Raw genomic sequence first — 72,089 nt, forward strand, 5'->3', positions numbered from 1 at the left:
TATTTGTTTGTGTTTTTGATTTGTATTCACATTTAATTTTAATGAAACTTGATTTATTGACTTAAACTCAGATTTTTACTTTTCATACGGAGAGATTTTACTACATCAAAAGTATTAATTTATTTTTTATAATTATTTTTGTCATTTTTTATTATCATTACTTAAATTTTTATAAATTTGTTGAAATTATTTCTACTGCATACTTTAATATTTCTTATTATTGTGAACAATGTTTATCGAAGCTGTAAAGTTACTGAAAGTAATGTTAATATGGATTACTTTTTGACTTTAAACCTTGGCAATCCTGAATCTCGAGCTACTTAATTAACAACTTTAATATATACAACCAAAATAAATATGATATAATATAATATAAAATACTTTGAGTGATACATTTGAGGGACGCAAGGGGTAGCCAACTTTTTCTATATAATAATTACAATATTGCTTTGTCTACATCCTTTCCTATTCTAAAACCTGCATTGTAATTGTTATAACTCAGATTTATCGTTTGAAAGTCAAAACAATGAAATAATAACTTGAAATTTCAAGCTGGTACAATATAAAAATTACAGAATTGATTCCATAAAAACAACAAAGGCAATGCACAAGCATTTTATTAGGTTAGTTAATCTTGATGAAAGTGGTCGATGGCGAGAATGGTGCTGAGATTCATCGGCTTCATATACTTTGTAGAACCTGACATAATTTGCTGTACAACAAGTTGGTTTGCCTTTTGAGTTGGATGAAATGCATCCCAAAATACATGCAATTCTCTGTTTGGACATAGGTTCGAAATTGGCAAGCATAGCCCCATACCGTTGTAGGGTCCTTGTCCACAACAAGCAACTTTTGATGTATTAAATCCTACCCAATTTCACAACATAAAATGTTAGTTTTTGTTTTTACTTCGTAAGAAGAAATTTCTTTCTAACATTGGCTTTAACCTAATTTTAATATCAGGTTTGAGTTTTAAGGTTAACTCAACTCCACAAAATTAGTTTATAAAATGAGGTTTGCACTTCAAATATATATTATGAAATTGTCTTATCTCTAGTAGGAGACTTCCAACATTATTAATTACTAAACTGTTGTAATAGAAGATAAGAAACTAAAGATAAGAATGAAATTACCATAAGCTTTGGGATTAGTGATGAAGTCATTGTGCATCAGTGCTGTGTTTGCAGCAATGAAAACGACAGAGCCAATTTTGTTGTTGAGTTCAATTATCATTTGCTCCAACTGAGGATTATACAAAGCTGCAGCACGTTGTAGATCAGCAGAACATTCTCCATTTTTCCCGCGCATAGCCAATTCCGCAGGAGCACAACCAATTGGTCCTGTCCCTGTCACAATAACTCTTCTTCCTCCCAGATCATACAGCTTCTGCATTAATCATCATCATTTTGAATTTCTTAATGTTTAATACAAGTTTTATGCAAATATAGAACCTTTATGATTGTATATATATACCTGCAAGTGCTTTCTGTAGCGAGAGATGAGAAGGTTGACATAATCTGGGAGTGGATATTGACGAGACCTTGCAGTAGAATCCACCAGGAAGTAATTGTTGACGAAGTCATTGCCACCAACAGTGATGAGAATTAACGCTTGATTCACCAGTCTTTTGGTTCTCGACACACCGATTAGAGCACTCATTCTTTGTTGGTACTCTTTAAAATTCTCTAATTGTTTGTGCATTTTGATTATGTTCATCTGCAAAGCTTGCATTAATAAGCATCGCCAACTACAACTGTTTGCATGTCAGAATATTCAATTTTGTATTGTACTTCTTTACAACCTTTTCAGGAGGAAAAAGAGAGAAAAATATGAATTTGTACGAGACTCTTCTATTATTTTAGTACTCGGTTTCACTCCACCCTCTATAATATGTTGGTGTTGGACCGTTAATGAATGCTGCTGAGGGCCATTAACTATAATCTTGAATCCACACTACCCTGTCTTAGATCCAGATAGATTCCATGGTTTATGGTTCCATGTTTTCTGGGGCTACTACTTTAGTACAATTTATCATCATCCATTTCACTTCTCAAATGGTATAATAACTTTATGATTGAAAAGAAATGGGTTAATCTCATGATAGTGAAGTTAGTAAAAAAAGAAATATATTAAGAACAGAAAAATGAATGTGAAACTATAGATTTTTCAGTAATAATTAATAACGTTTAATGCTATCCAACATGAAAAGTAACAAAGGATTCATTCACTACATGACAGTGGCATGAAAGTGGTTACAACACGACCAAAGTTGAATTTGAAGGAGGAGGAATATCAGTTATAATTAATTGTCAATACAAAATTTTATTAGAAAAAATGAAACTAAATTATGACCTTTTTTTAATAAATGTCTCTTATGAGTCAGGTCATAGATTTGGTGCATACAACAGAGTAGACATATATCAGTCCTCTTTCAAAAGGGGCACATGCTTTGTTTTCTAAAAATGTACTTGTCTACAATTTAATTAATACCCACTTGTTCATCACAAATTCTAATTCCCACTCCTTCCTTCACAAAATTAGACCTAATTTTACTCTACTAATTCGAATTGTAAGATTCTTTTTGCAAAATTTACCCCTTGGCTTGGCACAAGCAACAAACATATCCAGCATTTTGAAGGCTAAACCCTATTGCCTTTCAACAGATACCTACCTCTTTGTTGAATAAAAATATTGTACAAACATAACTTCTCTTCCTGAAATCCAAACCTGTGTTGTTATTTGCTGTATTTATATGTTAATAAGACCCAACACATTATGGTAATGATATTTTTAATTGTTAGTAGTTATTTTCCAACGTAAAAAAGGTCAAAAAGTGGACCTACGTCTATTTATGATAGAGCACGCTCAGACTTTTGTGCATGCATATATGTAATTGTAGAAAACAAACTCCAATATTCCTTTTTTAGTATATTACTTTCTATCTTATAAAATTGACTCTACCAATATATAAATTCAATAAAAATAAGATATATAACATATTAAGAAAATGTGTTGCATGTTAACACTTATTGCACTCATCATGCAATAAAGAAACCAAGTGAAGTTTTCTGGTATTAGTTATCAAGCACTTACAAAGTGATCTCCTGTATCGTTAAGGATTCCAACTCCAGCTGAAGCAAAATTTGCACCAACTAATAGATTCTCTCTTGTTAAGTCAGGGCTCGAGTATGGCATTGTAGACTCAGCACCAAGTTCTTGACCTGAAACAACAACACCACCACTCATTATATACATCAATTCTAACGTTCGAGATGCTAAAGCTAGTGATAATATCTTTTTCTTTCACAGAGTACAAATATAAGAAGAGTTGTGTGAAAAATGTTCTAAAACTGGTTCAGACATGTTTCTTCTGACAAAAACCAGTGATGAACAAAAGCACACACTGATAATACAAAAAACTGGTTTTTGGAAACTTAACTGATAAAATCAGGAATGTTGAATCCATTAGAGAAGCGTCCGGTTGGTTTGTGAGTAGGGTAGTCAATTCCATAAGGAGGGGCATTGGCACGAGCAACTGTTTGCAAATAGTTGTTGTTTCCATTGTCAACTAGAGAATCTCCGAATACAAAGAATGCTCTTGGCCTGGCTTCACTTCTTGGGACAATTGCTCCTAGTACTAAAACTAAACCTAGGAGTACAATAGGAACAAAACTTGACGAGGGTGCCATCGAAATGAACCTTTGAATTGGCTTGGTTTCTGAAGAGTCTGTTTTGGAATAATGGGATGGAGAGTTTGTTACCTGAGATATGAGTGCTGTGCACGTAAATATCATAAATAGGATCATTGCATGAGAATAGGGCTTCTGATTTTGGATGCTCTTTTATTGAAGATTTTAAGTTGTAGAACTAAAATTGTGGCAACTTTACGAGCTTCATTGAGAAGGGTTGGTGGCATTACGCAAGAACAATGTGTTTCCACTTTCCAAGTCTATGGCTTTTGACTTTGGTTCCAACTTTGGATGAGATGGATAAATATACCCATTTTTCAGATAATTATATTATACCAATACAATAGTTATTTATGTTTTTCTTATCTACAAATGTTTAAAGGTTTTGTTAAACGATTTAAACACGCTTATTAATTTTAAACAAAATTATATATTTATAAATGAAGTATTTGGAGGGTACTCTAATGCTTATGCATGACATTTATAACAGATTGTTATAATATGCTAATTAATTACATTTTCGTCTCAACATTATATATCTATTGGACTGCATAACATTTGGGAGTCACATAAAATTTTCTTTCGCAGCAAGTTCAACTATCCTTCGGAGCATCATTTCATACCCACGTTGTACCCCTTCACATTGGGTGTCGAACACTTTTTTGGTTAGTGGTAATTAATATGATTTTAGATTGGTCATATAAGCATATTTTAATTTTGAGTTGTGTAATTTGTTTTTTGTTTTTAATTCTTTTGAAATAAAATTATTATTTCCTTAATATTATATGGACAATTTCAATTTGTTCACTCTTATATTTATAGAAAGTAACGTTCTTAAAATTTGATTGTTTTACAAGAATTAAAGTGTATTTAAACTAATTTATATACACTATATTTTTTTTTTTTATGATAATGTTTGGTGATGGTCTTGCACAATAAAGATTTCCTTCATAGTAATTGTAATAAGGAATTAATATTGAGCTAAGTCTACGGTGCAACGTCATTTTGTTACCCCACTTAATAAATTGTTCGTCACTTCTTCTTTTCCAACTTATGAGGCTATTAAAATTCTACCAACGTTGGAAAAAATGCTAATAAACGATATTAACGTACTCTCTTTCTCCACTTTACTGAGTAAACGTGATGAAACAAAAACAAAAAAAGTGGTCAATACTTGGAATTTGTATATATATCTACTTTTTTGGTTTTAAATTTTTGTTTTTAAAATGCAAATCATATTTATAAAAATGGTAAAACTAATTGATGGTCAAGATGTTTCAGAATTATAACCACGCAAGGCTCATGTCATTAAATAGAAGTATTTAAAACTAGTAAGACTAGCTGGTGTTAATGTAAACCTTTTCCGCCAAACAAAACCCAGGGTCAGTGTGTTTGGTAACCTTTGAAACTTGACTCTCTGTCTTAAAAGCTGACATAAAAGTAAATGTAAACATATGAGTTGCAAGGCAACTCCCATATCCAAACACGGTGACGCTAGACAAAATATTTATTTTGACCACATCTATCGTTACTAAGTGCAAATTTGTAATAGGATTGCAACTATTTTCTTTCTATATTGGATTTGTGATGTACATAGATTTTTCTTCAATTGCATATGCACAATGACCTTTCTAAAAATTGCCTTCATATTCAAGTTTTTCTACCTTATATTTTGTTGTCCTGCTTTTAAAACTGACTTATATGCACTTTTCGACATGAATAAATACTATTTATTCAAGCAATGATGGTAAAATGTGAATCAATACATCAAAATAAGGTGAGTCATGGACACTAGTGCAGTTTTATGTTTAGAGAGCATCTTATATGCCTCGGTTCTCCTGCAAACGAGGTAAACAGAGACGCGGTGGCATTTTGTGATTTTAAACAACTTTTATGCCTCGGTTTACAAAAGAACCGAGGCCTATGAGTGTATATGCCTCGGTTATAATTTCAACCGAGGCAGTAATGCTGTCAAAAAATTCCAACCTTCCCGCTTTTTTGAAATTCAAAAATAATGATGCAATTTTATGCCTCGGGTCCCACTCAATCGAGGCCTATTTAGGTTTATGCCTCGGTTTTGAATTAACCGAGGCAGTAAACCCAATTAGGTTTAAAAACCCCAAATCACAACATTGTTCCTGCGTCTTATTCATTCGAAAAAAAAAGGCAGCCGCTGGTTCAGAGAATCCAGGTCGCGCCACCACTGATTTTGCTCCTCCATCACGATGACTCCATGATTGTCCTCTTCATCTTTGAGAAGAGACTCTGTGAGCGCTGCGAAACCCTAGTGCTGCGAAACCCAGCGAGGGTTTCACCGGGAGAGTGAGAGGGTGAGGGAGATTGGGGATCTGGTACGGCGCAGAATCGAAGAGAAAGGCTTCGGGAGGGGGGGGTTTAATGGCCTGGATCATGCACACGTCGAAGATGGATATAGGGTTGAAGACGAGCCTCTGGATTTGAAGAGTTTTGGACAAGTCCTTGCTCCAGGTGAAGAGGATGTCAGGGATGAAGACATTGGGATGAGACTCTTTCAGGACAACTTCGATCTGAGGCTGGATGAAGTGCGCTGCCATGTGGATTTTTGCGACGGTGGTGCTCATGGTGGCTGAAACCATATTTTCCACAGCTTCCGGTAGACCCACACGGGTGTTGGGGAATTTGATGAGGTGGACGCAAATGTGGTGGTCGAAGGCTATGTCATCGTCGATGGTTTTCTGAAAGAGTTCGGCGTTGCCGGGAGTGGTGACGATTGTTACGTGCTGTCCACGTGAGGCGACCAAACGTGAGAGCTGAACCAGTGAGATTTGATGGGGGCGTGCGGTGGCAGATTGAAGTTGTGGTGGTTTGAAGGGGAAAGAAGAAGAGGCTGCTGGAAGAAGAAGCTTTATTTTTTTAATTAGGTTTACCCATTAGGCCTCGGTTATGAGAAAACCGAGGCAGTAAATATTAAATATGTCTCGGGTTAGTAACCGAGGCATAAAGTACTACCTTTTTACCTCGGTCGTATATGTCTCGGTTGTGGACCTGAAGCCAAAAGCTGAAAATAACCGCTGTCATTTCCCTTCCTTGCACTAGTGGGATGAACACAGTTAAATATTAAGTATTTCCTTATCGGAACTTGTCTACACATGAACATTCACACTACCACATTTGTTATATGAGAATGCTTCATTAACAATAAATTTTAGTGACCAAAATTTATTAGTCATTACAGTAATCAATTTAAATACTAATTTATAACATAAAAAATTATTAGTTGTTAAAATAGTCACTATTATCAATAAAAAATTATAATTGATATATAATTTGGTTTCTAAAATTTAACTACCAAAAGAAATTAATTACTAAACATTAGCTACTAAGATTTTTGTTACAAAAGGAATTGGTTTCAAAATTAGTATCTAATTAATTAGTGATAAATTTAACTACCAGTTATATTTTTTTATAATTGTAACTATTTTAGTAAGTAATAATTTTTTATTTTATAAATTAGTATTTAAATTGGTAACTATAGTGACCAATAACTTTTAATCACTACAATTAATTGTTAATGAAATATTTTTTTAAAGACTCTTTATCCAATAATGTGTATAACTTTTTTCTAATGTAAAATATCATATTAGTTGCAAGCTCATGATATATTCATATGGTCAAGAATTTCACTGCTCTGATACATAATAGAGGAACAACACTAATTCAACTAAAATTGAAATTAAAACAAAACATACAATAAACAGTAATATTTTTTTCTATTAATTTTTTCTCAAACATTAAGTAATGGAACAATAAAAAAATAAAAAAATATTTTCATATATCTTATTAAAACAACCTTATGTTCCTCTTTTAAGTCATGGAAAAATTCATGAAAAACAAATAAAAAATAACTATAACTAATGATATCGTATTAAATAACACAAAAAGAATTATTTCGTGCATACGAAATACAAAAGAGTACTTATATAAATAAAATAAAATTTCCAAAAAAATAAAACAAATATGTATAAATGTATCTGTAATACTCATAACTAAATGAATAAAGCAATGGATATCTTTAATAATAGTTTATATTGGACAACCATTTCTAAACATTCCTATTCGTGGAACGTGTTTGTCTGAGCCGAGGCAATAACGCAGAAATGGTTGCATTCAAATATTCAAAGTGTACTCTTATTGAAACATCAATCATAATAATTACTATTCCACTAATGATTTTGAGTGATAGAAACTGGTCAGGATTAAAAGTCAATCAATGGTGTGATGCATAGCGTCAATGGGGCCAAAAGCCTTGTGGAATTCTTATCACACTATAAGAATCACCAGATAGCTAGCATGCTATTCAGTGAACACAATATAGTGAAACTTGAGTTTCTCAAAAATATACCTCTATTCACTTAGGATGCAGTTTTTGGTTTCCAATTTCAATCTTGTTATCTATGTTTTGGTTTTTGTAGGCTCTGGTTTGGAGTTGGGATGCGCGTCGTCTACACCATCGCAGCTTCAATTGGAAGCAAACGCTATAATCAATAGTGGATGGTGGAATCTGTCGCACTCACATTCACATCATATATGTTCATTGATTGATGATATACATTGCAATGATGGTGGAAGTGTAACTCGTCTCGCATATCTGTGTTCTAAGCGACCCATTCAATTAGCAAATCTAAAACTTTCTGTTTTTAAGAATTTGGAACGTCTTCAGGTCTCCTTCTGTGGACTAGAAGGGCTTATCTTGATTTATCTAACAATTATCTTGGAGTTGAAATACCTACAACATTAAGAAATCTTTCCAAGCTCACTTATTTTGATTTTTCCAACAATAGTCTTCGATACGAAATACTTTCATCAATAAAAAATCTTTCAAGACTCACTTATCTTGATTTCTCCTACAATTTTATTCATTGTGAAATACCTCTCATACTAGAAAAATACTCCAAACTTACTTATCTTGATTTATTCTCCGTAGTTGTTGTTGCCATTGTGGCTTTCGCATGCTTAAATCCCAATCCTTGTTCTCGCCCCACAATGAAAAGCATCTCTCATCGTTTTCTTAGTCAGATCACACCATTCAATATTCCTTTATGTCATATTTCATGAAGCAGCTCATGAGTCAAGAACTCAAACACAACTTAAATTTATGAACTTTCAACAAAAATATTGTGTTGTTTACCATGTGAATAGTTTAAACACTTTTCGAAATTATTATTTGGCAAGTTAAACTAGTTTTCATTTTGCGTTTCGTATGAATTATAGTCCACATAATTTTCTTCAATTACATCTGTACAATTGGCTTTTCTCAAAATTACCTTCATCTTCAATTTTCACAATAAAAAATTATTCTTATTAAGTTTCTCTATCTTATATTTTGTTGCCATGATTTTTGAAACTGACTTATGCACTTTATGAATAAATACTATTTATTGAAACAATACATCAAGTAAGGTGAATTAGTAATGAACACACTTAAATACTAAGTATTTCCTTAAGAAACTTTTCTAGACATAAACTTTCACATTACCACACTCTATATCCAATAATATCACATTAGTTGCAAGCACATGACATATTCATATTTTTCTACAATCAATAACCTAACTTTGATACTATTGTTCACAGGAGCAGCATAACTCAACTAAAATTGAAAGTAAGACAAAACATACAATATACAACAATATTTTCTCTATTAAATTTTTTTCTAAAACATTAAGTTATGATAAAAAAAAAAGTAAAAAAAGATATTTTCATATATCTTATTGAAACAACCTTGTGTTCCTCTTATAAGTACTAAAATAATTGTTTTTTCCAATGCTGAGATTTCTTTACTGACAATAAAAAAACTTAAAAAATATAATCAATAACAACTAGCTTAATGTTCATAAAATATATAAAAAAAAATTATAAATCTCTCTACAACAAGAACTAAATAACTAAAATATCTCCAATAACAGTTTATTGGTGAGAACGATTTCTAAACATTCCTATCCATGGAACGTTTGTGAGAGCAGACGCAGTAACATAGAAATGGTTGCATTCAAATATTAAAAGTTGACTTTGAAGTCAAGCAATAATATCGTAACAAAAACGTTGGCACCGTCTATCGGGCCAAGACACTGGATCTTTGCACTTGATTACTATTACATGCATACAAATCATTATCTCATAAATATTCCACTTGACTTTGTATATTATACAAACTCTTTATAATCTCAAACTTTACTCTATTAGCCATTTTTTCCAACCTTGCCTATATTAATAGATTTTAGCTTTTGTGTACCTGTAATTTTATCTTTTACATTTGCACCAACAGTACAGTAATCTATAAAGATAAAATTAAAGTTACCGCTATTCCTTATATTAGTATAGATTCAAACATTATTTTTAATTTCGATAAATATAAATTTATTTTGTATTTAATGCTTTTGAAATGATTGTCGTGTGGTTAATTTGTTTATACAGCCGTGTCATCTATCTAGCAATGACAAAAATTTCAACACAATACCATCATGGAAAGTAGAAATGGGTTCAGAGTGACCTAAGTCAAGCAATGCATACAGAGCATGAATGGGTCAAAAAAGGCCTTGTGAAGTCCATGTTTATGACTCTTCCACCCAACACGGCTTATCACATCATAAGAATAAGGAGATAGCTAGCATGGTATTCGGTGAACATAATTGAGTGAAACTTAAGTTTCTCGTAAATATACCTTGTATTAATTACTCTAGATGATGCAGTTTTTGGTTTCCAATTGCCATCTTGTGATGTATGTTTTGTTTTGTATAGTCTCTGTTTTGGAGTTGGGATGCGCGTCTACACCATCGCAGCTTCAATTGGAAGCAAACGCTCTAATTAATAGTGGATGGTGGTGGGATTTGCCGCAAGATATATGTTCATTCACCGATATAAGTTGCAATGATGGTGGAAGTGTAACTCATATCACATATCCGTATTCCGAGAAACCCATTCAATTAGCAAATCTAAACCTTTTTGCTTTTAAGAATTTGGAACGTCTTGAGGTTTCCTTCTGTGGTCTAGAAGGGATTATTCCATCTGAAATTGGTAGTCTTTCCAAACTTACCTATCTTGATTTATCTCACACTTTTATTCATGGAGAGATACCTTTTACGATAGGAAATCTTCTCAATCTCAATTATCTCGATTTGTCCTACGATTCTATTCATGGTCAGATACCTCCTTCAATGGGAAATCTAATCAAACTATCCACCCTAATACTCTCCAACAACTTCATTGAAGGTCCTATTTCTTTTGAATTCTCATTCTTTAAGAATCTTACTATCATTGATCTATCTTACAACAAAATCACTGGAACCTTGCCAATTTCACTTTCAAAACTCAGGAACCTTCAAAATCTTCACATTTCGCACAATCTACTCACCGGTTCTCTAAAACCTTTCTCAGATGGATTTTTTCCATTTTTGGAAAGTCTGGATCTAAGCTACAATAGTCTTACCGGAGCGATTCCTCTGTCCCTACATAATGTCCACTACCTGGACCTTTCCTTCAACCGTTTGAAGGGTCCCATTCCAAACGGTGTACATCCATATGCGCTAATGGGGAACAAGGGTGTGTGCAGCAACTTTACAAATGTACAAAAGGAATACCATTTCCGGTCTTGTTCAGTCAGCCAGAAGAAACGAAGGCAGCTGGTCATAATTCTTTCTATCACCATATTTCTAATCATGGTTTTCTTACTACTTCTATATCTGAAGCGCAATCGCATTGCAATCAAGAACAAACAAGCAAGAATAACCGAAATATCCAAGAATGGGGACTTGTTTTGCATATGGAACTATGACGGAAGCATAGCCTATGAAGACATCATTACTGCAACCGAAGACTTTGACCTCAAATATTGTATCGGAAAAGGTGCTTACGGGAGTGTTTATAGGGCTCAACTACCAAGCGGCAAGATTGTTGCGGTGAAAAAACTCCTTGACTTTGAAGCAGAGGTCCACACATTTGATGAGAGTTTCAGAAACGAAGCCAAAGTATTATCAAAAATAAAGCACCGACATATAGTGAAGCTCCATGGATTCTGCTTGCACAAAAGAATCATGTTTTTGATTTATGAGTACATGGAGAACGGAAGCTTGTTTTCTGTGTTACTTAATGACATGGAAGCAATGGAATTGGATTGGAAAAAGAGGATTAACGTAGTGAAAGGTACTGCACATGCTCTTTCATATCTTCATCATGATTGTGTCCCTCCTATAGTCCATAGAGACGTATCAACCAGTAACGTGTTGCTTAACTCCAAATGGGAGCCCACTGTTTCCGACTTTGGCACTGCTCGATTTCTCAACCTCGATTCATCCAATCGAACTATTGTTGCAGGAACCATTGGATACATAGCACCTGGTAAATTGTTCATGTTTTTCTCTGCTCCTATTTATTTATGATTTGGTGTAGATGAGGACTAATAAAAAATACATGCAACAAGTAAATGGAGTAGCCTTTTACAGTTTCGTATTTTCAATTATTTTTCTTTTATTTTAATTTGATATTGTCAAAATGCAGAGCTTGCGTATACAATGGTTGTGAATGAAAAGTGTGATGTGTATAGCTTCGGAGTGGTGGCACTTGAAACTTTGATGGGAAAACATCCGAAGGAAATACTCTCATCACTTCATTCAACTTCTGCCGGTGGTGACATCAAATTATGTGAAATATTAGACCAACGGCTCTTGCACCCAACATTTTCAGTTTTACAAGACATAGTTGTTGTTGCCATTATGGCTTTTGCGTGCTTAAATCCCAATCCTTTCTCTCGTCCAACAATGAAACGCATCTCTCAATGTTTTCTTAGTCAGCTCACACCATTCAACATTCCTTTACATCATATTTCACTACACCAGCTCATGAGTCAAAAACTCAGGCACTCCTTGAAATTGTGAACTTTCTGAAATCTTTTAGCAGAAATTTAGATTGCAACAACTTCTAATGAAGATTTTTCGCTTGTTTATCACATGAATAGTTAGAATACTTTTTGAAATTATCTTCTTTTAAGTTAAACGAGTTTTCGTTTTATGTTTCTTATGAATTATAGTACTTCTTATTTGTGACACATATTTAATGATATAAAAAAAATACTAAAAAATTTTATTTTATTATCTATGTTTATTTTGTTAACAGGTATATCAAAGTTTGTGTTTTTAGTCATTTGATATTATTAATTTGTTTTTTATTCATATTTATTTTTATGTCATGTACATATAGAGTTGTTTTATTCTTGTATTTGTTTGTTTTATTTTTAAACTCGTCCTAAAAATGGAAATATATTTCAACTTAATTTACTTTTTTACTATTTCAACTTTTAGATTATATTTTACTCATATCGATTTGATTTATCTTTAAACTGATTTATTTTAAAAATGAAAATATATTTCAACTTTATATCTAATTAACTATTATTTTAGTTCTTAAATAGTACTATAAGTTTTCCAAATTTAAAAATCTTCGTATCAATTTTTAAAAGGTCAATTATGTCTAAAGTTTAATTTCTTTTGTTAATCAATTTTATTCATGATTTGCATTCCTGAACAATAATTTAAAAAATAATTGATTTTTAAAATAAATAAATAAATAATTACTTTTTTTAATGTGTGCCTTATACACATTTTAATTATCATTAAAATTTTTTTTCTAACGAACTTTCAATATAATTATTATTAAATAGTAACTAAGAAAAAAAGATACTACATAATTTATTTTATTATCCATATTTATACAGTTAATAATCTGGTTCTAATTATTTGCTGGGAGGTTTTGGGGGGAAGAATTTTATTAATTTAATTATTGCAATTGATTGGAAAAAGTTTGGATTAACAAAGTTTAAAATGTGGTTAACAATGTTGGACAATCGGTTAAATGAGTATTTTATGTAAAATACCCATTTAACTAATTGTTAAATATAATTAATTACATAATATTTAAGAACAATGATAACTTATATTTGTTATGTGTTATATTATGTTGATGATGAGTTGATCATGTAAATCAAATAAATTCTTTAGTAGAATTTATCATTACATTTGGGTTTGATTTACATTACCACCTAGTGTAGTGCCTTCATCAATTTTCTTGAAGGTCAGTTGAGGCAATGCAATGCCTCAAATTAGTTGTTGTGAAAATTTTGGTCAACATATCAGCTGGATTCTCTGTACCTGAAATCTTCAACAAAAACAAGTCTTCATCATTTATCAAGTTTCTAATAAAATGATACTTCAATTCAATGTGCTTGGATCTGAAATGAAGAATTGGATTTTTAGCAAGACAAATGGCGCTTTGACTATCACTGAACAATGGAGAGTCGTCTTGTTGTTTTCCTAATTCTTTTAGAAGGTTTTTTTAACCATATCATATCTTCTGATGTAGTTACATACTCAGTTTTAGTGTTGAGAGGGAGACTCTTCCTTGAAGTTTAGACTTCCAACTGATAATTACATCACTCAACGTAAAATATCATATTAGTTGCAAGTTCATGATATATTCATATATTTTACAGTCAAGAACCTCGCTCTAATACCATTGCTGGATAACAGAGGAACAACACTAATTCAACTAAAATTGAAATTAAAACAAAACATACAATAAACAATAATATTTTTTTCTATTAAATTTTTCTCAAACATTAAGTAATGGAACAATAAAAATAAATAAAAAAATATATTTTGATATATCTTATTAAAACAACCTTATGTTCCTCTTATAAGTAATAAAATAATTGTGTTTCCGATGCTGAGATTTCTTTTCTATAATCAATAACAACTAACTTAATGTTCATGAAATATAAAACAAAATTATAAATGTCTCTACAACGAACTAAATAAATAAAATATCTCCAATAACACTTTATTGGTGAGGACAACAATTTGTAAACATTCCTATCCATGGAACGTTGTGAGAGCAGAAGCAGTTACATAGAAATGGTTGCATTCAGATCTTTAAAGTTGACTTTGAAGTCAAACAATACTAACGTGACAAAAACGTTGGCACCGTCTATGGGGCCAAGACACTTTTGCACTTGATTACTATTATTAGTATTTGTACCCGCACGGGGCACGAGATTTTAAAAATTTAAAAATGTAAAAATATAATTAAATTTAATATAATTTTTTTATTTTATTAAACTAAATAAAAATTTTAGTTAATTTTATGATGAAAATTAATTTAAGTTATTTATATTTATTTTTAACAAAATATATTATATATAATTATTTTAAATAATATATTAAGATTGAGTTAATTAAAAATAAGAAATTAAATTAAATTTTAAATAAAATATTTAATAGATAATGTAGAAAAATGTAATAGTTGATTTTTTAATAATAAAGATGATGAACGATATATAAATTGTTGAGTAGATCCTATAAAAATACAAAAGATAGACGATAAAAAAAATATGAAGAGTAGACAATATAAAATTATAACTGATAGACCGTGTATATAAATGTAAATAATAGATTCTTTAAAAATACAAATGTTAGAAAGACGATGCACACAAAATATAAAGATAAAAACGATCGAAAACTACAATGTAGACCCGTGTAGAAAGATATAAAGAATAGACTATTCTTTTGGAGACATTTTTCTATTTTTTTGGATATTGAATTTCAAATTTAAATTTTGTTACTATATTTTTATAGTTTTTACAATTTAGAATTTTAAATTCAAACTTTATTACTTTATATTTTGAATTTTAAATTTGTCAATATGTATCTTAATTTAGAAATAAAAATATTGAAATTGAAATCATTAGTGAATTTTATATCTTTAAAAATTTCAAGAATTTATAATTTTCACTTTGCAATGATATATGAATGCCTATGTTATAAAATTTATGTTTTAAATTATTGTTTAAGCTTTTGTGAAATTCAAAAATATGTGAAAGTTGTTCAAAAACATTTAAAAATTCATTAAAAAGGCTTTAACATTCTACAACTTTTTGTAGGGGTGTCAAAACGTTCCAGTCCGACCCATTTTGCCTTGCCTCGCCCCGCCTTTTCACTTTACATTTTGAAATATTTTTTATAGCTTTTTGAAATTTCAAAATTCAAATTCAAACATTATATATATATATATATATATATATATATATATATATATTTCAAATTTTACAATATGAAATATTGAAATAAGATTAAAATTTAAATTGTAAGTATTTTCATATTTTAAAGTTAAAAAAAATTGTAATTTGTACATTATATTTTAATTATTATTATTATTAGGTTGATATTATTGTGTTATTTTATAATTATATTTTTGTTAAATATTATTATATTTTATAATAATTATTATATCGTTATGAATTTTTATATATTTTTATGAGAAACATTAAGAATATTTATTAAAAATATTTTAAATTTTTGTATATGTTTTATATTTTAAATGTTAAATTTAATTTGATTTACGGTCTTTTACAATTTCAAATTTTAAATCCAAACATTATTATTTTATATATTAAAAGATATTTAGTGTCAAGAAATTAATTTAAAAAACAGAGAACATATCGGTTTCCAATAAACTAATTTTAATATTTAGTTTCAAAAAACATTTTACAATTAATTATAACATATATTTGAATATGTATGTGTGAATGTTTAATATATTTGAAAGTTTGTAAAATAAATGAATTAAGCTTGTAAAATAAATAAATAAAAGGCTTAAATTATGAAAATCTTAAATTATGAAACACTTGAATAATCGCTTACAATATTAAAAATAATTAAAATTTTAATTATGAAATTGTCATTTTCAATCACTCCATACATAGAGAAATAAGACTATTCTTTTGCAAACATACTTTTAAAATATGTAAGTGTCATAATAAATTTATATTGACTTTATGTTTTACCAAATCAATTAATTTAGAATTAAACAAATTAATTAAACAATTAATCAATCTTTGTTACCATATTATTATACTTTTTTGCGATTTTAAATTTCAAATTCAAACTTTATTACAACATATTTCGAATTTCAAATTTGGTAATATGCATTTTAAGTGTATTAAAAAAAAAAGAGCCAACCATCATCTTTAAGAATATGAATCTTAATGAAAATAAGGTATGAAAAGTTTGGAAAGGTGCATAAATTTTCTTCAAAAAGTTACTTAAAAAAGGTTATTAATGCAACTTACTTAAAAAATGTTATCATTTAAAAAAAAAATTATTTTCAAAAATATTGTTGAGGAAAGCCACTAACAATGCTTTGAATTTCAAAATAGTATGCATTGTTTTTGGCTTTTACCCATATTTTCTACACATATCAAAGAAATCAAAGAAAGAAGAATAAAAGAAGAAACTTGACCTTGTCAACCAAATCATGGAATCTGAACAAGTTGGATATCTATGCATAAAAGTTCATTGTATCACACATTTCAAAAAATGAAAAGTGCATATCTATTTTTTTTCGATAAAATTTAATGTTCATACAAAACATTTATGATTGACAGGGATTAGAGAATGTGTGTTGAAAAAAGGCATGTATTAGAAAACAACATTCATTTAATGTGTGTGTTAGAATCAATGCATGAAAAGATGTGTACTCATTTAATGCAAAATATGTTATTATATTATTATTGAATATTATTATGAATTATAACATATTATTTTAGTATAAAAAATCATTAAAGTTTTTCAACTCTTTATTTTTAAGATTTTGTTCCCAAATATTATATTATTTAAGATTATTTTTTAATTATCATAACCAATAAATAAATGAATCAAAAAATACATAGTAAATATAAAAAAAAATAATTACATTTGAAATTCTGAAGTAACGGCATAATCACTCCCTAAACCCTACATCCAAAAGACTCAATAAGATGGTCCAACTAATTCATTAAATAAATTAGATAAATATGTGTGCGTCATTTATTAGTATTTCAATTATGTTAATATTTATTTAAAAATATGAAAAAGTGGTTTAGCAATCCAAAAACAAAAACAATGATTACATTGCATTTAATGTAATAATAAATAAATATAAATAATAATTGAAAAAATAAAATAAATAAATAAATGAAGTTTGTAGAATAAATAATTAAAAGACTTAAGTATGAAGACTTAAATCGTGAAAAATTTGTTTCAGAAGATTTTCCACGTTACTTAAATCAAAGACGTTTTGAAAACACAAAAAGCTTCCAAGATATAACACTTGAGTGATCGACTACAATATTAAAATAATTTAAAATTTTAATTATGAAATTGTCATTTTCAATCACTAGGCATACATAGAGAGATGATACTACTCATATAAAACATACTTTCAAAATATGGCACTATCAAAATTAACTAATATTGACATTATATATTCTACCAAATCAATTAAATAAGAATTAAATAATTAATCAAACTTCATCACCATATTATTATAGTTTTTTGTGATTTTGAATTTCAAATACAAACTTTAATACCATATATTTCAAATTTTTGTAATATGTATCTTAAGTGTATGGAAACAAAAAAAGCAAACTATCATATTGGAGAACAGGTATCTTAAGTTATTTTTATTTTTGTCAACATAATTGATTTCTGAAGATGAAAAGTAGGTATGGAAAAATGAAAATTTTTAAAAGGTGTGTAAACCTTCTTTAGAAAGTTAAATAAAATAAGTAAATATTGAAAGAGTAATTCATAGATTTAACTTATTAAACTTTAAAAAATATTTATTGGAGTGTGATCTTGATTTTAATTTTAATTTTTTTTTGAAAATTTGTATTTCACCTGCATGATCTGCATTTATTATAAAAAAAAATTGTAATTTATGATTTGCCTTTATGATTTGGATATAGTTTATTATTATACTTGTGAAATAGTAAATTTTATGTTATGAAATTAAATTTATTATTTAAAATACTTTATTTCAAAACATATACAGTGAAATATTTAATTATATATTTTTGTTTGAAAGTATTTACCTTCATAATTATTATTATTATTATTATTCAATAAATATATATATATATATATATATATATATATATATTTAATTAAAAACATTATTTTCTAAAAAGTTGTAAGTTATAACTTGGTACACCTAAGATCAATTAAGATTTTTGAATGTCTTGTTGTCATAAGATGTTTTTGTAACTGAATATTACTTTTATTTTTTCACTCATACATTTTTTGAATTTATTTTTTCGAATAAGACTATTAATATAACTTACTTAAATAAAGTTATCACTAAAAAAGTTGTTTTAAAAAATGTTGTTAGTAAAAATCACTAACAATGTTGTGAATTTGAAAACAATACATCTTGTTTATGACTTTTATCTATATTTTTTGCACATATAAAAAATAAATCAAAGAAAGAATAATAAAAGAATAAACTTGACATTGTCGACTAAATCACAAAAAACATTTGACATTTTTGCATAAAAGTTCATTCTATCACACAATTGAAAAAATGAAAAAGAAAATGAAAAGTGCACTCATTTAATGTAGAATTTTTTTTTTATAAAGGTATGCAATCAAGTTCTTTAAATTTATTATTTGTTCATCTAGAAATTCATAAAGTTTAAAATATATGTATTTATTTTATATATAACAAATTTATATTTATATATTTATTTTGTTATCTATTCTTTGTTATTTCTCTTTCTATCTTTGTTCTTTGTTATAAGTTAATTGCTGTATACTATTTACTATTTTTTTCATTTATTTGTAATATTTACGTTTAATAATGGTTAAACTTAGAACTCAAAACAATATTGTTAGCTTTGCAATATTATGTATTGCATATTAGATTAGATATCATTAGAGATTTGGTAATTCAAAATGACTTTTACTTTATGTGAAGGTGAGAAAATTTTTGAAACCAGTATAAAATTTTTTCAAAAAGGTAGGTAGATCTTTTAAAACATTTTTCATTTAAAATTATAATACAATAATTTCAAATATAACATTGTAGTGAGACACACAAAAAATCGTCTGTTTCTTCATAATTAATTATAATTAATGATAAAAACGTGTTGGAAGAGACAAAAGTTTACCTTAAAAGTAGTGTTGGGAGAAACTAAAAAGTTATTTTTATTTTTCTCAACCTCTTTTAATATTTGGAGGATGAAATTTAAGTTTTGAAAAGTATAAAAAACTTCTTCAGTAAGTTAGGTAAAACAAAAAATAAAAGTCTTAATTTTTATTTTGGTAAATAAATGTATTTAAAATAAGTAATATAAAATAGTTAATAATGGTTAAAATTAGAATTCAAAACATATTATTTTAAAATATAAAATAGAAAACATGAAACATTGTAAACATAAAAGGTCTTTTAAATAAGAATAAAAAACTTGCGATGAAACAGAAATGAAATAGAAAAAATTAATCAAACAAATAAATAACTATGATATCTTTGTTGATTTTGTCTTTATCACTTTCAAAGATAAGTGATTATCGCTCCTCATGTTCAAACTTTGTAAACATTATTGACCACTAAAGTTATTGACAAATATGAATATATTATAATAAACATTTCTCCAATCTTTATTTCTTGTTATGTATTTATTTTGTTATAAATATTTCTCATTCAACTTTATTTTTATTAATTATTTATTTTGCTTATTCATTTGTAATATTTAATTAAGTTAATTAAATTTAAATATTTATTTCTTAGCATTACTTTGATTATAATGGATACGGATAGGTGTTGATAAATTTATTCATAATTTATGACAGTATATAACATAGAAAAAGTGATAAAAAACGATAATTTTAATTGATATTTAACCATAAAATAGATTGGTAATGAAGAAGAATAGTAACAGAAGAGAAGACGAAAAAGATTGTTACTTATAGATGGGTAATGAAGTGGGAGAAGATTGTTACTCATAAAATGAGAATAGATTGAGAGATATAAATACATTCCAACATTTGTAGTTTATATAAAGAGAATATGATAATGATAGTTATTCCAACAGTCACAATTGTACACCATGATGGTTTACATCTATTGCTTATCCTGCACTTACACAACTTATTAAATAGCAATAATTATGGTTAAATAAATAAACAAAAATAAATTAATTTTAATTCAAATATAAAGACAAAACTATAAATATGTTGATCATGGCTATTCCAACCATAAAGATAAATAATAACGTTAAAGTTATTAAAATGGAATACATAATAAAAAAATAAATTAAATTTAAATATTTGAAATGAAACCTCTCGAAAAAACAAATTATGATGTAGAAATGAAGAAAAGGAAAAGGATAACCTTCATTGTGGCAGAACAAAAACTTCAGTCAAAGATAACTAAAAATTCAAAAATATAAAAAATCCATAAATAAAAAATCGAAGTGAAAATCATTAAAAAAACATGAATGTGTTTGACACTTTGTTAAGAAAAAAGAAAAAAAGATTTCATTAATCTAAAAGAAAATTTTCATTTTTAAGGTGCAAAAAGACAGAAAATTACTTAAATGTGGTAGAAGCAGAAAACATGAGAGAAGAAGTAAAAATTGTATGTTTGTTGTCTTGTTGAAACAATTAATTTATTTCAAAGAAAAACTGCATTGATAAAAAAAAAAGACATTCAACATTACATATAGGTGGTAGAAGCAAAAACGATTCAAAACAAATTGTACCTTTTTTGTCTTCTTGAAACAATTCCTTCATCTCAAAGACATACAAATTGTGTTCTTGAAACATTTCATCCATCTGGAGAAGAAGAAAAAATTCGCGAGAAGAAGAAAAACTTGTACTTTTATTGTGTTATTCAAACATTCATCCATTTGACAAAAATAAATCATCCATCAGAGAAAACAACTTCAAAAAAGTATTTAGATATGGTAGTAGAAGAAAAGATTCGCGAGAAGAACAAAAACTTATACCTTTATTGGGTTCTTGAAACATCCATCTGCGAGAAAACATGCATTCATTAGAGAAAAAAACACAAAAAAAGTATTCAGGTTTGAGAGAAAAAGAAAAGATTTGCGAGAAGAACAAAAGTTTTTACCTTTAATATGTTCCTCAAACAGTTCATCCATCTGACAAAGCAATCATTTATTAGAGAAAAAGAACATAAAAAAACAGATCCGGAGAAGAAAAGATTAGCAAGAAGAACAAAAAGCTTAAAAAAATATTCAGATATGGGAGAAGAAGAAAAGATCTGCGAGAAGAACAAAAGTTTCAACCTACCTTTAACCTTTACTGTGTTCTTAACACATTACACATTTCATCCATCTGCAAAAAAAATTCATCCATCAAAGACAACAAAAAACATAAAAAAGTACTCAGATCTTGGAGAAGAAGTAAAATCCTTTTTAATGTTCTTGACAGTGCTTATGAATCTGAGAGCAAAACATATACAAAGAAAAGTATATCTGAGAGCAAAATATCCATCAAACATATAAATACAACATAAAAAAGAAGTTAAATGTGGTAGAAGAACGAAAAATAGTAGAAAAGTTTTTACCTTTTTGGTCTTTTTGGTGTTCTTGACGGTGCTCATGATTCTGATAGCAAAACATCATTCCAACCCAAAAATAAAACAAATACAAAGCAGATCTGAGAGTGTGACACCCCGACTACTATACTAAATAATTATTATTTGATAAAAAAATATGGAATCAATTTTTTTTCCATACGATTATCCTTGAGAGAACATTAATAATAACATAACTTCATATTCATATATGTAGTTTGCATCTATGTAATTGTTCATGAAATATTACAAAAATATATATTTGTTAAATATTAAGAGTCCTACATCAGAATAGAAGATTTTCTATATTTTTAACATCTCCTAAAGATATTAATAGAAATTATCCATGAGTCAATCTTCAGAAGATCCACCAATAATATCCCGAACAACTCTCACTGAGCAAGTTCCTCTTCTGCTCATGCAACAGGTACATATGAAAGAAAAAATATGAAAGGAGTGAGGTCTTTATAAGCCTTAAATATCAATCTTAATAAACTCAACAAACAATGCAGACACCGGGGGCCTAGATTTGGACCTATAACCACCAAACTTGATCTTGTTTTACCAGACATATGGATCCATATTCCACTTCTGATGATCCAATCTGAACATCAAAAGTTGCTTTGGGAAGTGATTAGGTAGTTGAGTATTTCTCATAAAATATTGGTACAATCATAATTATTTCTTTCTCGAGAATATTAGCCATTCATCGGCTCACAAAAGAGATATATACTCACTACCTAACCTTGGCGATGCCGAGCAGGTATCGGATAGTCCCAAGTTTGGCCTATGAATATCCTAGTCCAGGGCGCTATTCTGAACTATCCAGATATTCACCTACTTAGTAAAACTTCCTTAGACCCCACCATGGTCCCTGCCTTTCATCCCGCAGTGTACCAAACTGTGACTTCCCAAATACAAACACTTTGACACTGGTTTAATCTCAACTTATTGAAACCAGACTTAACTCTTACTTAACTGACATACTCTTGGATATTTTCAAAGGTCATTAAATGTGATGACTATCAATTCATGTCATTGTATAAACTATACAAAGAATATAAAACAACGATAAAATGTACATACAATTTTCTTACATCCAAGCTCACTGAATAAAATAATATATACTTTCACTTCACATTTATTTATTTTTAATTGTAAAAATAATGATAAAATAAGAATCAAAGCAAGAACTTTAAATAAATAATTAGATAAGGGTAAGAACGTTATAAATAAAAAAAATATAAATTAAACAGGACCAGTACATAATTGGAGATTAAATAAAATAAATAAACAGGACCAATGCATAACTGGAGATAAATTAAATTAAATTAAATAAATAAATAGGACCAGTGCGTAACTGGAGATAAATAAAATAAACTAAATAAACAGGACCAGTGCGTAACTGGAGATAAATAAAATAAAATAAATAAACAGGATCAGTGCGTAACTGGAGATAAATAAAAAATAAAATAAATAAATAGGACCAGTGCGTAACTGGAGATAAAAATAAAATAAAATAAATAAATAGGACCAGTGCGTAACTGGAGATAAATAAAATAAACTAAATAAACAGGACCAGTGCGTAACTGAAGATAAATAAAATAAAATAAATAAACAGGACCAGTGCGTAACTAGAGATAAATAAAAAATAAAATAAATAAATAGGACCAGTGCGTAACTGGAGATAAAAATAAAATAAAATAAATAAATAGGACCAGTGCGTAACTGGAGATAAATAAAAAATAAAATAAATAAATAGGACCAGTGCGTAACTGGAGATAAAAATAAAATAAAATAAATAAATAGGACCAGTGCGTAACTGGAGATAAATAAAATAAAATAAATAAATAGAATCAATACATATTTGGAGATTAAATAAAATAAATAAATAAACAGGATCAGTATATAATTGGAGATTAAATAAAATAAATATAAGAGGATAATAAATGAAAATAAGTTAAATGAAAGTAAAAAGAATAATATATGAGTCAAAATAAATAAAAGATTAATATAAAACCCATGAGCTTATCAAGATTAATATATAAGAGCTTAACCTCACTCCCCCCTTACCTTATTGATTGAAGAGCACACTAATAATATTTGTAGAGAACTAGGATCTCTTTGAATCTTTGCTTTAAACTTACTCTCTCTTCTTTCTTTTTCTCTTTCTCTTTCTCTCTCTTCTTTCTTTCTTTCTCTCTCCCCTTTCTTTCTTTCTTTCTCACTTTCTCACGTAACCTTCTTCATTCTATATATATATATATATATATATATATATATATATATATATATATATATATATATATATAACATCCATGTGCTTATCCTTTTAAGTAATCATTGCATTCATTAATTAAGAGATAATGTTTATCTCTTTAGATTTTTTTTTCTTCTTATCTTATCTTATCTTATCTTCTTTTTTTTTCTTTTCTTCTTATCTTTTCTTCTTATCTTCTAATCTCTTCTTCTTCTTCTTTTTTTTTCTATATTTTTTTTCTTTTAAAAGATTCTTCATATATTTTTTTACACACACCTATTTAATTACAATAATTTTTCCTAATATATATATATATATATATATATAATTTGTTTTGTTTTGTTTTTATTGTTATTTTCAATAAGTAAAAACTACATCATGATAAAATATATTTTTAATGTTTGAACTAAAATATAAAGCATTAGTAAAAAAAAATAGAATTTTTCTAAGTGTTTTATTTAAAATAAATAATACAGTTTATTAAAAACAGGGATGTTACAGAGAGCAAAACATCACTCCAAACCAAAAATAAAACAAATACAAAGTAGATTTGAGAGCAAAACATTCATTTAACATATAAATACAACAAAGAAGATTAGTTAAATATAGTGGTAGAAGAACGAAAAATCGCATAAAATTTTTTACCTGTTTGGTGTTCTTGACGATGCTCATGATTCTGAGAGCAAAACATCATAAGGTAAAGAAAAGAAATAGATGAATGTATTCATTTATTAAAATTCGAAACTTTCATCAGAAAACAAAAACCATAAAAAAACTACATACATCTTGTAAAAGAAAAACAGAGAAAAAATAAACCTTCTATAGAAGAAGCATTGGCGAAGAAGCATCGGAGTGAAGAAGATGTTGTGCTGAACAAAAAGAATTTTGTTTGTGAGACAGAGGGTGAGAGGAGAGGAAAAGTCTGAGAAGAAATTAAAAGAATTTCCTGCACGAGTGATAGGGTGGGAGGGTTACCTTTTGTTTGAGGTTTTAAAATTTGATTTTTCATTTAATTTTTTTTTTTGTTGAAAATTTTTTTTGCTTGACACATAAGCTTCTTTGCTATTAGTGGTAAAGAAATTCAAAATTCAAGTTTTACAGATATATTATTTTAATAAAAATCTGCTCTTTGTTAGGTTCTCAATTGTATTATATATAGATACGCGTACAAATATATTTTTCCTATAACGACAGAATAATTAGGGATGGCAACGGGTCGGGTCGGGTATGGATAATGCCTACCCGCAATCTGACCTGCCAACAAAAAATCTGTCCGTTACCCGTCGGGTATCCGCTTAAAAAATATCTGCGGATATTTTTAAAACCCACGGATACCCGTGGATATCCGATACCCGCAAATATTTAAAAAAAATATGTATTCTATAAATTTTTTAATATAAAATTATAAAAATAAAATATAAATTAAATTAAATTATAATTATAATTAAATTTGACATAATAAAATATACTATTACTTCTAATTTTAATTAAATTTAACTTAATAAAATATAAATTAAATTTTAATTTTAATTTTTGCGGGTAAAGGGTACCCGCGGGTACGGATAGTATGATACCCGTACCTGACCCGTTTATAAGCGGGTATTAAAATATCCGCTACCTGCTGTTCGCGGGTAATAAATACCCGCGGGTAGTAACTATTCATTGTGAATTTTATCCACAGATATCCGCAGACACATATATTTTTGCCATCCCTAGGAATAATGAAGCACAGTGCTTCCATTTCTTTGAATAAAACTAAATTCAGTTTTGCCACGAAGAGCCTTCTTTATTCTTTTCTTCTAAGAAGTATAATTGTGACAGTACAAAGGATGACGCATCCTTGATTATGGGAAAAAAGAATGATGAAAAGATTGAAATTTTCCATAAAAGTCATGGAAAAATTCATGAAAAACAAATAAAAAATAAGTATAACTAATGATATCGTATTAAATAACACAAAAAGAATTATTTCGTGCATACGAAATACAAAAGAGAACTTATATAAATAAAATAAAATTTCCAAAAAAAAATAAAACAAATATGTATAAATGTATCTGTAATACTTAGAGATGGCAAATAAACCCGTCCCCGTGGGTATTGCCCGAACCCGTCCCCGTTTTGACGGGGAATCCTCGCATTGACTGGGTATGGGTATGGGTATGGGGAATCCCCGACTTTTTCAGTTGGGTATGGGGATGTACATATACCCGCCATAATACCCGTCCCCGCCATATCTTCATTCTCGTTTAAATTATTAAAATATTCCAATTAATCAAGTAACCCCTATATATATATATTTTTTTTTCTAGTTTTTATTTCTTTTAATTATTTCATTTGTCATTAAACTCATTCTCATCTCCAATATATTTTTTATCTTATCATAACCTTTATGTAATTATGTTAAAATGATGTATGTTAATAAAAAAAATTATGTCTCACATTTGAATATTTATATTATTTTTTAATATTTTTATTTATTATAAATTTTCCTTTGACATGAGAATGTTTATACTCTCAATTTAAGGTAATATAAAAAAAATTCTTTACTTATTATTATTATTAATTTTTGTTTAATTTGAAGAACTTTTTTGTTTTATTAAAATAATTTTCGTTATTTTTCAACCATTAAGTATATATGTTAATATTTGAAAAGTTTTCTTAGTTCTCTGAGATATTTTTCGTCTTATCATACCTTAGTTATACATTTGATTTCCTTTGTGTGATTTTTTTTCAATAGTCTCTCAAATTATTTCAAAAACACACATTTGTTAGTTTTTTAATATTTTTATTTATTGTTTTTATTTTCATCATGTAGAATAATATTTCGATATATTCTATCTAATTATTTTTTATTTTATAACTCATTATTAATCATAATGTAATTTTTTCACTTTAAATTCTGTTTGAAGTGGTTAAAATTATATATATATATATATATATATATATATATATATATATATATATATAATGATATTTAAGAATAGTATATGATAATTCACTACAAGAAAAACATGAAATGGTGACTGATTTAGTCAGTAACCCATATCAGTCACTACTTTTCGTCATTGGTGGTAGTAGTTGATTTATTGTCTAAATTAGTGACTGATTCAATGATCGAATCGGTACTTAATTTAGTGACCAATTTAATTACTAATTTATTTGTAATTTAATGACAATTTTTTTGGTCACTAACTATTTATTTTTAACCACTTCAAACATAATTTAATAATTAGTTCTCTAAGGTTTTTTTCATTTTATCGTACCTTAATTATACATTTGGTTTCCTTTGTGCGATTTCTTTCGATAGTCTCTCAAATTATTTCTAAAACACACATTTGTTAGTTTTTTAATATTTTTATTTATTGTTTATTTTCATCATGTAGAATAATATTTCGATATATTCTATCTAATTATTTGTTATTTTATAACTCACTATTAATCATACTCTAATTTTTTTCACTTTAATTGTATAAATAACTTTTATTTACTACAATATAAAAATTTAATGTAATTTCTATGAATATTTTTTTGTCACTATCCAACATATATTGAAGTTCAAAAGATACAAAATCTATGTCAAAATTTTATTATTATGTTTATTATTTATTCTTTGTGTCATTTGGATCAAGTGATGTATTATAACTTTTTATTAGTGTATAAAAAAGAGATTCATTATAATTTAAAAAATTGAAGTAAACAAATATTTAAAATATATTTTAATTTGAATATTTGTTTTCCTTTTATTATTTGTTCTTTGTGTTATTTTGATCAAGTGATATATTATAACTTTTATTAGTGTATAAAAAAGAGATTCATTAGAATTTAAAAAATTGAAGTAAACAAACATTTAAAATATATTTTAATTTGAATATTTGTTTTCCTTTTATATTTTTTTGAAATATTTTTTAATTTTATCAACTAAGTTCATCAATGTTGTAGTTTGCAAATTTAATAAATGTTTTGGTTCACATGAAATTTTATTTGGTATTCTAATATAAAATGTAAACAATTATAATTTATTTTAAGGTATTTGGCATCGAAGAAAATCCTCCTAATATTGAATATTTCATAATATTATGTTTTCTTTACCGTAATTTTTTTTCTTTTATAAAAATTAATATTGAAGTAGTTAGAACACGGGTACGGGTATGGGTACGAGATTATACCCGTTACCCGGTGGGGATGGGGATGGGAAAAAAGTTTGATACCCGTTGGGTTTGGGTATGGGGATGGGGATGAATTTTTTATGCGAGGATGGGTATGGGATAGGGAAACTCGTCCCCGCCCCGCTCCGTTGCCATCCCTAGTAATACTCATAACAAAATGAATAAAGCAATGGATATCTTTAATAATAGTTTATATTGGACAACCATTTCTAAACATTCCTATTGGTGGAACGAGTTTGTCTGAGCCGAGGCAATAACGCAGAAATGGTTGCATTCAAATATTCAAAGTCGACTCTTAAGTCTGCCAAAGTAGCGTGACCAAAGCGTTGGAACCGTGAACGGGGCAAAAGGTTGTGGAATTCTTTGCACCATTAATCATGTTACTTACTATTCCACTAATGATTTTGAGTCATAGAAACGGGTCAGGATTAAACTCTCTATAAGTCAATCAATGGTGTGAGGGGCCAAAAGCCGTGTGGAATTCTATGTTTGGGCTCTTCTACTCAACCCGGATTATCACAGTATAAGAATCACCAAATAGGTAGCATGCTATTCAATCAACACAATTTAGTGAAACTTGAGTTTCTCACAAATATACCTTTTATTAACTTTCTTTATTTGCAGATGATGCAGTTTTTTATTTCCAATTTCCATCTTGTTACGTATGTTTTGGTTTTTTCGGGCTCTGTTTTAGAGTCGGGATGGGCGTCTACACCATCGCAGATTCAGTTAGAAGCAAACGCTATAATGAATAGTGGATGGTGGCATCTGTCCCCCTCACATTCACATCATATCTGTTCATGGATTGATGGTATAAGTTGCAATGATGCTGGAAGTGTAACTCGTATCACATATAAGTATTCCGAACGATCCATTCAATTAGTAACACTAAACCTCTCTGCTTTCAAGAATTTGGAACATCTTGAGGTCTCCAATTATAGTCTAATAGGGTCTATTCCATCTCAAATTGGAAATCTTTTCAATCTCCGTCATCTTGATTTGTCTTACAATTCTCTCCAAGGTAAAATACCTTTTACAATAGGAAAACTTTCAAAACTTATTTTTCTTGATTTATGTTACAATTCTCTTCAAGGTCAAATACCTCTCACAATAGGAAATATTTCCCGACTTACTTATCTTAATTTAGCTTATAATTTTTTTGGAGGTGAAATACCTTCATCAATAGGAAATCTTTCAAAACTCATTTATTTTGATTTATCTCACAATTTTCTTCAAAGTAAAATACCACTATCATTAGTACATCTTTCAAAACTCACTTATCTTCATTTATTTCACAATTTTCTTCGAGGTGAAATACCTTCATCAATAGGAAATCTTTGAAAGCTCACTTATTTTGATTTATCCCGCAATTTCCTTCAAGGTGAAATACCTCTATCAATAGTACATCTTTCAAAACTCACTTATCTTCATTTATTCCACAATTTTCTTCGAGGTGAAATACCTTCATCAATAGGACATCTTTCAAAACTCACTCATCTTGATTTATCCCATAATTATCTTCAAGGTAAAATACCTTCATCATTGGGACATCTTTCAAACCTCACTAATCTTACTTTAGCCAACAATGCTCTTCATGGTAAAATACCTCCATCAATAGGAAATCTTTCAAAACTTGTTTATCTTAATTTAGTCAACAATGTTCTTTATGGTGAAATACCTCCATCAATAGGAAATCTTTCAAAACTCAATTATTTTCATTTAGCCAACAATGCTCTTCATAGTGAAATACCTTCATCAGTGGGACATCTTTCAAAACTCATTTATCTTGATTTATCCTACAATTTTCTTCGAAGTCAAATACCTCTCACAATAAAAAATCTTTCAAACCTCTTTAATCTTGATTTATCCCACAATTATCTTCCGGGTAAAATACCTTCATCACTAGGACATCTAACCCAACTATTTTCCCTAATCATCTCCAACAACAACATTGAAGGCCCCATTCCTTCGCAATTGTCGCTCATAAGAAATCTTAGTGTCATAAATTTATCTTGCAACAAGATCAATGGAACCTTTCCCACTTCACTTTCAAACTTCATAAACATTCAATATCTTAACATTTCACACAATCTACTCACTGGTTCCCTAAAACCTTTCTCAGTTGAACATTTGCGATTCTTGGAAACTCTAGATCTAAGCTACAACAATTTTACAGGACCAATTCCCGAGTCTTTGAATGCTCATAATCTGAACCTTTCCTTCAATAATTTGAGTGGTCCCATTCCATACCGTTTAGATCTTTATGAGCTAATAGGGAACGAGGGTTTATGCAACAACATTTCATATATGCAAACTGAATACCTATTCCAGCCTTGTTCAGTTCGTGATAAGAAACCAAGGCAGAATCAGTTGGTCATAATCCTTTCTATCACCATTTTTTTATTAATGGCCTTCTTCCTACTTTTATATCTGAGGCACAACAGCATTGCAATCAAGAGCAAACATGCAAGGATAACTGAAACATCTAAGAACGGGGATTTGTTCTGCATATGGAACTATAACGGAAGCATAGCCTATGAAGACATCATTACTGCAACCGAAGACTTTAACCTCAAATATTGTATCGGAACAGGTGCATACGGGAGTGTCTATAGGGCTCAACTACCAAGTGGCAGGATTGTTGCGGTGAAGAAACTCCATGGTTTTGAAGCAGAGGTCCCCTCATTTGATGAGAGTTTCAGAAACGAAGCCAAAGTATTATCGGAAATAAAACACAGACACATAGTGAAGCTCCATGGATTCTGCTTGCACAAAAGAATCATGTTTTTGATATATGAGTACATGGAGAGAGGAAGCTTGTTTTCTGTGTTGTTTGATGACATGGAAGCAATGGAATTGGATTGGAAAAAGAGGGTTAACATAGTGAAAGGCACTGCACACGCTCTCTCATATCTCCATCATGATTGTGTCCCTCCTATAGTCCATAGAGACATATCAGCCAGCAATGTGTTGCTTAACTCCATGTGGGAGCCCACCGTTTCCGACTTTGGCACAGCTCGATTTCTCAACCTTGATTCATCCAATCGAACTATTGTTGCTGGAACCATCGGATACATAGCACCTGGTAAAATTCTTCATATTTTCCTCTACATATAACAAGCAAATAGATAGAGTAGTTTTCTGCACTTGGATTTTCCATTATTTTCCTTTTGATCTTTCAATGTGATGTTGTTAAAATGCAGAACTTGCGTATACAATGGTTGTTAATGAAAAGTGTGATGTGTATAGCTTCGGAGTGGTGGCACTGGAAACTCTGATGGGAAAACATCCTAAGGAAATACTCTCATCACTTCAATCAATTTCTACTGATGATGGCATCAAATTATGTGAAATATTGGACCAACGCCTCCCACATCCAACTTTTTCAGTTTTACAAGACATAGTTGTTGTTGCCATTGTGGCTTTTGCGTGCTTAAATCCCAACCCTTGCTCTCGTCCAACAATGAAACGTATCTCTCAATGTTTCCTTTGTCAGCTCTCACCATTCAACATTCCTTTACATCATATTTCGTTGCAACAACTCATGAGTCAAGAACTCAGGCAATACTTGAAATTGTGAACTCTGAAATCTTTCAGTGGAAATTTAGATGGTAACAACTTTCAATGAAGATTTTATGGTTGTTTATCACATGAATAGTTAGAAAACTTTTTGAAATTATGTTCTTTTAAGCTAAACGTGTTTTATGCTTGATACGGATTATAATACTTCTTAAATTTGTCACCAAAAAATAAAATGACATTATTTTGTAAAAACTGTGACTAAATGATATCCCTTTATAAAATTATTATTCTCTATTATCACACTGGATTAACATTAATTAACAAATTATATTATTTGTGAATATCAATTATATTACACACACAATTGTTATTAATTTAAGGATAATATGTATTGAGTTTCTGATGAACGATCTATGATGGGTTGAATTATTCAATAAATTGTCTGTGATGGATTTAAGTATTTAGAAACTTGTTGAGAGGTCCTGGTCTCTGCTGGTAAGGATATAAAATTGATATCTCATTAATCAGTTTGATGAGACGACTTAACAACACAGCCTCCTATCAAAATAGAGAACAATATAATATTACACGTAAACAATTTTAATCTTTATTCTAACTGGAAGATTGGGTCCCACTTTTCATCTATACTATTCCTAATTACTGATCAGAGTGAATAATTTATTATATCAATGATTTGATGTTTCTTATGATCTTAAGATTCATAATCTAACCGTTAATACTTAATGAATATTTATCTCAGCAATAAATGTTAATATACCCAATGGTTTGTATAACAACGTCTCATTAAGCTACAACAGTGTCTGGTTAAGCTAAAAACTGAATAGCAGTTGTTGAGATAGTTTATAATGGTAAAATAGACATTTTAAAATTATGGAGGTGCAGCTAGAAATTATGGAGGTTTAGGAAAAAAAACCCTGGTTTGAGTTCTTATATGAGCGGCCCAGGTCCAAGTTATACTAGCGTGGGACAGCATCGGTGATCAGATTAGTAGATATATATTTAATATATTAAATTTGGAGCTAAATTATTAGATATATATTTAATATTGGAACAAATTGTCTTAAGAACCTTACGATAAAAACCGGAACAAATTGACGATTAATTAGTTATATTTTATTTTATTAGATGTTGAAGTTTTGATAGGGTGTTATGTAAGAACAGTGTCCGTACAAGAATTAGTGTGAAAATTATGAGCGATTAAAACTAAACGTAAGAATGTTAAGATGATTGAGTGTGGTATAGAGTGAAGAATTTTCTTGCAGAATAATGAAGCATAACGGATATGATTCTTTCTTCTAGGTGTTGTACCATGCACTAGGCACTACGCTGTTTTGAAAATACCTGAAATTGAAGTGGAATGATAAGAACGTGTGAAAGAGAATGATAGATGAAACTGAGCCCTTAAAGATGAACACAATAATATAGCTGAAAAGATGTTTCAACCACAAATTGAACAAAAGGAGATGATTGCTATCAATTCAGACGAAAAGATACAGTGGACAAAATAATAATGTAGCACAATAGATGTTTTAACCAGAAAGTGTAACAATCTCAGTCAGAGTATTTCATTTCCCACTCAAAGCATGAATCCATTTCCCTTCACATCTTCCACACTGTGCCCATTATTTTTCATCTCCTTGTCCTTTTCTTCATTCAACCCTTCTTCTTCTTCTTCTTCCGCCAACTTTTTCTCAAGAGCTTGAATCAAACTGAGCAAGCAAGTTTCAACATCTTCATTCACACACTTGGGCATGAGATTTTCAGCAACATCAGCAGGAGTGACATTGGTGAGTTCCAACAATTTGGCAATTTTTGGAAAGAAATGGTGTGAGTCAACATCCAAGTAGTTCTTGGCAAGAACCTTGAATGCTTCAAAGCGGCAATAGGACAATTGAATGTGCTTGTCCATCCTACCTGTCCTAATAAGAGCAGGATCAAGCTTGTCCACAAAGTTGGTAGTGAAAATGATGATCCTCTCTCCCCCACATGCTGACCAAATACCATCAATAAAATTCAACAACCCAGACAGAGTTACCTTACTACTCCTGTTACTCTCCTCTTCTTCCTTTTTATTAGGATCTTTTACTTCCTCTTCCTCACTCCTTTCCTTCTTCACGTTCCTCTGCCCAGTCAGATCAAGAGAACAATCAATGTCTTCCACAACTATAATAGCCTTACTAGAAGTTTCAATCAGCAACTTCCTCAACTCGGTGTTGTCCTTCACTGCTGTCAGTTCAAGATCGTATACATCATAGTTCATGAAATTCGCCATTGCAGCTATCATAGTAGACTTACCAGTCCCAGGAGGACCATACAGCAAATAGCCCCGCTTCCAAGCCTTCCCAATCTTTGCATAGTAATCCTTCCCATTCCTGAACTTAACAAGGTCGTTCATGATCTCCTCCTTCTTCCTTTGCTCCATCGCAAGAGTCTCGAACGTTGCAGGGTGTTCAAAAACTATGTGGCTCCACTTTGACTGTTTGTAACCGTACCAACCACTGCTGGGATTGTTGGTGTACAACTTCCTCTGCCTGTTTCTCAACGCGATTTCCTTCCCCTCTTCCAACACATGTTTGATGTAAGCCACAGTGATGAGATCCCTGTGCTTCTTATGAAAAGTTAGCTTGAAATACCTCTTACCATCCATTGGAGAGTAATAAGAGAAAGAATACGCATGAGGGTTAGAAGCAGTTTTGCTAGCAGCCCACCAAAGCTTCACTCCTCGGAACTCATCAGTAACCTCTTCATCATCGTCCATGCTAAGAACCAAAGGGTTCTGGCTATCTTTCACCACTTCAGCTTTCAGCCTTTTGGCCAGTTGCGAGGAGTTCTCACTCAGGTAGGTTTGGATGGCGGTGTAGGCTTCGCTCCGTTTGAGCCTCTCACCGGAAAACTCGGGGAAGGTGATTTGCACATAAGGGTACAACAAGTTCACGACTTTCTGAGTGTGGATTTGTAGAGTGTCACGAAGTGCAGCCGGGAAAAAACGCTCTACCATGGCATACACAAACATGATTGTGGCCATCAATGAACCCATTTGCGTCCATAGTTCCCCCATCCAAAACACACTACACGAACATTAACAGCAATGTGTGTGTGTGTGTTGTGAGTTATTTTAGATGGGTAGGGATGCGCGTTATATAAGAAGTGGAAAAGGGTGTTTTGTTTTTTGGGGTGTCGAAGAGAATCTAAGTTGAAGTGGAAGAGGTCGCTGGCAATGGCATAGTAAAGTTTTTGTTGGAAGCGAATCCATTTGACAGTGAGTGATGTTTGGCAAGTCGAAAGCAGTTTGTGTGTGATGGAGTGGAGAAGATGGTCCCCACATGTTTGTCAGGTACGATGGGAGCTAAGGCATGTTTGGATGAGATGAAAAATGGAAAAATGGAAAAATGAGAATAAAATAATGGACTACTCCTCTCTCAGTAATAAAGCTAAGCCGACATTCGCAACTTGCCACCACTCATCTTCCTCTTAACCCAACCATACATCTTTTCATCATCTCAATCCACACTTTTCTTTTCCTTTTCTTTTCTCCTTTACAAAATCTCTATTCACAAATTCAATTCAACTTAAATGTTTTCTCTTCATTTCATTTTGATCTTGTAAGATGTCTTAGATCTATAGAAGGAGGAGCTTGACCGGAGCGGCAGCATTCAAGTAGCCTTCTCATACCACCATTCTTCTTAAAGGAACACGTTTAGATAGAAATCTTGTCAGGGAGATTTTCTACATAGGGACACCATACTTGTCTGATCCGGTCACCAAGATAAACCATCGACTCTGATATCACTTGTTAGGATCGAACGCTTACCACTAGAACAAAAACTATAGTCATAGTCAGGGCGGCGCACTCTTTTTATTTAAAAATATAACAGTCCAAACGTCACGATTTGACCGTGATCCACTCTGCTTGGTCTTTACCACAGAACAATTAATGTCACATGCTAAATCTTATACTTTGCACGTCTTATTATAAAAATATTGGTTAAAATATATAAAAACAAAAAAATAAACATGTTAAAAATCAAAGACTTAATCAAGAATACATTTTTTTTAAAATGTAGAAACTACAAGAGAAAAATAAAATTACAAATTACATTTGTTAAAATGCATATTTTCTTGCTTTTTGATACTTATTGAAAACATTTGCTTTATTTAGTTAGCAGATATTCACTTTTAATTTGTTGATATTGGCGTATTAAACCAATGGAGTTTTTAAATTTCAAGATTAAGAGCAAAACAGTTTCCTTCACCATTTTCTTAAAATTATTCTCGTTTCTTAACTTTTTCTATTGATTAATAAACATTTATTTTGTACATCAAACATATATTCACTTCTGATGTGTTATTTAATTACCAAAAGAGAGAGAGACATTGCCACCTAATTTTTAAAATGTTGGGCACAGTTTGAATATTTTCAATATAATAAATCTTCGTTTCTACGGTAATTATTTTAAAGTTGCCGACATGGATGGAATCGTCGCCATAGTAAAAAAAAAAATGGAAACGTTATTTTGACACCCTTTCCCCCACTCACTTTTGACACCGGGACACGTGTCAGACGATTAGGTTGCAGAGGACACGCGTCGAATGATCTGCTTTAATGTAATAAAGAAAGTAAGAATTGCACGTGCCGTGGTTAAGTGGAAGGAAAAAAATTGGGACGTTAAGAGAATGGTCGAATTCAAGATTTTGAAATGAAAAAGTTGCAGAAGAATTGGAAATAGGGTTTGAGGAAGGATAGGAAGGCTTGAAAGGGGATATGAGTGTAAACGGTCACGCAGAACCGCTCAAGGGTTGACGAGAATAAAGGAGATTGCGAAATCAAATAGTTGCAGAAGAATTGGAAATAGGGTTTGAGGAAGGACAGAAAGGCGTGAAAGGGGATATGAATGTAAACGGTGACGCAGAACCGGTGAAGGGTTGACGAGAATTTGAATCAGGGTTGCATCTACCGGAGGAAGGCGGCCAAGGAGGTTAGGGTTTGTGGTTTTGAAGAACGAAATTACGTTTTCGTTTGAAGAATCCGAGAAATCGAGCTTTGGCGAACCCCATTTGCATTTGTGCTATTCGTTGCAATTCAGGTATCGATTTAGATATGGATGTAATTTTGTTGTATATGATGTCAATTTTTTGATTGGTTGGCAGCGGTGAGAAGTTTTTTGGGGGATTTCTGTTTTCATTGCTGCAACATAAATCGTTCCATTTGCCTTTCAGTTATTGAATATGGCCAGTAGAGAGCATACCGAGGGCCTATTGATTGAGGATGTGAAGGTAGTTTTTGGTTATGTGTTTGAAAATCCTCTGTCTATTGTGTATGTTAATGTTAATATGGTATGATGTAACACAGTTTATTGTTTACACAGATGTTTTTCCGGCATTCTTGCAAAGCCAAATATGTTGGAAGTTTGAATGAAAAGTTAAGTGTGAAACAACGAGAGTCAATTGCACGCACACCATTTTGGTGGTTTATGTCGTTAAACCATTCTGTTAAGATAAGTCGCAATTTGTTACCTGTGTTATGTTATAGATGGGTTGAAAGGAGGGGTGGTTTTGCTATTGGTAGGGAAGTAGTTGAATTTAATTTGTTAGATGTTTGTTTAGGATTGGGTCTTCGGGTGTTGGGTGAAAAAATTGATATAAGTGAAGATGATGAAGATAGTGACTGTAGGAAGTTATTTTCTAGTGGGAAAGTTCATGTTAAAAGGATTTATGAGTTTCTTTTGGAATATGACAATGATAGTGGTAGTATAGAATTGTTTACTAGCCTTTATATATTGTTAGGCATATCCGAGTTCTTGTTGCCAAATAGAGACGGGATCGTGTTTCCAAAAATTTTTAAGGTAGTGGATGACTTGAAAAGTATAGGTAAATACAATTGGGGCAACTTAGTCTATGACTATTTGGTTAGTAGCTTATGCAGTGCTTCAAGGGCGTTGAAGTATGAATCAAATACAAGTCACATTCATTTATTTGGATGTGTGTATATGTTGCAGGTAAAGTTTCGTTGTTTCATTTTCATGTTCAGTAATTACTTAGTAGTTGGACATTTTGTTGTGGATAATTTGTTTTTATTGTTTCAGTTGTGGTCATTTGATCATATATTTGTTTGCAACGCAACGTTTAATTGCGACAAATCAAAGTTCCCACGATTGTTGCACTGGATGAAAATTAAAGTTGGTGACAAATTAGTTAAAACTTCCTTTGATAAAGAATTGGTTAGTGTGGAGAAGTTATAATAATTTAGTTAAATACTGTTATTGAATGGTTTGTATTAAGTTGTTTTTGTTGTTCACAGGCTATTAATGAGGTTGTGGTGTGTAACGAAGAACTTGGTTATGAGTTTGTGAGAGAAGCATTCCAAACTTTTGGGACTTCATACAACAGATCAATTGATAAGGAGAATGAAGAGCTAAAACGTCTTGTAGAGAATGAAGAACGGGAGATTGCTGAATTGGAAGCTGTTTTGTGTCATTTAGAGGATATGGTTGCAAAGAAGGAAGAACATAACCGTACGGAGGGTGACGGTAAAGACGATCCGCATTATGATGGTAATGATGAGGAGGAGGTTGATGTTGGTGTTCATTACACCGTGAATGACCCTGCATCTGATGTTGAAGGTGATGATTCTGCTGGTGATGATGTTGAAGTTGATGTTGGAAAAGAAAGCAACATGTATGACCGTATGAAGTCCTAACCTCGAAAGCGAATTAAAAGTCGTGCAATAAGGACGCCATTTGCGGGTTTTGGTACTAGAAGGAAGACGAAGCTTCTTACATTGGGTTGAATTTGTTTTGAATGTAATGGTTGCAAAGACAATGATTATTGACTTTTATTTAGTTGTTATAGGCCAACTTTGTGGTCATTTGTTGTGTCCTTTTGTAGTGTCTAACATTGTTTCCTTTAATTAGGCTTTAGTTGGTGAATTCTGTTGACCATAGTAATATTATTTTTGTTATGTTTCAAGCAGTTTACATTGGTGCCCACATACACTGTGTTTGGTGATAACTGAATGCATTTATGGACTTCAGCATGATTTAGGGATAAGGGAAATGTTGTAACGGCAAAGTCAGTTACATACATTATTTGGTGTTCACAAATTTAGGTCCAAGTTCTCAATTACTGAAGTGTAACTCCCCAGTTTTGGTTGGAGAGGAAAATGTTGACATTTTAATCCAGTAATGAAGCATTATTACATTGTTTGTAAATTTAAGTTGGCTTTGTTCTTAGGTCAATTAAAATAATATAAAAAAAATAAAACAGTACGATCTATGTATGATTCATGAGTCTACAAGGTAACGAAATTGGTTACTGCATTTACAGAAATTGTTACAAAAAATGTAAGTGGAAGTCCCCATGTATATTTGTTTAAGTCCACATATGACTTTATTTGTAAGTTACGTACAGGTGAACTTAATACAAAATTTGTATGACAAGTGTCCATGTATATTCGTTTAAGTCCACACATAACTTTTGTTTAACTTGTACATGAACTTATTCCAAATTTTGTATGGGAAGTCAGCATGTACATTGGGTTAAGTCCAGACATAACTTTTTTGTAAGTGACTTATGTTTGAAGTAAGTACAAAAATTTTCCCACAACTTCCCATCTATATTCCTTTAACTCCCTATATAACTTTGTCGTGACTTAGTTGTAGGTGAAGTTGTTACAATTTTTGCATGACAACTTCCCATGTATAGTCGTTTAACTCCCCATATAAGTTTTTTCTAACTTATAGGTGAAGTCATTACAAAATTTGCATGACAACTTTCATGTATAGTCCTATAACTCCCCATATAAGTTTGTTGTAACTTGCTTAAAGGTGAAGTTTTTACCAAAATTTGCATGACAACTTTGCATGTATAGTCCCTTAAGTCCCCATAAACCTATTTTTTCGAACTTCAGTTTATGTCAACTTATTACGAAATGTGTGTGACAACTGTCCATGTTTATTCGTTTAAGTCCACACGTAATTTATGTGGAACTCAGTTATTGGTGAACACAATTTGTTGGTCAAGTTTCCATTTATAATCGTGTAAGTCCACACATAACTTTATTGTAAGTATTAGGTGAAATAATCACAAAATTTGTATGACAATACTCCATGTATATTGGTTTAACTCCACACATAAATTTTTTGTAACTGACTTATATTCGAACTTATTTCAAAAGTTTTGCAACAACTTCCCATGTATATTCCTTTAACTCCACTCATAACTTATTTGTAACTTACTTTTAGGTGAAGTCATTACAAAACTTGAATGATAAATTTCTATGTGTAGTCTTATAACCCCCCATATAAGTTTCTTGTAACTTGCTTATTGGTGAAGATGTTACAAAATTTGCATGACAACTTTCCATGTATAGTCCCTTAACTCCCCATATACCTTATTTTCCGAACTTCATTTTGTCAACTTATTACGAAATGTGTGTCACAACTGTCCATGTTTATTAGTTTAACTCCACACGTAATTGTTCTGGAACTCAGTTATTGGTGAACACAATTTGTTGGTCAAGTTTCCATTTATAATCGTCTAAGTCCACATAAAACTTTTTTGTAACTATTAGGTGAAATTATTACAAAATTTGTATGACAACACTCTATGTACATTGGTTTAACTCCAGACATACGTTTTTTGTAACTGACTTATATTCGAATTTATTTCACAAGTTTTGTAACAACTTCCAATTTATATTCCTTCAAGTCCACTTATATCTTATTTGTAACTTAGTTTTAGGTTAAGTCATTACAAAACTTGAATGACAACTTTCCATGTATATTCTTTTAAGTCCCCAAATTTTCAATTTTGATATATTGGTTACGGTCCCTACCTATATTAGCATTAGTTCCCACTTAGGTACGTTGATTATTTTGTGGATGTTTGTACAACATTTGTAGGACAACTTGCCATGTATATTGGTTACGGTCCCCATCTAAATTTGACAATATTTTGGGATTCAAATGTGGTAAAAAACACAAAGAAGTGTGACTGTTCTGGATAGATAGGAAGTTAATTCCAATAAGAGGAATCAAAATACATTTGGTGACTTGTTTTCCATATGTTGTCATGGTAACAAAATTAAACATAAGACCATGAAACTGTCACTGCAAAATATAATGACAAGGCTTTCATAAAACATAATGCTGGACAGAATAGTGGTTGTGGCAACTTCAAATATCATTCTGAACGGATGTTCCACCTGCATTACTTGCGGAGGTTTCGGCACGTTCATTGGTTGAAAGCATCCTTGACGGGTGTAAAAATTTCTTCAAGATGTTATCAATGTTCGGATCAACCGATGAATGAGGATGAATGACCGGCTTGACTGTTGCTTTCACTAGATCGTCCGTTGGAGGAGAAATGTCTGGTTTGAAAATCTAGTGTCCATGGACATGAAATGTTTTAGGTTTACAAACATTAAACAAATCATTATTTTAGACGTGCATATACATTTTGTTTCCTAACCTTCACAATGTTACGTAAAGTGATGTTGAGGTATGTATTTCTGTATGGAAAGGTGAAAGTGGCAACCTACCCAAAGGGAAATGACAAACAACATCAGGGACATAGGTTATGGACAAATAATATTGTCATGCAAATTGCAATGGAAGTGTTAGATAATTACACCCTGCAGGAGCAAGACAGCTCCAACCATAAGTTGTGTACCAAAGTCAGCATGATCTAGCACTTTCTTGTGCACACTAGCCCAGAGTGTGGCGCTTTGGTCCTGCAATTTTTTAGGACTTATGAATATTAACCAAACATGGTTGCATTAACGAAGTTGATGGTCGTGTTAATGTGTACCTTAATGCATATTTGCATGTCACCTAGACCATTTGGTTTGCACTCCTTCACCAGACAGGTCACAAATGGGAGTCTTGGTATCGTCTTACTACATGATAGTGGTGTTACATTTTTGAAGTCCCCATCCTCAACAAGACCTGCGAAGCATGGTGATAATGCGTCATTAGGGTGTTTTTCATTGAACATCAACAATGCATAGTATAGACCAAAGTTGACCATGGAAGTGGATGAACCGCTCTGCCCATAGCCAGGCATTGGATTTGAAATCTCTGTCGTACGTTGCAGCAGCCACGTCCTTAGCAAATTCTTGGGTGCTCTGGGCCTCTTCTCTTTCCCGATTAAGCATTGCAGCTTGAACATTTCCCGCAGGCCCTGGTATTAGCGTTGCACCAGAATTGCATTTTTTCAAGAATGCCTCCAGGTCTTCTTGTTCAACATCTAGTCCTTCCCAAGGTTCCATCATAAAGCGATCTGTAATCACAAAATGCAATAACATTAACGCAAATAATAAAACATTAAAAAGTTATTAAAAGGTTAGTGAATATATGAAATGGTGGGTGGGGCAAATGCTTGCAGCGAAATGTGTCAACTTCCTCCATCGAAGACGAACACAATCAGTGATTACCTGGTGGTGAAAAGTAAGGTGTTGGTTTGAGTAGCGTTTGGTTCCCGAATCCAGTATTTATAATAAAAAATTAATAAGGCTATTGTTTGACCGAAATACCCTTACTTTTCTTGTAAGGTAAGTTTAAGTTGGCGGTAGTTTAACTTAACTTTTCCTGTTACATCGCGAAGCCATAAAGAAGCTACTCTCCCTCACTCCCACCTACCACCACTGAATGCACATTTATGGCACCACCATCTTCCACGGTCTGGTAGATGGAGTTCATTCATTGTCCACTGTCGTTTTGGAAGAAGAACTTCATTCACTACAACAACCAACCTCAAAGGTCGTGCACATATTGAAGACATAAGGTTGGCTTCGGTTTTGGCAAAGTAAGTTCCCGTAAGTTCTGAAACTCATTTCCAAAATGGTGCATTAGTGTAGTAAAACAGCCACATTGTGTTGGAGGTTGTTCAGACAGTTAATGGAGATGTTTGTATTATTGTTTAATATTTATTTAGGGTTCTTAGATCAGTTGGTTTGGTTTTTTTATTTTTAATTTAAACAACGGGAAGGGGTCATAAATGTTGTTATTAACTCAATATGTACGACACTATGTTGAAGCACGCTTCATTAAATGTTGCTTTCAGGCACGTCGTTCATGTTGTTCATATGATGGAGACAACACTTGATGAAATTTCTGTTGAAGAATTGAATGATGATGCCCAGTGTGTGATGGACGACCAAATTGTTGACAATGACAACGATGTCGACCTTGTTCCGAGAGTTCACATGTGCTTCGAGACACTTGATGCAGTTAAAAAATTTTACAGAGACTTTGCTGTTAGAACTGGATTTGGTATTAGAATAAGAAGTTCAAAGAAGGGAAAGGACAACGAACTTAAATATGTTAAACTTGTCTGTTGTCGCGAAGGTAATTATGTCTCCACCATACGTCCAGAGCTTAAGACACTACCTAGCCAGACCAAGCAATGTCAGGCTGGAATATCGGTTGGTAAAAAAGATGGGAAATGGCACATAAGAAGTGTTGTCATGGAGCACAGCCACAATATTAGTCCTATTGAATCAAGGCTGATATCAGGAAATCGAAAAGTTAATATTCATGCTAGGCAAACAGTTGACATAAACGACGAAGCCGGGGTCCGCATCAACAAGAGTTATCGTTCACTGGTGTGCGAAGCTGGAGGATATGAGAATGTTACTTTTATTGAGCGAGATGTGAGGAATTACATAGCTCATAAAAGAAGGCAATTATGCAAGGATGGGGATGGACAAGCTTTGCTTCGACACTTTTCCCACATGCGTGAACTCAACAATGACTTCTTCTTTGAAATTGACATGGACGAAGACAATAGAATATCAAATGTTTTTTGGGCGGATTCAAGGAGCCGAGCGGCATGCGACTATTTTGGTGATGTTGTATCGTTTGACACAACATATTTGACAAACAAGTACGACATGCCATTTGCACCGTTTGTTGGTGTTAATCACCACGGGCAATCAATTTTATTGGGGTGTGGTCTAGTATCTGCAGAGGACACATCAACATTTGTATGGTTGTTTAGGTGTTGGTTACGTTGCATGTCCAACAGGGCACCTGAAGGGATCATCACTGACCAGTGCAAAGCTATGCGCAATGCAATTAAAATTGTTTTCCCCAACACTAATCATAGATGGTGCCTTTGGCATATAATGAAAAAGGTCCCGGAAAAATTGCAGGGTTACACACAGTACAATGTTATCAAAAGTCAAATGAAGGCACTTGTCTATGACTCAAGTGGTGTTGACCAATTTGAGGTTGGTTGGGATGAATTCATCACAAATAACGGCCTTGTTAACAACGAGTGGCTATGTTCGTTGTACGAGGACAGACATCTGTGGGTGCCTTGTTATTTGAGAAATAAATTTTGGGCTGGAATGTCAACGACACAACGAAGTGAAGGTATGAATGCATTTTTTGATGGGTTCATAAATTCCAGCACTTCATTGCAACAGTTCGTCGTCCAGTACGACAACGCACTTAGGCAAAAAGCAGAGAAGGAATTTGAGGCTGACTTCGCATTTGTTAACACCACAATTCCGTGTGGGTCGCAATCCTTAATTGAGAGGCAATTTCAGTTGCACTATACCCATGCTAAATTTGGTGAGATTCAGAATGAATTTAGAGCGAAGATGAATTGCTTTGTTATGAATGTTGTCAAAGATGGAAGCATTTGGAATTACAATGTTAAGGAAAACTTCTTATGGAATGGCAAGAGGGCCAACAAATTTCATGACGTGTTGTTTGACTCCACCACAACAACAATCAAATGTACTTGTCTACTATTTGAGTTTCGTGGTATCTTATGTCGACACTGTTTCTTGGTTCTTGGGCAGGAAGACATTGATTGTGTCCCTGAACAGTACGTGCTAAGGAGGTGGTCCAAAAATGTTAGAAGACGACACACTTTGATGAAAGCAGCGTACACCCGAAGTTCGGATGATCCACAAATGCAAAGATTCCAGTCATTACGGAAGAGATTTAATGACATCGGTGAGGTGGCATGTGAAACAGAAAGTGCTGCCCAATCGGTGTATGATCAGTTGAACACAATTGCAACTACATTAGGGTTACCAAATGAACCCAATCCCTTCAGATGTGGGGACGACCATCCAAGTGCTTGTCATGAGGATCACAGCTTACCCGACCATGTAATGTCTTCTGCACATCACAGCAATATTGTTCGAAGTCCCATTCACGTCAAAAGGAAAGGTAGACCACGGACAAATAGGTTGAAATCAACTGTGGAAAAGATAACAAAAAGGAAGAAAACAGCTGCGGCAAGAAACAAAGCATCTCGCAATTTAATGGTTTGTATCTTGCAGTATTGTGTGTTCATTTATTGAATTTTAATAATATATAAGGAAGTCCATAACAGGTGTGTATTTTGTGGTAGGACCCGCCGGCAATTCATTCAGAACCAAATTTCCAAGATATCCCAGTGCAAGACCATCAGACATTACAATCCTACATTCCACACGCAGGTTTCATGTCTCTTCTAACATCACTGCACTCTGAATTTAATCAGTGTCCCCTTCCCACCACAACAACAAACCTCGCATCAGTTGAGGTATGATTAACCATGACTCAGTAGACACGTGTCGTCCCAGCATATTAAATATATTGTATCGTGGTCATGTAATTGTGTTTGAATTTCAGGATTACTGAAGGCCCTGTCCGTGGACAAGAGGAAACATAATTTGAGTTATTATTTTTGTGGGTAGACAATTTTTGCTAGGAACATGCGAGTAACAAACACCAATTGCTTTAATTGGTTGTGTTTGTCATTATCATGTTCCCTATTACTAGTGGTCATAACATGTTAAGGTTTTTTTGATTCTTTTGTTAAATGCACAATTAAGATGCATTGTATATGGACGTTGTAAAGTTACGCCATAAGTTATGAATATAAAGAAAATATTTTAAGTTTATAACGATTTCAATAAAATAACGTAGAATTTAATTCACCTACAATATATAAAGAAAATATTTTAAGTTTATAACGATTTCAATAAAATAACGTAGAATTTAATTCACCTACAACTTATTACCATGTCTAATTTATTCGATGGTGGTTGTAATTGAATTGGTTTTGTTAGGACACATGTAACACACCAACCATCCAAGTTTTGCCATTAATGTTTACGGAAACGTTATATACCGTTGTCGGTTGCATTAGATGAGTTGTTTCATCTCTTCCCAACGTTTGACCATTTAAAAAGTTGTGACAAGACCATTCAAAGTTTTGGTTTTGGGAAACGCTATCTCTTCTCGGTAAGGCGTCATTGACACTTATATAAAGTGGTCTACTTCGTTCTATGGGACCACATACTAACCCTAAAAGAACCCCGGTTCAATGATGGCAGCAAGTGGGAGTGCACATGGGGCGGTGGTGCTGTGGAAATTTACAACCATCTACATCCGAAATCAGGTTCTTCTGTGTTTTTTTTTCGTTTTCTTATTGTAATTGTGATGTATTCGGTTTCTAACAAAAAACAAATTCGTAAAATGTAAATGGGAAGGATTTCGGGTATGTGGATCGTCATTTTGCAGCAGCTTTCGAAGCAGATCTAACCCCTAATTGGGTTTTGAGTGATAGTTTTGGAAGCAAATTCAATGTGACCTACAACATGGACACCGCAAATCCCAGAATTGTTCATGGGTGGACAGATCTGGAAAAGTCGTATGTCTCGCAAATTTGGGATGCGCACGTCCAATTTCGTTACATTGGCAATTCAGAGTTCGAAATAACGGTCTTTGTGGGTCAATGTTCACCAGAAAACAAGCGTGCATTCTTACGTCGTGCAAATAGGGTCCCTGAGGGTTCGTTTTTCTCTGTGAACTGGGATATTTCATTATGAACACATTAACCACAATTTCTAAACACAGTGCAAATATAAGGACTATACCTACATGGGGAGTAATGTGGGCTGAGGTGTGGAGGTCATTTGCAAATATAAGGACTATACCTACTTTCAACTTCGTGGACTTTTCTGTTATTTACGACGTACAAATTGAGCATTGCACTTCTTGACCCATCATTACATGTTCGTGGGGAGTTAGGACTTAAAATTTGTGGACTGACAGTTTTATTTACGAACAAAATATTAACCATTCAACCTAATAACCAGCCATAAGAATTAGGTGGGAACTTATGACTTCAAATATGTGGACTTATTATGCACTTCAGGAACGACGGGATCAGCGCTGAACTCCATCAATAAGAATGAAAAGTACATGGGGACTTATGTGGAATTACGTGGGGAGCCTAATAATTTATTTTGTTTAAAAAAACATCTGCCCTCCCACCTAAAATTGGTCAACGTTTACATTTACTTATGTCCAACAATGGTATCATTTATATGGAAAGAAGTGGGGAGTCAGGACTTCAAAAGTGTGGGCTTACATCAACCACTGCACCACAATACCCCCATTAACACCCAGGTGGGGAGTTATGTGCTCTGAAACGGGGACTGGCCTTATGTTTTTTATACAAATAAACCAATTGGAACAGTTTGTGCCCAAAACGAATTTCCAAACTTCAACTTTGCCCTCCCACCTAAAATTGTCAACGTTTACATTTACTTATGTCCAATAATGGTATCGTTTATATGGAAAGAAGTGGGGAGTCAGGACTTCAAAATTGTGGACTTACATCAACCACTGCACCACAATACCCCCATTAACACCCAGGTGGGGAGTTATGAGCTCTGAAACGGGGACTGGCCTTATGTATTTTGTACAAATAAACCAATAGGAACAGTTTGTGCCCACAACGAATTTCCAAACTTCAACTTTGCCCTCCCACCTAAAATAGGTCAACGTTTACATTTATTTATGTCCAATAATGGTATCATTTATATGGAAAGAAGTGGGGAGTCAGGACTTCAAAAGTGTGGCCTTACATCAACCACTGCACCACAATACCCCCATTAACACCCTGGTGGGGAGTTATGTGCTCTGAAACGGGGACTGGCCTTATGTTTTTTGTACAAATAAACCAATTGGAACAGTTTGTGCCCAAAACGAATTTCCATATTGTTAAATGTGTCATAACAAAACACAGACATCAATATTAATTGCATAAACAATAAACATGAAAGAACCACTGGGATGACATGTATATATTATCAAAAAATTATATCATGTCATCTTCACATAACTAACTAATTCCTAACATCTGGTGCAACTGACAGTCCTGTACAACTTACATTACAATGAGGATAATAAAAACAATTTCTCAAAACATTACAGTCATCCTTTCATGACATCAAAATTTATGCACCATCATATTAACATATTCACCTATGTACATGCCACAAAAGTCCGTCAGCCAACGTCTAAGTGGTCAGCATCAATCCAAAGTGCTGAACAACTCTTTCTCTTTCAATGTTATCTACATCTAGAACCCATTGACAGATGTAGTCATGCCTTATCATTTGAAGTTGTTCCTACAAAATATGTTATATCAAACTCAATCATTTATAGGAAACATTAAAACAATACTTTTAAAAATCAATGACAACTACCTACATTTAACAATATGCAACTTCCAACTTACATTTGTAAATGCAGGCATGGTATTCCCATCAAATTTTTTTGAACCATCCCAAATCTCCATCATCTTCAAAACAATGACACCACAATCATATCTACAAACACCATTCAAAAGCATTGATTGCACAATACGTATTACATCAATTATCTCTAAATAAAATTGATAATCTCAACAACTTACAAGTTTCGTTGAATTGGAGTCATTTCGTGATGCACTTCAAAGTTAGGCATTGACTCATCACCACAATTCATCAACATCCCAAACAACAATGACAAATTATGTGCCTATAAGGTCCAACGTAAAGAATTTATTACATTGCCAAAGAAATTACTTATCTACTAAATGCATGGTGGCCAATAAATACTTACAATAGCATTGTCTATTCTTTTCCGCTCCTTCCTACAATGGCCAAGCGAATCCAACACAAAAAACTGTTTTGTATCACACTTCACAACATAGCACCACCAATGATAGTCATGAACAATTGGGGCAAACAACTACATCAAAAGTAAAAAAAAAAATCAACCACTATAAAGAGCAACAAATTCAATCATATTAAAAGAAATCTAACTCCATCAATCTCACAAAATCTGCAGTCAATATATCTTGTAAAGCAAAAAGACCAGGACGATAGTAGGTCTGATAATCTTTCAACGTCCACTGGCGTCTGTTAACCTTAATCTTGCGGGAGTCGTGAAGGACATGGCTCTACAAGAACACAAGGGCATACCATTAGCTTTTGTCAAAAAATTACACCAATTAATGTACAATGTTTACCGCATATAAAGGATTGAAAGCAATTCTCTTAACATGCCCAAACAAACGTCGTTCACAATACATCATCGTGCTTGCAGCAAAAAGGACAGCATGCACAGACATGTACTGCTTTCGTCAAAGTGAAATCAACACTAGCAAAATAATCGGTGTAAGTGTAAGTAAAATTACCATGTTGTCAACTTTCATCCCTGGACCAAAACCATTACATTCAGAGGTTCCCAATATCTGACCATTTATATTACAGACAACCCTACCATCAACAATAAACAATTAGTATTACATAAAAACAAATATTAATATTTCACAAATAAATTACCTACTTAAGTAAAAGTACCTATATGGGACACCGTAACAAGTCACACTATTGTACAGCTTCAATAAGTCCACTTTCATGGCAGCAGAAGGAGGCTGCAATGAAACGCATGGCATGACAACTGCACCCGCAGACAAGTTGTTTCTGACACCAATATCTGCTGCACAATTCAAGTCTATCCCTTTCGCCATTTCTTCTTCATTAACAGACACAGCACCTGTTAAATGAACATTTTGAACACCTTCACTTTGCACATCAGCACCTTCTCCATCTTCAGCTACATCACATCCTGCATCAACATCTTCACCATTATCTTCCTCCGCAACATTACTTGCGGACATTATCTTATCATGGAGGAAAGATATTCTCTTCTTCATCTTGCGTATGCTTTTTCCATGCCTTTTCAACCTTTTCAACAAAGCTTTCTTAGAAATTGACCTCTCATCTTCATCTTCATCATGAGCGTCACTATCCTCACCAAAAGTCAAAGCTGCACGAATTAACTCATTCCCATAATCCTCTTCTTTCAAACTCCAATCCCAAATTATCTGAATCACAAAACAAATTACATACAAATTTTAATCAATGACAACCACATCATAACATTAAATTGAAACAGCAGCACAATTTCATTACTTGGGTATCCACAAAATGCATCTCAATCCTTCTTGTCTTCAACGTTACATCTGGCCAACTGAGAATTCTTGGGAAAACAAAATCTCTTTGTGGGCCACATAAACCGAGTCGTTCAACAGCCCATAGCTGCAACAAAAACACACACTCCATTAAATGATTCAATATACAACGAAAAGGTAACTTAAACATATGTAATACAAATGCTTACTTGCAACACTACAGCTGAACCGCTCAAGCAGATCTCACGTTGACCTAATGCCAAAAATGCCCGACCAATGCTCCTTACCAAATAACTATGTACTGCTTTCGCCCAATTGTATTTAGACAAACCGTCTATATTGTCTAAAATACTACAAGGAATATTACAGACATTTTTGGAATTCCTTGGAAAATATAGTACGGCGAAACAAACAAAGAGATACATACGGCATACATTATCCACATCATCAACCTCGCTCCCTACCAACAACTTCATCTTCTCAATAACATTGTCAATTGTTATCAATTCACCACTCAAAAGTGAACCCACAGTACCGCACACGTTCTTATCAAATTCTACATCTATTCCACCAACGCCTAATCCTAAACACATACAAATGTCACCTATGGTTAAAGGGACAGACCGTTGCATGATACGAAAAGAATTGTTTACAGAAAACCAACGCTTAACCAACTCTAACATAAGTGGGTTGCAAATAGCTAAAGCTTTATCCATATGCAAACACCATTTGAATGGTGTGTCTCTAATCTTTGCACGGTGCCTATCCAAGATAAACCCGTTCATTTCCACAATATACTTTGTATAACAGAAAGTACGCAGCCGAGCCTATCATACACCACAAACATAAACAATGTATAAACAACCAAATTCCCAATAATTGGTACATCAAGCACACAACAAAAACCAATACCATATTCAACCAACCTTATCATTAATTGCATGGGTAAGAGCCATGATTTCCAACACTTGAATTCAATAACACCAAATATCACTGCCCAATGCAAAACAATTCGTATTTAGACACAAACAAAATTTTAAAACAATTAACCACATCAATTATTAAAAGTTCACATATGCAATTATTACAACAACCAAATGAACATATTCAAACATGGCCAATAACCACATAACAAAATGGACATATTCAATCATAGCCAATGCATTTGGAACTAAACAAAACAAATTACACCTACACACAAACGGAAAATCACAACAAACATCACTGTTAGACTTACAATGTACAAATAAAACTTAACTATAAATGAAACAATATGGACCCTGTGTTTCAAAAACATAAAACTATAACCCCATACATAAATCGCACTTCATAGACACCACATTTTAGGATACACAACCGTGACAAACAATCTTTCTAAGTAAAATTTCAACATGGCTGCAAATTAGATTTCTTCAATAATCACAATAACAGTGTAAAACAAAATCAGAACCGGGTTGGCAAGAGATGAAGATATGTCTCGCATTGGTGCTCCAGCGGAATCCTCCACCTTCTTCTCCGTCTCTATGCGAAAGCCCCAACCTTTACCAAATCCTCTCCACGATTCTCCTCTGCATTCTGCCACGACGCAAACGGAAAAAAAATAAACACAGCTGTTAACGGACAAACAGCAACCACAACCTCCTCCACCAGAAAATCCACCGGGAAAGGCCACACCTTTACAAACATACTCACACAAACCAGAAATCGAAGGACAAAACATACCCACCTCAGAACTTCAATAGGCGCAGTCCTCGTTCTATTCTCCGGCAGCCTTCCGTTCAGGACGATGATGTGCCGACGAGGATGTTTCGTGTGACTTTTTTTCCCACCGGCGAACACTGCTGTTTTTACGTTTTTCCCTCTAAAAACCAAACCTTCACTTTTCACTTCACTCCACGATTGCTTTTGTTCCTTTTTCTCCAACCACCCGCACGTGACACCATTTTGCTGAGAAATAAAATTTAAAAAACTGAACTGCTGTGCGTCTGACACGTGTCCCGGTGTCAAAAGTGAGTGGGGGAAAGGGTGTCAAAATAACGTTTCCGAAAAAAAAAATACAATAAGTCAAAATTTAAAACTTAGACAATCTACTCTAAATTCGTAGTTGATTAGATTGCTCACCAATCCATTTGACGAGTATATCATCTAAATAATTGTTGTTCTGTTTAGTGTTATCGATTGCGTATTCATTAATATCATTACTAGAGGTAGAAACTTAAGGATCCAAACTTGGTGGCTTTGGTGCAACATGGTCCTAAACCTGGTTGTCACACACAACACACATAATCGTCTTGTGTAGAAAATTGGAATGACCTAGGAACATCAAGGCATAAAGGGACGTGTCAAAAGAAAATCTCCACAATGGTGATGATACACTGTAAACCTATAAGAAGGTGAATATGCCCTCATTGAAAGAAGGGTTGGGCTTCACAAGTTCATACAATCTTCTCTCCTAATTTTGTGATGAACTACCATATTCACCTTCTTGGAGGTTCACCCTCCTCCCTAATATAATTTCCTCTTCTTGATTTGCTCATAATGAGCTTGGTGATGTAGAAACTAAGAGACATATCCATCATTGAGATGTTCTTCATTATTACAACCATTACCACTTGTAAAGGAGTTATCTCTCAAAAAAATTTAGTTGTGTTTTTAACAACATTGATGGATTTTATAACTATTTTAGTAGTCTTTACTCTGATAATTTGTTAAAGAAATAATAATATAAATAGTCGATGCATAACTATATTTATAACTATTATTATTCTTTGATGACATTTGTTGTAAGTTTTGAATTTGATAATTTTATCATAATATATTTCATGTTTTGTGACTAATGATTTTTGTCACAAGTTTTTTTTTAATAATGAAAACAAATAATGCATTAAATGTTACAAATTATATGTGATAAAAGAATCATGAGATAAACCATATAATCAAGTAAAAAGGAACTAGGAAAGATAAAAAAAAGTTAAATATGTTTTTGGTCCTTTAATTTTTAGTGAAAATTGAAATTAGTTCTTCTTTAACATTTTGAGCCAATTAGAAATATGTGAATTTAATCTTTTTTAACCAAATTTTGTAAATTTATTTAACATTTCAAACACGTCTCAAGATAGTATTTGAGTTGTTTACACCGTTTGACACATATATGCTTTACTGTAACAAAAGTTTTTTTTTTGTTTAAATATGTTTTTACTTCCTTAATTTTTAGTGAAATTGATATTTATACTTCAATATCAAGTGAGAAACACATTTACGTCAAATAAAATTAACAAAATTTGGTATAAAATGTTAGTAATTTTGGGTCATGCATATATATGATACATAATTAAATGTGTTAGGGCCATTATTTATAAGCCAAATAATAAAGTGATCTGACTAAATTAAAGATTTGGCTAAAGGCATATGTCATGAAAATAAATATTGTGTAGAGATCAGTTAGTAATTTCTAATTTAATGAGGGGCCAAATTAGAAATACTAAAACTTAAGTAATTCAGTTTATAAATGGTCGTGGTCTCCTTCTGAGAGCACACACAGAGTCATAACGTACTTTTCCTGTTCCTTTCTCTTTATCTCCGTCAAGAGAGAAAATCAAAGGGAAATAAGGGTGCTCTACAGGAGGAAGATCATTGATCAGTAGTGCTCTAAAGGACATTGTTATGGCTAATTCAGATACGCTTCCCTTTACTATTTACAACATGATTATCAGTATGGGATATTGCTTATGATTGATTGTTAGTATCAATATTATGATCATATTCTACGTTTATGCTTACATAAAAATATTAAATCTACACATTTTTATAGATGAAAGATTAAATTAATCCAAAAATTCTGAAGAGTGACTAATATCAATTTCACTAAAAATTAAGAAAGTAAAAACATATTTAAAAAAAAAAAACTTTTGTTTGCATATTGAGTAGAGAAGAATTCATGTTTGACGTGAATATATTTATTTGCCTTGTGTCTTGAAATCAAATTATCGGAAATAATACCATCATATTCCAAATATATATTATCTAAAAACATGGTTAAATCTCTATTTAAAAAAAGTAGTTAATAGTTAGCAAACTATTTTTTCTAACCTTTAACTTGAATTGAGTTTACAAATTAATAATTTTGATAAATTAAAATATTAAAAAGACACCTATATAAATTTACTTCCCCATGTTGGGTATTAGAGTACCAGCACAAGTACTTTCAACTAAAATAAAAGATGAAAAATAAAGGAACAAAAAAATAGATAATAGGCAACGAATATAATTTATTCAAGAAAAGAAAAAATTACATATCATTCTCTCTAATCCCAAGGAGAAAATAATGACAACCCCTCTCTTGGAAATAGGAGAAACTAATACAAGGAAAACCTTAAAGGAGAAACTAACTTTCTCTCTTATAGGAGAAACTAATATTCTCTCTTAATTATTCTCTCAAGCAAATAAAGTAAAAGGAATAGAAAGGGAGAGACTTTAGGATGATTTCCTTTTATAACACTCGACTCCTTTTATAACATTAAAAGTAAGCCCCAAAGTAAGTTTCCATCGATGTGGGACTTCTTTTCTCACAATCTCCCACTTGAAGATTTTGATGAAATTAATCAACTCTTCACACCATGCTTTATTCTCTGCCTTCATGTTGCTTGTTCTTCTGGTAGACTTCAGTAGGATCGAATCCACGTAGACTTCATTGACACATAATTCCGATCCTCCAAAACGCAATGCAACACCCGAGGTTCCTTCTAAGGACCTCTTGTTAATACTTCACTGCTTTCCACCAAACCCGCCGTGAACCTACTAACCACAACCAATGCTTGTGCAATGTCTGGTCTTGTACACATGATAACATTCATAAGCCTGTCCACCACCGATGCACTCGGTACTCGAGACTTCTCCATCCTCTCCACTTCACTGCTAAGACTCATACGTGAGGAACAATTGATAGAAAGTGGGGTAGAAATTGGCTTGCAATCTTGCATGTTGAAGCGTCGCAAGATTATCAGTAAGTATTTCTTCTGAGAAAGCCAAACCTTCCTATCTTTTTTGTCTCGTGAATTTGCATCCCTGAAATCCTTGTTTGCTGGTTCCAAGTCCTTTTTCTCATACTTCCTAGCCAATTGTGTCTTCAATTCCTGGATTTGAACTTTGTTGGGACCTACCTCCAACATGTCATCCACATACAACATCAATGGTCTAAACACCTAGTCTGTTATAACCGAGGCTTATGAAGGAATCAAATCTCTGGTACGAACACCTGAGCTCTCTTTAAACCGTACTGAGATTTGTTCAACCATGCAAACCAAGTTTTCTTGTTCTTTAATGCCTTTTGGTTGGAGCATCATTTCATTTCTGCTTAACAATAACCTTGTGGGTAGTGGGACCCACAGGTGGTACCCCTTCACATTGTTAGCATAACCCAAGCACTTAATTTTCCCCAGTTTCAAGCTCTACTCGTGCTTTGGATTCCTTGAACTGGTAACAACACATTTGACTTTCTCTTGATGTAGTACACCCACAATCTCTTGGAGTAAACTTTGATTCTCCTAGTGATAACTCTGGTGATTCCCTTACATCAGAATAATCAAGTCTTCTTGTGTTTTCTTTTTTTCTGGTAGTCAAGCTAGCAATCTGCGATCTATAACTATGTTTGTTAGCTTACCACACAATGCTCGCGTAGAGGTAAAACAACCTTCTTGAGCCCGAGTAAAAGATTACGTTCTGCCTGGATTTGCAAACTTCGCTCTGACTTATACCCAAGTTTACGATGTCACATCAACATCGCTTCTTCTTGACTTGTCGATGCAACCATTGCATTAGCTTCCTGCAACGTATCTCCCAAAAGCACATACACATCTACCATGATCTTTTGCGCTTTCATGACTTACCATATCTCTCCTCTTCTTCACAGAATATCTTCGTCCTTTGAGGTATTTGCCATACAACCTTGTGAGGTTGATGCCTCAGAGTTCTTTCCTCCATTCTTCAAATGCCAACAATCTTTCTTCACATGCCCTCTTTTGCCACAATGGTAGCATTTGAGATGCTTCTTACTTTGACATCTATCATGAGACTGACTCCCACTAGATTCACGTTCTGTTGATCTACCTCTTGTCATCACCAAAGCTTCTATTTGCCTTGCACTTTCCACCATATCCTCTTTGTTCTTTCGCCTGGATTCTTCTTCAAGAAGAGCTCCGGCAACATCCTCAAAGTGTAGGAGGTCAGCAACTTTGTAATTTGTAATGTTGATGACAAGCTGATCATACGAATCAGGTCAACTCTGTATTAGAAGCTCCGCACGTTCATTTTCAATTATGTTGAAATCTGCCGCTGAAAGTTAGGCAAACAACGTATTTAGATTGTTAATGTGGTCTGTCACCGATGTGGACTCACTCATTCGAAGAGTATAAAGTTTTCTCTTCAAGAATATTCTTGTGTGAAGTGACTTAACCTCGTACAGGCTTGTGAGAGTATCTCAAATCTCCTTCGTTGTAGTCTTCTCCACAATGTTGGATAAAACCGCATCTGCCAATATTAAGTGAAAATTTGCTATAGCATTGTTATCTATTTCCTTCCACTTTTTATCTGTAATGCCCACAGGTTTTTCTTCAATTGCCGCTAGACAATTGTCCTTTCTCAAAATTGCCTTCATCTTCAGTTTCCACAATGAGAAAAGAGAGGTGGGTCACTAATGGACACGCTTAAGTACCAAGTCTTTCCTAGCCAGAATTTTCCTAGACATGCACTTTCACACTACCACACTTTATCCACTATCACAACACTATTCTAATGACAATAGCAGCGGAATATAATCACACGAACCAACAGCTCTGATACCACTGTTGGGTATCAGAGTACCAGCAGAAGTACTCTTAACTAAAATAAAAGATGAAAATAAAGGAACAAAAAAATAGATAATAGGCAACAAATATAATTTATTCAAGAAAAAGAAAAATTACATATCATTCTCTCTAATCCCAAGGAGAAAATAATGACAACCCCTCTCTTAGAAATAGAAGAAACTAATACAAGGAGAACCTTAAAAGAGAAACTAACCTTCTCTCTTAGAGGAGAAACTAATATTCTCTCTTAATTCTTCTCTCAAGCAAATAAAGTAGAAAGAATAGAAAGGGAGAGACTTTGGGATGATTTCCTAAGGAAAAACTCCTTTTATAACATTAAAAGAAGGAAGCCCCAAAGTAAGTTCTCATCGATGTGAGACTTCTTTTCTCACACCCCAATCTGAATATCATCATAAATTAATATTTTTCTAAAATTACTTATACAAGAGGTACAATCTAACAAAATATGAATTTACTATTTCTTTCTTGAAATTAAAATCCAAGAGGATTTTATCTTTAGTTTTTTCATTCATTCACTTCGAACACAGTCTAATAATAGATTTTGTAAAGAAAACAGTGATATGTTGATATATTAAACAATGCGACAGAGTTCATAAACATTGGTGGCCACACAGTAAAACAGCAACAGGATCGTAGGTAATTAAAATTGTGACTACTCCTGAAAAGCCCCTATCATACGGCACCGTTCCACAACAGAAGCAGTGAATTAAATTAACAAATCTTTGGGAAAAGACGCAGAAGCAATAATAGCTTAACATAAGAACTTTTGCAATTAATTTAGTAATTGAGTAACAAAATATATGTGGTTGTGGTCGTTTACAGTGTTTAAATCACGTTGTCGGCAATGTATCACGTTGTATGTTAGGAATTTATTACTCTTTCATCAAATAAAGCTTCCGGAATTCTGTTTTTTGTTTCGTTACTTTTAGATAAAGCGATTTTACTTTCTACAACTGGACGTGCTTTTTTCAAGAACCTTGTTTGATTCGACATATCACTACAAAACGCTGTGTTAACGGATATACTTTATATTTGTTTATATTAATATAGGTACTTTTTCATAAAATTAAATTATAATATACTGCTTAACTTTTACAAAAAGAAAAACAAAAAAAAAATGAACTCTTTCAAAAGTCGTGTTTTCAGATTTTATTTTCCCATAATGTTTCTAAATATTTTAGTAATCACGAACTAAAACAAACTCTTAAATAATATTTAATTTTAATAATAAAAAATTATTAATCACTATAACAATCAATTTAAATATCAGTTTATAAAATTAAAAATTATTAATTATTAAAATAGTTATGATTATAAATAAATAATTATAATTAGTTATTAAATTGACTACTAATTAATTAAAAATTAATTTAGAAACTAATTTTTTTAGTAGAAAAAAATTTTCATAGCTAATATTTAGTAATTTATTTCTTTTAAAGCAAATATCTTAGTAGCTAAAATTTAAAAAACTCAACCAATTATAAATTTTTATTAGTGACTATTTTAGTAATTAATAATTTTTTATTTTAAAAATTAGTATCTAAATTGGTTATTATAGTGACTAATTCTTTTCTAAATTAAAATTATATTTTTATAAAATATTTTTTTTAGTGCCAGTTCAGCGGTTGATGTGTAAGTAAAGTAAAAGAAATAGTTGAAATATTTTATTAAAAAAAATCTATTTCAGCTAATAAATTCAATAATATAATAATAAATAATAGGTTTAATTTGATCTCTGCTTTTGTTCAAAAGTGTGAAATTGGTTCACTAGATTTTTTAAGTTTCAATTTGATCTCGATTTTTAAAAAATTGATGCAATTTGATCATTTCTGTTAAATTTTTTGAACCGAATTAATGATCTTTTAACAAAATTAGCACTATGATAATGTTAATTATACCAATAAAGCAAATCATTCTTATTAACAACTTCAATTTTGATGAAAAAAATTCTTAATCAATTTCAAAAAATTTAACAAAAAAGGACAAAATTGTATCATTTTTTTAAAAATCGAGACCAAATTAAAATTTAAAAGAAGGGAAGGATTAATTTGACATTTTTGAATAAAAACAGGAAAAAAAATAATTAAACCTAAATAATGTGTATTGAAATAAAGTTTTTTATGAATGTACTGATCAAGTTTCATATATTAACGAAGGTGTGGATGAGTAAACGTACAAGCTAGTTGAGCATATCCATAATTTACGAACAATTCCACAAAAATCATAAGCAAACTTGTTTAATACGTGATGTAAACAAATTGAGCCAAAACCCTCGCATTTCAAATAGTAACCCAACTCAAATACTCAGCTAGTTGTTACAAACAAACAAATTCATATATTATGAAATTTGACTTTAATATATTTTTGGTGTCTATTTTTTATTTTTATTTTATTTTTACTGTAGTCACTTGTCAAGTTTTTGTTCAGTATTAATATTGAATTTTTTATCTCGTTAATGTTTCTTTTTCTCCTGTCAACTCTCACTATTAATGTTTCTTTTTCTCCTGTCAACTCTTACTATATAACCGTTTTTGAGAATTTATTTTATGATAGTCCAAGACATGCACTAATATATTGACCAAAGTCTTCAAATGGTATGAACATATTATTGCTTATTTTATGATCTGAGATATTGTTGATGAATTTTAGATTTTGAGAGTTTCAGAAGCAAGACAAGGAAAGATATATGGGTTAATATTGTAGTGAACATGCTTTACGGTTGTGAACCTTAAAGAATTGTTAAATTTCAAACATTTTAATCAAAATAATTTCTAAAAGGTTTAAACCGTCAGGAAATGAATTATCATAAATAATTCAAGAAATAAAATTAATCAATTTTTTATTGGAGACATTTTAAATAGTGAAATATAATTGTGAAATTGGTTAGATATGAACTTGAAAAAAAAAATTAGACAATAATACTAAGATTGGTACACTTGCTTTTTAGTCAATTGATTTTTGTTTTTGGCTACAGAAAATGTTAAGTGAGAAATTTTTGGATTATATTATCCGTATAATTATTGAGCAGCTTAATTTTTTTTTTAAGTTTTAATAACAATAACTGTAACACTCCATTTAAATAATAACATAATTAAATAAAATCTTACTTCGAATAATATAAATAGCAAGTTGCGGAGTATAAAGTTACTCCTTACTGTTATCCAAGGTATTTAAAAGAAAATACTAACGCTCACTACAATGCCTATAACCCAAAAGGAGTCAAAGATAGACAATATTCGAAATAAAGTCCTAGGGGCAATACAATACACGGGCCTTAGCCCTATAAGAAATCTCAAATAAGCGAGATCCAACCCGGATAGACTATATTGTGGAATCACCATTTTCCTGTTGACTATGGGAAGTTCTCACATCTGCTCACATCAGTTGATGATCATCGCAAAAAGAGAAAACCACACCAGACAGAACATACAACAAACAAAAGGTTAAGCTAGAGCCAAAAAGATTTTATCATGCAATCAGATATACTTTTACAGTCAAATATACACACATCATCCCAGCATGTTATGACCTTCAAATCAATACACTAGGACTTAACTTGACTCATTCGGATACATATAATCTGGTCGGATTCAGCGGATGCTTACACTTGTGGTGGATTACCCTGCTCACCCCCGAGCTATGTGTTACAAGTGTTACAACGATTCAATCCCCCACACACAGGTTAGCCCTTAATGAGTTTCAGGCCTCCTGCTACTCTCACCACAAGAGTCATTCTGCTCTAAGTGAGACTAACTGACTCCTTAGAATGTCAGGATGCAACCTTACCTTGAATCCTTACCAAATTATATAGATGGGACACCACCATGGACACCCACTAACAGGGGCCACAGAATTACGTCCCAACCACTGAAGCACTACTCTGAAATCTCACCTAGAGATTTCAAGGAATTACGCACTGACACAAACCAAACACACTCAATCAATCAGGTAATATTTATCTTGCACATAACTCTCATGCCAACCTTTATAACCCAATCCTCATTCATATTCCATGTTGAATCCATTCCAACTCATCCTTCCCAATCCATGAATATAGAATTTCACCTCATACCAATACCATGCCATTTTGATACCAACCATTTCATTGAAATCACATGCCAAGATCATACACAAAATTCATCATTTGCCCACCCATGAACCATTCCATATCTCATATCAAATTCATACCCAACTCATCATATTCAATTCATGTTAAACTCATAAGCCACAAACCATAATTCATCATATTCACACAAAGTCACTCAATTCATACTTTAAACTGCATAATCAGTCCAACATACGATTAATATCCAAAAACAAAGAAAACAAGGAGCAAACCTACCCCTCGCGCAGCCCATCGCTCAGGCAGAAGGGTCTCGCTCAAGCGAGCTCCCTTCGCCTAGGCGAGAGCTCGACAATCTAGAACAATGGCCATTCGCACTAGCTCGCTTAGGCGAGATCTCCTCGCTTGAGCAAGGCATTCTCTCGCTCAAAACAAGGATGACCCGCCTGAGCGATAGCTCGCACAAAAGGCCTGGGCGAGCCTCTACCAGTCTCACTTAGGCGAGACTAGCTCGCTTGGGCGAGACTATCAGTTCTCGCCCTTGTTCTCACCTGCAGCAGTTACATTTTTGCACCAAACAACAAACACGAGCACTTTGCATGTTCATAGTAACATATAGCCCATACAACACCAAACAGAATCAAGAATAGGCCAAAAATCATTTAAAACACAAAGCCCTAGCTTCCCTTACCTAGAAAGAGCTATCCAAATGACTCGTATACATAAACAATGAGCACCACAGTTCCGGAAACGACTTAGTGAGTTGGAAACATAGTAGAATGGAACAAGACAAGGGCATTGAGATGAGCCTCAGAGTAAACACGAGAATAAGACTAGGAGAGATTAGTATGAGCTAAGGAGCAACTTACGTGGAGTTGAAAGAGCTTTAGCAACCTTGACGAAGGCTAAGGATCAAACCCTAGCAGAGCTTCTATTGAGAACGAAGGGGTTTGAGGACTTATGTTTTCTGAAAGTGAGATAGGAGTGAGAGTGTTAGGCTGGTTTAGGGTCTTTGACTCCTTATGGACTAGCCCTTAGACCCAATTAGATTTGGGGCAGCCCTTAAACATAAGGGCAGAAAATATTGGATCTTACAATAGTTATTTGTATAAATTTGTGAAAGCAAAACAATTATAATATGATTTAATTAATTGCTTTTATATTTTAAATTATAAAATAAATTTTAGTTATACTAATAAAAATTAAAAAAAACTTCTAATTAATATTAACTAGCCCATGGCACAGCTTGGATATATATATATATATAAAAGTTGTCTTACAATAGATATTCGTACAAATTAATAATTTTCTCATGCTTTCTCTTTCTTCTTATATCTCTTTCTGTATTAGTATAATTTGCGTATGAGTATAATTTCTCAAAAACAAATATATTATATAGATTTTTGCTGATATCCACATTTTAGTATATTAGTTTTCTATACATTTTTTCTGATATCCACATTTTAGTGGGATCTCCCCTCACCGTTACCCCCTTTTGTCCTTGAACTTGATTTTGAGATTTGAATTGAAAATATTGAACTAAAAAAAACCAAACAAATAATTGCTATTCATCAGGTTGCTACTTGAAAAAGCTGAAAATTATAATATTCTAAAAGGATGTTTCTTGTATAATTGATGAGTATACTTTCAATCATTTATAACATTTAATTTTATCTTTTTGAATCATAATTGAATTTAAATGTATTCATTTAATGTTTTGATAAATGTTACCCGTTATAGATAAATGAACTTCATTAAATTGTTTAACCAAATAAGTCTAAATAGATAATTTAATTTGTTGAACATCACTAGATGATCGAATGGATCATCATGAGCTTACGTTATAGATAAATGAACTTCATTAAATTGTCTAACCAAATAAGTCTAAATAAATAATTTAATTTGTTGAACATCACTAGATGATCAAATGGATCATCATGAGCTTAGTTTTGATGATGTGATGTATTGCATAATGTTTTCTGAAAGTTCTAATTTGTGTTTTGTCTAGCTGATTGAAGTATAAGTTCATAAGTCATCTATTGTTGATGTAGTGATAGATGGTTTAATAGACCTATGGATGATGCTAGTATATTGATTTGGGGATTTTCCAATAATTTGAAGAAATGAAGTGTTTTAAAAATTGAAAATTTGAGTTGATTCATGCGAACTCTAGTGTAGTAGCGTCTAATCTTTCAACCACAAGACGTCTAATAAGTGGGCTATTAAGACACCTACTTCATGAAACTACTAAAAATATAATTTGTGAACCCACATCTTTGTTTGAGATATGTGTTGTCGACTTGTCTACCATCGACTTATTTCATTGTGTACAACATACTTGTTTGGGAGTCATACTTGTTTGGGAGTCATACTAATGACTCGTCTGTTGTGTAAATTATTGGGTGTTTGTTGTGTGAATCTTTGGGTCAACTGATATGTAATTGGATTATCTATGCTTTGAAGGCTCATTAGGTCGTATGTCGTGTTGCACCTTTATAATGGGATTTGTTACCTTAGAGCATCTTTTGTGTTAGATTTTTTGCACCAAAATATGTTATTTTGGATCATCTATCATGCTGAGATATCTGAAATATAATTTATTACTTTGGATTGAATGAATCAAAGCCAAAGATCTATCTCTAAGAAACATATTTAGTTCACCAAATACTACTATAAAATAGATGTTCATCTATGTTCAACGATCATCACTCACCACTCAATTTCTCATCACACCATGTTTTATTCTTCTTATTTGTAACGATTTTGATTGTCTTTAGAATGAAAGGCTAAATCTTTATTGGTTGATTATCTTGTGAATTCATATTTAATTTTGAGGTAATGTGCAATTAAGTGTTCTTCAATTTCTGCAAAATAAAGTGTAATCTTCTTTTTTTTTAATTGCTCTTATGATTATTTTTAAAACATTTGTTGATAACTCAATTTTGTTTTTTAATTAAGAATTCTTGTTTGTTGTTAATTCTAATAATCTTTTTGTTTGTTTGATTTAAGAGGTAAAAGAATAAAACTTTATAGAATACACATGCAACGAGCGACGATATTAATGAATTGGTTAACTCTTGCTTAATTAATTTATTTCTATTTGACAACTATACAGTAATTGATGAAGAATTAAATTTTGAATGATCTAGAAAATCAATTTGTTTATACAATTGTTCTATCTTTTGTCATTTAAAACAAATCCTACTTATACTATTATTTCGCGATCTTATGTTTTTTTTCATAAATTTACTAGTGTTGACTTATTGATATTCCTATTGAACTCATTAAAAGATGACTTAGATAATTTACTCTAAGAATACACAAGTTGTCTATCAAACAAACTAGTTGTACTTGATTGTAGAAACAAAAGCAATATTTCATACAATTTTTCTATATAATACTTCAAAAACATATTTTTATTTATTTCTCTCCATCCTACTTCATCTTATTTTAATTAGAACAACTTATTGTATAAAAATAACTAATTAAGAATATACCAAACGGAGGAATAACCAAGCATATACATATCATCAATAATGCATTATTAAACCATACAAATTCAAATCCTGATAGAATACATTAATATACAAACCATGTACATAGTTTATAAATACATTAATTAATATATATACATAAAATCCTTACACAACGAAATCCTAATATGCACACCATACCAGTACACACTTATTTACATAATATATATACATGAGTTCAAATAATTTATTCACAGATAGATCACATGTTCTAATAGAATCTACACTGCAGCAAAAGCATATTGCATGCATATTAACTTCAATCTTCAAGTTTTATCCTTTTCCCATATCAATGGAAAAACCATTCTCCTTCACCTCTTTCCCAGCTTTTTCATCACGCTTTGCTTCTGCTAACTTCTCCTGCTCCTTTTCCTTCTCCTCCTTCAACCTAATTTCTTCTTCCTCAGCCTTCTTCTTTGCCTTCTTAAGAGATTCAATCAACTTCTTCAAGCATGTCTCCACATCATCCCTCTTCGACTTAGGCATCATGTTCTCAGCAACATCAGCAGGTGTCATCTTCGTCTCTTTCAGCAACCCCTCAACCACAGAAAACAAACCATGATAATCAACATCCAAATAATTCTTGGCAAGAACCTTAAAAGCCTCGTAACAACAATAAGAAAGTTCTATTTTCTTGTCCATTCTTCCACTTCTAATCAGAGCAGGATCAAGCTTTTCCACATAGTTCGTAGTAAAAATAATGATCCTCTCTCCTGCACAACCCGACCAAATCCCATCAATGCAGTTCAACAAACCCGACAATGTCACCTTGCTCTCTTTGTTATCTTCTTCCTCCGCCTTCTTAACAGGATCCTTCACCTCCCCACTCTTTTCCTTCTCCTTTTTCACCACCCTCTTCCCAGTAAGATCAAGAGAGCAATCTATGTCTTCAATCACAATAATAGACTTACTCGTTGTCTCAATCAGCAGTGTCCTTAACTGTGTGTTATCCTTCACTGCCGTCAACTCAAGATCATAAACATCATAGTACATGAAATTAGCCATGGCAGCAATCATGGTAGATTTTCCAGTCCCCGGAGGACCATACAGCAAATAACCACGCTTCCAAGCCTTCCCTATCTTGTCATAATACTCCTTTCCGTTCTTGAACGTGAGAAGATCCTCTATGATCTCTTCCTTCGCTGTTTTCTCCATAGCAAGGGTTTCAAACCTCGCAGGGTGCTCAAACACAACGTGGCTCCACCTCGATTTTCTATACCCTCCCCAACCGGTGTAAGAATTGTTGGTGAACAGCTTCAGTTGCCGATTCTTCAGTTTGAGCGATTTCCCTTGTTCCAACACGTGGGGGATGTAGGTGTTTGAAACGAGGTCTCTGTGGCGCTTGTGAAAGGTGAGGGTGTAGAACCTCTTCTCGTCAGAAGTAGGGTAAAACGAAAAGGACTGTGTTTTGATCATGCTCTTGTGAGAACCCCACCAGAGCTTGACCCCGTTGAAAATCTCTGTGATTTCTTCGTTGTCGTCCATGGAAAGAAGAAAGGGGCTGTTGCTCTCGGCGGCAGGTTCAGCTTTGAGCTTTCTGGCTCGCTGAGAAGAGTTCTGAGCGAGGTAGGTTTGGATGGCAGTGAAAAGCTCACTGTGTTTCAGACGTTCGCCTGAGAATTCAGGGAACGTGATTTGGATGTAAGGAGAAAGAAAACCTATTAGTTTGTGAGCGTATATTTGTACATAAGAACGTATGTGGGTTGGGATGAACTTGTCAAACACAGTGTATGCTATCATAACTGTTGCAGTGAATGACCCTATCAGAGACCACTCTGAACCCATTGCTATAAACTGGTTTTTCTCAGAAATTTTTCCCTGTTTTGTTCAATGAGTTCTAAATATCAGCGTTTGTGTGGAAGTTGTATATTTATAGGGAGGAAGAGTGTATAAAGAACACAGAGTTTCCTAGTGGTAACACCTCATTTTCATCGAAAATTCTTAGTATACTTTTGTCTTTTTGTTTAACTTTTTGGCATTTGTATTGTAGTAATATCAGAGGCAGCCATTTCTGACCATTCAAAGATCTTGGACCTCAGATGTTATTTTTTTCTACTTTACACTGTCATGCCTGCATTTAAATATGAGAAAATGCTTTATATATTCAAAATTTAAAAACTCTCCTTGAAAATGAGTCGCCTCAACAAAAAAAATTCGTCAAATTGAATATGAAAAAATATGAAGTAAATTTAAGTATATGGTCGGCTTAAATTAAATAAATATATAAATATTAAATGAATAAAGTTTTGAGTGAAATAAATAATTTAGATTTGATTGATGAATTGAAATTTTATGAATATCTGACACAGTTTTAGTTTATATTTTAATATATATATATATATATATATATATATATATATATATATATATATATTTGTAAATACATATAAATTTTAAATATGATATTTTTTTGTTAAAATTTAATAATAAATTATATAAAATTATTATTTGTTATAATAAAAATTATTAAAATTATATAGGTCATATTTTTTATTTAAAAATGTACTATATTTATATTGTTTATTTGAAAAAATAATTTTATTTATTGAAAATTTTTAATTTAAAAAAATCGATCAAATTTAACTTGTAATCTGAAAATTTTAAATTTAATTAAATAATCACATATAAATTTTAAAATATTAAATTAGATCCGAATATGATACAATCCCATCACATAAAAATTGTGGTAGGGGAAAGCTGTGCATGATAAGACTGAGAGAAATTACGAGTTTAGACTCTCTTTTTTTGCTGATTTTTTGTGTTGGCGTGAACTGATTATTAAAAATATACCGGGTTAATATTTTAAATATTTTAAAAAAATATTTAAAATATATTAATATATTACGAAGGTATAATAAAAAGTAAAAAGAAAATCAACAGAATCCAAATTCAAGAAATTAGAGAATATAACTCATTTAATTTTTAACATTTCTATAGTTTTTCTTTTTACTTTATTTTTCGATACAAGTCAGTAATACACAGAAGAATCTAGTTTAGTGATCACAAAAACCAAAACCAGATTTCAAGAAAAACTAAAATGACACCAGATTAAAATATAAAATAATAAAAACATACTCAAACTTGTATGATTTCATAAATTTACTGGATGGTGACAATGCAGTAGAAACCTGGCTTAATTCACTGAATCTCTACGAATAATTTATTTTTTAGAGCATTTTAACAGCTTAAAATTGTTTGAGTTAATGGTTGAATTCTTAAACATTAAATTTTGGTTTTGGAGGACAGGCTGGCATATTTAACCATCTATTTTTTTATTATAGAAGACAGGCTGGCATCACTTCAATATAAATATATTTATAGTCTCACTCTCACTGCCCTATACTAGTTGACTATACATTACATGACACTTCAAGAAATTAGACTTTACTGTTTTCATCTGCCACATTTTTTTATAAAAATTTGTTTCTTTTTATGATGACATTTTAAAGTTCAAGACGGTTTCAAAATATGTTTTGGCGATTATATTCTTATATTAGCTTTAATTTCAACTATTTTATTCATTTGTTGAAAAATGTCTCACCTAAACTTACATGAATAAGGGATTTAATTTAAATCAAAAATAAATATTTAAAACTAAAATTATTGATATTTGAGTTTTTTCTATCGAAATTTGGCTACCCAATAATCGTATTGTTGAATTTACTTGTATTATTTTCTGCAATGCAATTTTTATGGTTAGTAAATATGATTTAAATTAATAAACAAGAAAGGTAAGGAACAAAATAAGAACCTAGTATACACTTTTAAGAAACTCATGCTTCTTAATATGAGGAAAATTATGACAGATAAAAATTAATTGATAGAGAAGTATTAATTTACATTAATTTGTGGTGTTTATGTGCATATGAAACTTGCATGGAAAAATTGCCCAATTAGCAAAGATTGTGTATATAATTAAAAAATCATGTTCCTGTTGATCAAATTTTTATTTGTATATACGCGGCGGCTATTAACTAATACGAGAGTGACGTGGCATCTTTAAAAAGTGGACATTTTCTATGTTTAGATCATAAAAGAATAATTTTTCAATAAAAAATAGAAATCAACTTTTCTGGAAATCACTTAATCTGACGGACAAATCGTGATTAAAACTTATAAATCAAACTCTTAATAAAAAAATATTCATTAATAAATTTGAAACTGTAATTAAAAAAATTAGACAACAAAAATTAGACTAATATTCCAATCATAAGAAAAAGAACAAAAAATTTTGTGTGAATGCAAGAGGCTATTAATAGGATAAATCTCGTAAATTATTAAATAATATGCAAAGGACGTTTAAATCTAAATAATTCAGGACATCATATATATTACATATAAACTTGTTTATAAATTTTTAAAAACTATACAGTCGTATACAAATTTTATATATAAACTAAAATTGTTCTTTTATTTTAGATTCAAATATGACATGATTATTATATTATATTCATAAATATATTTTTGACATGTGGTGAAATAATAATATACAAAGACTTTTACCTGCCTCCAGTAACTCATCTGAATGTTTATTGGGCAAGTTGTTGTTTTGTCCTAATTTTTCTCTCCAACCATTCAAAAGTTTCTTGATTGTGACATTTCATTTAGGCCTAATTTTTCTCACTTTCTCATTGACCTCAAATTGACCATAAAGTAAGAAGAACCAATATCTTGGACCCCAAGATACACCTTCTTTTGTATTAATTTCTATTTGTATCTTTGCGTTTGAAAAGTTCATGAAAGTTTAACTTGGCCAATCAACAATGGTTGCGTGTAAACACAAACCACATATTATTTATTCACATTAACATGAATGGCGTGATAGATTTTGATTCTGTTTAATACCAAAACAAATGTTCTACAACTGCTTCTCAATGACAAAAGAAGACTGCATTTTTGTGGCCAAAAGATTCTTTAAATATATAGAGTCTAAGTTGTTATTTAACCACAAATAATTGTTAGCATGTTTTTAAGGTGATTGTTGTAAGAAATAATAAATAAATTTATTATATATGGTAGTTTATAATTTCATGAAATTTAAAATATAGCTTTATTTTAACAATTTTTTTTAATTACTCTTTAAAAAAATAAATAATTTCAAGAGTTTATCGAGAAGATGTGACTATTGGAGATGTCTAAAGGTTGATCATTCAACCTAATTATAATTATTTATTATTCTTTTCGAATTTCGAATTAAATATAAATAATTTAGAAATATTTCATAATATATTGGGTCACATCATTTATACTTTGTAATTAATCCTTAAAAGACTTTTAAAATATAATAAGTAATGAAATCAAGATTAATAAATAAGTATTCATTAATTAATAATGATAGAACATTTTTTTAAACTGAATATATATTGTTCAAATATCTTGTTAAAAAAGAAAACGAAAAGCTTACACCAAAAAGGATAATTAATTTCAACACCTACAAAACCTTCACCTCCAACCATATTCTTTGACAATTTAATATTAAAATGTTTAATTAATAATTTAATTATATACTTAGAACTTTTTTAATTTGTTTTGGTCTCTGCATTATTTTTTTTTACTCAACTGATTTTCTATTTCATTTTTTAAAAAAAACACTTAATATTTTGAAAGAGAGACTCGATATAATCTTTGACATTAAATTAACACTAGTATCGTTTGGAAGTATAACCGTCAAATTCTTGATTTGTCATATATCAAATATGAGTAATCTTCTGATTGAAATGTATAACATGAAAAAATAAAATAAGGATTTCAAAGTAAAATATGACTCGAATTTTGATTTTCTATTTAAAATGTGTCATTTATCAAAATCAAAGGAAAATTAAGGTAAAAGATAACTTTGATTTTGACACATGATATAAATTTTGACATAAAGATACTTTCAAAAAGTATTAATATCAATCTAATGGTGTGGGTAATATTGAGTATGCTTACAAAAATAGGAACTCAATTGAAAAAAAAAAACCAAAACTAATCAAAAATATAAATACACCAAATAAATTATTAATTAAGTCATTAAAAACAATAGCTCAAAAGTAAGAACATCAATATACGTTGGATGACTACTTGAATGAGGGTATAGAAAGGGCGAGATGGACACTTTAAAAACTGGGGTGTGGAAAGAAAATATGAAAGTGGAGGAAGAAATTGTCTTAACAAAATGTCATGGAGGATCAAATCGACCCAAAATTAAAAGTTAGGTCACCGTGGAATGGGTTTTTTGACACTCCAAAAAAGAAAGCTGGTATAATAATAACCATTTCTCATTCCTAAAAGCTCAATCCGAAATGAATGTGGTTTATGGTGTACGTTTGATTTGTTGTTAGCGTCTAACTCATTTTTCCAAACACACCGTAAAAGATAAAGCTGGTTAGGAACATTTTACCAAAATGATGTCTTTTCGCGTCCTCAGGTATTTCACTGCTTGAACTATTCATTGCAAATGACAATAATCTCCATGGTTTTCCTTAGAATTAAAAATTTGACCCTAATAAAGTGAATAAGGTAGCAAACATGCATTTTAAACAGGCATATTGAGGCAAATTCAGAACTATATTATGTTAGAACCAAGCCATTGCTCACCATCATTTGAGCCCGTATCACACTACTCGATGAACATCGAAGGAGAAACGAGGCATCTGAATAGATTTACATTGTCTCGTGGAGGAAAAAATAATGAAATTCCTCAAATAATAAACATAATGTAGGAGACATTAGTATACAACATGTTTAGGGCAAAACTGAGGCCAACCATGATAATGATTTATGAGGCTGCAGCAGATGATCTTTGTGTCTTCAATCCAAACAGGTTTTCGAATAACTTCGGAGCCATAGGAGGAATATTGGCAGGTAGTGGGGCCATAAAATTTACTATCTTTTCATGAACATTATACCTTCACCAAATTATTAAACAAATTATTCAGTTCATAAACGACTGCAAGATACGTACACAACGGTTAAATGTTACATCCTACAATTACCTTATCTTGCGACTTTTGGATGCACGACGATCGACAATTTTTCTTTTCTTAGGTTGCATTCTCTTCAAAGCATAAAATGCTTTTTCTGCACAAATAAAACAAGAAAATGAAGTGTAATTAATTACACACAAAGAAAGCACAGTTAAATCATATTTTAGGGGTAGATAACTGAACAACGGTGAAAAAAAGGAACATGTTTAGATTCAAGTCTCTGATATTCTGGACTCACTGTTCAGAGGATTGTACAACGGGCAACAATCAGATAATTCTAAACCCCTTGTTTTCAATTCCCCGATTAT

At 31.7% G+C, this 72,089-nt stretch overlaps 9 protein-coding genes and 1 long non-coding RNA gene across 11 annotated transcripts in view; 4 read left to right on the top strand and 6 right to left on the bottom strand.

The window, feature by feature from the left end:
* Positions 1 to 409: 409 nt before the first annotated feature.
* LOC114186155 (GDSL esterase/lipase At5g33370-like) lies at positions 410 to 3,772 on the bottom strand. The gene is made up of 5 exons (XM_028074184.1): positions 3,440 to 3,772; positions 3,094 to 3,221; positions 1,474 to 1,716; positions 1,134 to 1,386; positions 410 to 867 (listed from the first exon to the last, which is right to left on the bottom strand). The coding sequence occupies exons 1-5, from the start codon at positions 3,687 to 3,689 to the stop codon at positions 629 to 631; spliced, it is 1,113 nt and encodes a 370-aa protein (XP_027929985.1). The 5' UTR covers positions 3,690 to 3,772; the 3' UTR covers positions 410 to 628.
* Positions 3,773 to 5,935: 2,163 nt separating this feature from the next.
* On the bottom strand, positions 5,936 to 6,746 carry LOC114186272 (UDP-glucose flavonoid 3-O-glucosyltransferase 7-like). Its single transcript, XM_028074329.1, has 2 exons — positions 6,686 to 6,746; positions 5,936 to 6,558 (listed from the first exon to the last, which is right to left on the bottom strand). The coding sequence occupies exons 1-2, from the start codon at positions 6,744 to 6,746 to the stop codon at positions 5,936 to 5,938; spliced, it is 684 nt and encodes a 227-aa protein (XP_027930130.1).
* A 3,592-nt stretch (positions 6,747 to 10,338) lies between these two features.
* On the top strand, positions 10,339 to 12,761 carry LOC114184318 (MDIS1-interacting receptor like kinase 2-like). Its single transcript, XM_028071628.1, has 2 exons — positions 10,339 to 12,062; positions 12,222 to 12,761. Exons 1-2 carry the CDS (start codon positions 10,409 to 10,411, stop codon positions 12,596 to 12,598), a joined length of 2,031 nt encoding a protein of 676 aa, XP_027927429.1. The 5' UTR covers positions 10,339 to 10,408; the 3' UTR covers positions 12,599 to 12,761.
* Positions 12,762 to 21,148: 8,387 nt separating this feature from the next.
* On the bottom strand, positions 21,149 to 21,707 carry LOC114183433. The gene is made up of 3 exons (XR_003604363.1): positions 21,663 to 21,707; positions 21,538 to 21,563; positions 21,149 to 21,364 (listed from the first exon to the last, which is right to left on the bottom strand). It is a non-coding gene; the product is annotated as an uncharacterized LOC114183433 (long non-coding RNA).
* Positions 21,708 to 28,873: 7,166 nt separating this feature from the next.
* On the top strand, positions 28,874 to 32,271 carry LOC114185211 (MDIS1-interacting receptor like kinase 2-like). Its single transcript, XM_028072810.1, has 2 exons — positions 28,874 to 31,641; positions 31,760 to 32,271. Exons 1-2 carry the CDS (start codon positions 30,864 to 30,866, stop codon positions 32,134 to 32,136), a joined length of 1,155 nt encoding a protein of 384 aa, XP_027928611.1. The 5' UTR covers positions 28,874 to 30,863; the 3' UTR covers positions 32,137 to 32,271.
* Positions 32,272 to 33,493: 1,222 nt separating this feature from the next.
* LOC114185210 (AAA-ATPase ASD, mitochondrial-like) lies at positions 33,494 to 35,483 on the bottom strand. Its single transcript, XM_028072809.1, has one exon. It carries the CDS (start codon positions 35,155 to 35,157, stop codon positions 33,676 to 33,678), a length of 1,482 nt encoding a protein of 493 aa, XP_027928610.1. The 5' UTR covers positions 35,158 to 35,483; the 3' UTR covers positions 33,494 to 33,675.
* Positions 35,484 to 37,197: 1,714 nt separating this feature from the next.
* Positions 37,198 to 38,796, top strand: LOC114186281 (protein MAIN-LIKE 1-like). The gene is made up of 5 exons (XM_028074339.1): positions 37,198 to 37,203; positions 37,317 to 37,373; positions 37,466 to 38,095; positions 38,183 to 38,317; positions 38,398 to 38,796. Exons 1-5 carry the CDS (start codon positions 37,198 to 37,200, stop codon positions 38,794 to 38,796), a joined length of 1,227 nt encoding a protein of 408 aa, XP_027930140.1.
* A 4,317-nt stretch (positions 38,797 to 43,113) lies between these two features.
* LOC114186288 (protein FAR1-RELATED SEQUENCE 5-like) lies at positions 43,114 to 45,739 on the top strand. Its single transcript, XM_028074346.1, has 3 exons — positions 43,114 to 45,381; positions 45,468 to 45,641; positions 45,731 to 45,739. Exons 1-3 carry the CDS (start codon positions 43,114 to 43,116, stop codon positions 45,737 to 45,739), a joined length of 2,451 nt encoding a protein of 816 aa, XP_027930147.1.
* Positions 45,740 to 64,836: 19,097 nt separating this feature from the next.
* Positions 64,837 to 66,660, bottom strand: LOC114182999 (AAA-ATPase ASD, mitochondrial-like). Its single transcript, XM_028069815.1, has one exon. It carries the CDS (start codon positions 66,596 to 66,598, stop codon positions 65,087 to 65,089), a length of 1,512 nt encoding a protein of 503 aa, XP_027925616.1. The 5' UTR covers positions 66,599 to 66,660; the 3' UTR covers positions 64,837 to 65,086.
* Positions 66,661 to 71,343: 4,683 nt separating this feature from the next.
* The window catches only part of LOC114183247 (putative uncharacterized protein DDB_G0270496), an 8,089-nt gene continuing 7,343 nt past the window's right edge, over positions 71,344 to 72,089 (bottom strand). For both annotated transcript variants that reach the window (XM_028070184.1, XM_028070185.1), the window contains 2 exons: positions 71,791 to 71,875; positions 71,344 to 71,703 (listed from right to left, as the gene is read on the bottom strand). In XM_028070184.1, the coding sequence (XP_027925985.1) occupies positions 71,574 to 71,703; positions 71,791 to 71,875 (215 nt within the window). In that variant the 3' untranslated portion in view covers positions 71,344 to 71,573. The remainder of the gene's footprint in view (positions 71,704 to 71,790; positions 71,876 to 72,089) is intronic.

This window comes from Vigna unguiculata, chromosome 5 (assembly GCF_004118075.2).
Source record: "Vigna unguiculata cultivar IT97K-499-35 chromosome 5, ASM411807v1, whole genome shotgun sequence".
Lineage (NCBI taxonomy): Eukaryota > Viridiplantae > Streptophyta > Magnoliopsida > Fabales > Fabaceae > Vigna > Vigna unguiculata.

Excerpts from the sequence above, each read along its gene's own strand:
- LOC114186155 (XM_028074184.1), bottom strand. The coding sequence starts at position 3,689 with ATGGCACCCTCGTCAAGTTTTGTTCCTATTGTACTCCTAGGTTTAGTT. Across the intron at positions 1,387-1,473 it reads GCTACAGAAAGCACTTGCAG|AAGCTGTATGATCTGGGAGG; the intron begins GTATATATATAC and ends TGATTAATGCAG. Across the intron at positions 868-1,133 it reads CACTAATCCCAAAGCTTATG|GATTTAATACATCAAAAGTT; the intron begins GTAATTTCATTC and ends GAAATTGGGTAG.
- LOC114186272 (XM_028074329.1), bottom strand. The coding sequence starts at position 6,746 with ATGACAGCGGTTATTTTCAGCTTTTGGCTTCAGGTCCACAACCGAGAC. Across the intron at positions 6,559-6,685 it reads CCGAGACATATACGACCGAG|CAGCCTCTTCTTCTTTCCCC; the intron begins GTAAAAAGGTAG and ends TTCTTCTTCCAG.
- LOC114184318 (XM_028071628.1), top strand. The coding sequence starts at position 10,409 with ATGATGCAGTTTTTGGTTTCCAATTGCCATCTTGTGATGTATGTTTTG. Across the intron at positions 12,063-12,221 it reads CATTGGATACATAGCACCTG|AGCTTGCGTATACAATGGTT; the intron begins GTAAATTGTTCA and ends GTCAAAATGCAG.
- LOC114185211 (XM_028072810.1), top strand. The coding sequence starts at position 30,864 with ATGCAAACTGAATACCTATTCCAGCCTTGTTCAGTTCGTGATAAGAAA. Across the intron at positions 31,642-31,759 it reads CATCGGATACATAGCACCTG|AACTTGCGTATACAATGGTT; the intron begins GTAAAATTCTTC and ends GTTAAAATGCAG.
- LOC114185210 (XM_028072809.1), bottom strand. The coding sequence starts at position 35,157 with ATGGGGGAACTATGGACGCAAATGGGTTCATTGATGGCCACAATCATG.
- LOC114186281 (XM_028074339.1), top strand. Across the intron at positions 37,374-37,465 it reads TATTGATTGAGGATGTGAAG|ATGTTTTTCCGGCATTCTTG; the intron begins GTAGTTTTTGGT and ends TTGTTTACACAG. Across the intron at positions 38,318-38,397 it reads CTTCCTTTGATAAAGAATTG|GCTATTAATGAGGTTGTGGT; the intron begins GTTAGTGTGGAG and ends TGTTGTTCACAG.
- LOC114186288 (XM_028074346.1), top strand. The coding sequence starts at position 43,114 with ATGTACGACACTATGTTGAAGCACGCTTCATTAAATGTTGCTTTCAGG. Across the intron at positions 45,382-45,467 it reads AAGCATCTCGCAATTTAATG|GACCCGCCGGCAATTCATTC; the intron begins GTTTGTATCTTG and ends ATTTTGTGGTAG.
- LOC114182999 (XM_028069815.1), bottom strand. The coding sequence starts at position 66,598 with ATGGGTTCAGAGTGGTCTCTGATAGGGTCATTCACTGCAACAGTTATG.